This window comes from Hyperolius riggenbachi, chromosome 1 (genome assembly GCF_040937935.1).
Source record: "Hyperolius riggenbachi isolate aHypRig1 chromosome 1, aHypRig1.pri, whole genome shotgun sequence".
NCBI classification, from domain to species: Eukaryota; Metazoa; Chordata; class Amphibia; order Anura; family Hyperoliidae; genus Hyperolius; species Hyperolius riggenbachi.
Genome location: NC_090646.1, coordinates 74,572,615 through 74,644,703, shown reverse-complemented (window position 1 = coordinate 74,644,703; position 72,089 = coordinate 74,572,615).

The window sequence follows — 72,089 nt, the reverse complement described above, 5'->3', positions numbered from 1 at the left end:
CAGGCAGCGCTGAGGGGTGGATCGGGACTCCCAATGATGTCATGATGTCGGTGACGTCATCCCGCCTGTCGCCATGGCGACGGGGGAATCCCTCCAGGAAATCCCGTTCTTTGAACGGGATTTCCTGATCGGAGATCGCCGGAGGCGATCTAAGTGAGTGGGGGGATGCCGCTGCACAGCGGCTATCATGTAGCGAGCCCTACATGATTTAAAACATTTCAAAAAAACTGCTGCGCTGCCCCCTGGCAGTTTTTAATAGACCGCCAGGAGGGTTAAACACATTTTTCAGTAGAAAAAAACATATATTTACACAGATCTGAGCATCAATCTAGAAAGAGGAACAAGTGAGGAGGAAAGAGGGTTTTAATTCCCAAAGAGGCACTGTCCCTCTGAAAAAGGGACAGTTAGGAGCTATGCTGTAGCACTATAGTCAGGATACGACTGTGCAGCAGAATGGGAGCCGCGGCCAAATCAGAAACGTCGCAGCTCCTCGTGGGAACTGGGAACCGGTCCTCAGAGAGTGCGGATGCTGCCAGTGAAAATACAAACACAATTACTACTACTTCTGCTGGAGGAGATAATGATCAGGAAGGATTATTTTAATGCCCGGGAACTGATAGCTGGACAGTTTATGACAATTTATTTCGGACCACCTGGAGTTACCGCTCCCTCACCGGAAATCAGCAGACGGTAATTGCAGTCTAGGGACACCTGCTTGGGAATAAGTGTTCATCACGAGAGCATTTCAATTATCACGACGTTAAATGTGAATTTCCTAAGTAATCGATGGGAACATTGAAAGGCTTCTTTTGTGATGTCCGTCAAAGTCTCCCTCAGGCCTCCTAATGGAATCTGCTTTTACTGAAGGGATGATGTAACTGTGCCTTATTGTCAATCAATGGTGTTTATTCACTCAGTGTAATGACCATAGCTTACTGTCTACTTCTCTTCCATTCACTGCATAGATGTGGAGGAACATTAAAAGACCACTAAACCTGAGCAGTATACAAGCTAGCATATGAAAACACATTGACTGAAAAAAATATAATTCAATAAGAAATTAATTATTTAGCTTACCTATCCTGTTGTTTTTAGTTTTCACTGTCAGATTGAGGAGAAATGTGATATGAAAAAATAATATTTCTGCTGGTTTCCATCTTTAATGTTTCTGTGTGATGCCAAAAGTGACATCACTTCTGCCCCTTTTTCCCCCCAACCCAGTTCAGTGTTCAGTTTCTCTCCCTGTACCTACAGAAAACCCCCAGAGAAAGTAAGCCCTACCTGCAGGAACTGTGCAGTGCCGGCGGGATTGTAGGAAGTTGTTGTTGTTTTTTCAGCGGCTGTAGCAAGTAAAGCATTAAAATGTCCTGTTTGCCGCTAAGAGGAGCAAACAGGACTTTTTAATGCTTCCACTTTGCAAGAAGTGGTTAAGTGAGTGTTGCCTCCTCTTTCTGCAGGCAAGTATACATAAACATTACCCAAAAAGTTATTTATTTAAACCACTTGACCACTACAAGTGGTTTTTCCCTTATGGACCAGAGCAATTTTCACATTTCAGTGCTCCGCTCATTCATTAGCCAATAACTTCGCTACTTATCACACCGAAATTTGTTTTTGTTTTGTTTTGTTGCCCCCGTTAGGCTTTCTGTGGGGGGTATTTTTTTTTGTTGCTAAGAATTATTTTATTTTAATGCATTAAGGGGTATAATATGAAAAAAAAAATCATTATTTATCAGTTTTCGGGCATTATAGTTTTAAAATAAAATGTTCTACTGTGGATAAAACCCACACATTTTATTTTGCCCATTTGTCCCAGTTATTGTGTTCCTAGTATAATGTATGGTGACAATATTTTATTTGGAAATAAAGGTGTATTTTTTCCGCTATGCATTTGTTTAGACTATATCACTAATTAAAAGCCCTTATTTGCAAAAATAGCAGTAATATACCCTCATAACATACATATTAAAAAGAAAGTTGAGTCCCCAAGGTAGCTATTTTATGTTTATATTTCTTTATTTTTCTACAGGGGTTTTTATTTTGGTAACAGGGGGTGTTAGGTGGTTAATCAATCAATGGGGGATTTAGTTATTTTTATTTAATTTTGTATGTAAGGTGTCTTTTTACTTTTTGGCCACTATATGTCCCCCACAGTACATAGGAAATGTTGTGTGTATGTACTTTCACTTTGAGAATGACCACCGGCCTCTCACTGATGCCGTGGTTACTATTTACAGGCCCTTTGATTGGTTTTGGGAATGAATGTTCCCATTCACCGATCAGTGTATTAACCGCTGGAAATCAGAATGCGCACAGCAGCATCTGCAGCGGGCGATCATGGCGAGTTAGGTAGGTACGCCCTTGGAGCTAAGATGAAGTCTCAAGGGGTGTAGATATACTGGTGTCGGTCCAGTAAGTGGTTAAAAGTTAGAATCAAGCAGCTTAGGAATATCTTTTTTTGGGGGGGCTTATTGGCTTTTTGCAATGCCTAATTGATTCCTGTGCTTCTAAATATATGTTGTGAAAGTCCAACTCCCATGTCTTATTTGTATTCCATGGCAGAAGCATAATGTAAATTCAGACGGCAGTGATTCCGGTGAGGGATAATCAGGCTGTTACAGTCTACATTACACGCACCCGACCTTCTCCTTTCCATTGTAGGCTGTCATAACAAAACAAAGCAAAACAATACTGCCTTATAGCCAACTCTACAGTCATACTGATGTACATTTACCATTATTACTTTTTTTTTATTTGTGAAGAACATCACCCAGCTAAAGCAAAATCTGCAATAGATCTTAAACAGTAAGTCATTTCAAAAATAGGGAAAGTGAGAAGCTGGACTGGAGATTAAAGGAACTTTGGCACTGAATCAATTTTGCTGTGAAAAATCCCATTTTGCATTTGGAAAATGTTCATGTTAATGCCATTTTACGCACCTGAAGAGTGCATCAAAATAAAGGACATTGACCTCTTCCCATAGGTAGGGCATGCTTGGGGTAACATGGATGATCTCCAGACAGTGCTGAGTGACTACACTACAATATATAGACATATGACGCGTGCAAAAAAAAGGGCCCGGGTTATTAACAAATTTGACGCCAGGTATTAATGAAATTAGCTAACGAGAATCATTGTTGTCAAGCTTTATTAACGATAATTATTGTTCCAAAAAACAAACAAGAAATAATAATGAATAAATATTAACGTTAAATATCGTAACGTTTTTCGTCAATACTGCTTAACCCAACCCCACCCTCACACAGAACCCTCCCCAGGTGGTGCCTAAAACCAACCACTCCCCTAGTGGCGCCTAACCCTAACCGCCCCCCCAGTGGTGCCTAACCCTAACCCCCTCGTGGTGCCTAACCCTAACCACCCCCATGGTGGTGCCTAACCCTAACCGCTCCCCTTGGTGTTGCCTAACACTAACCACTCCCTCTGCAGAAACACCCTTTTAGATATTAATGATAATAACTTTGAAAATGTAAAATCTGTACTTATTAACAAAAAAATATGACAAAAACGATACCATTATAAACTTCTAAAACGATAACTACCTCAAAAACTATAACGTTATGAAGTTATTATGAAATTTTTCGCGGCACCCTTTTTTCATGTTTTTTTTGCCGTATTACCGATAATTGCATTAAAGTCTATGGTGGCGCCCTTTTTGTCCACCCTCAGCCGGCGCCCTTTTTCCTGCTTCCCATAGGACTATGGTAGGGATTAGATTGTAAACCCATCTGCGGAACAGGACAAGTGACAAGACAATATACTCTGTACAGCGCTGCGGAAGATGTTGGCCACTAGACCACCAGGGAATGTTTAGGCAATGGGGAACCACTAGTCAGTGGTCCTCAAACTAAGGCCCGTGGGCCGAATGTGGCCCCCTGAGGCTTTTTTACCGGCCCACCACACACAAATTGTATTACTTATAGATGCGGTCAGCTACATCTTTAAATATTTGTGGCCCTTATATAGAATAGCAGTGCTGGCACCACCCATCCACATGGAAGCCAGAAAGCAGTCATTCGCTGGTTTCCAATCAAATTCCACATCAGGTGACACTGCTGTCTACTGCAGGTTGTCACCTGGGTATGCTTCACTGTCTTCCCTGCAAAGACTTCTACATCATTTCATGTATACTCCGGCCCCCCATAAGTCTGAAGTATGTTGACCCAGCCCTCAACCCAAAACGTTTGGGGACCCCTGCACCAGATCGTCAAGTATTATACTGTATCATAAAGGGCGAAGGGGGGAGCCACTAGATTCTGATCTGGTCCTTACCCTTTCAGTACCAGTGATTTCTGCCCCCTTAAGGACCAGAGACCATTGGTATCAGAAATCGGTGCATAACGATGAATCGCCGCACATACCCGACGCTACCGTCATCCATGCTGCCCACTCATTGCCTCAGACCACCCATGCTGTCGTCTCTATGACGGCAGAGCCCTGTGAACCGGTCAGGAACCACTTTCATTGGCTCCTGACTGTGTGACCAATAGGAGTTGCTTACATTGATGACAGTGTCAGGAACCAATGAAATCGTCTCCTGACCAGCTCACAGAGCTCTGCCCTCATAGAGATGGTAGGGAGAGTGAGCTGCAGCGGGCAGAGAGTGACACGATTGGTAAGAGCAGTGAGAAGGCGCTGTGGCGGTAAGGGTGAAATCTACAGCCTGGCAGGAATAACAGCATCAAAACATAGATTTAAATCACCGCCATCCATAAATGGTTAACTGGGCAAAAGTAGGCAGTCCTGAAGGAGTTAAAGAGAAACCGTAAGCAAGGATTGACCTTCATCCCAAACAGTAGCTGATACCCCCTTTCCCATGAGAAATCTATTCCTTTTCCCAAATGGATCATCAGGGGGCACTGTATGGCTGATATTGTGGTGAAACCCCTTCCACAGTGTGATGTCAGCACCAGGGTGCTGACATAACCCAGTGGGAGCCCTGTTGCATTGTGGGAAATAACAGCTGTTTACAACTGTCAAAAAAAGCAAGCAGCATCTCCTTCCACTGACATCACCTGCCAGTAGTAAAAATGTCACCATGTGATACATTTTAGAATGTTAATCAGCGAGAGGAAAGATTTTATAATGGGCAAACACTGACTAAATCATTTCTACATAATTATTGTAAAAAAATAACCACTTTTTTTCATTACATTATTATCACTGGAGTTGCTCTTTAAGATGCTCGAGGGAATCCAATGTAAACATGCACTGGGACCAATAGCTCCTTAGCGGTGCCACTCATATGAGTATGTGTGCCTGTGTGTATGTATGCCTACGGTATGTGTGCATATGTACATGCAATGTGCAAGTCACGGTTTGTGTTAGGCAGAGGAAATGCATAAACTTTGTACTTTCATCTTGAATTGGATTTGGATGAGAAATATCTCTGTACAGGTTTTGTAAAAGTCATTCCTTCTGCTTCTGAAAAGACATTTTTGTTTACGACAAAGGTTGTTATTTAAGTCACTGATCCTGCCGCTTACTCTTCCCTGTGCTTTGACAGTAATTATGAATATTTTTTATCGCCGCCAAAATATCTAACAAATTATATTTTCAAGCACCCTCTCAAGAAAAGCGCAGAGCGACGTGGCGAGCAATCAATGTGTAATTACACTCTTAAGCTTGACGCTGGTTACACTTTGCTGCTTCTCACAAGTCTGCTTTCTCTAAAGATCCTTTGGGCATAGGATTTAATAAACTGAAGAAATAAACATTATCTGTGACAGGAGAACAGGCAGCCCATTTTAGAGCAATTGAAATAATGCTGTTATGGACAGTTAGAAGTTGCCGCAATGCTAAATTGTAATGTCCCTTGTGTGGTAAGCTTTGTCAAGCGCAGGTAAGTGGGTACTGTGCAACCAAACATGCATTTTCTGCTCTGCTAGTTTTAATATTGTTTTCATGCTAGTTTTCATATTGTTTCATATTGTGACACTAGCGTGTCAATCTTTGTCAAGATTTGTCAATCTTTGAGCGTCAGACTAGGTTATAGAGCCCCAGCCTAGACCATTGGACAGAATACCTCTCTAAATACCTCTTCAATACCTTGATACGTCTCTGCCAAGCTCCACCCCTAAAATGTCTTTTAGTTTTAAATAACGTTTGGACAAGTTTTTTCCCGCCACAATTCTCCTAGACAATTGCATGCTATGTAAAAACTAGGGGCCATATGCAATTCACTTTTCTCCTAAGTTTTCTCCTAGGTGATATTTTCACACCTTAATAAAAAGAACAATAAAATGCCTTTCAAGCCACCAGCAAGCAAGAAAATACTCAGAAACAGAATACATTTGACAGTCCTTTTTCACTTACTTTTTGGTACTTTTGCAATTGCAGAGGACTAAAAAGTTATCTTAAACAGAAGATGACAACTTATCTCCTAGGAGGAAACACAGGAGAAAAAGTGAACTGCAAATGGCCCTTATTCAGTTCGGTTTATCTCCTATGTTTCCTCCTAGAAGATCATTTTTCATCTTCTGTTTAAAATAACTTTTGCACTCTGCAATTGCAAAAGTACCAAAAAGTAGGTGAAAAAGTACTGTCAGAATTATTCGGAATATATGCTTGCTGGGGGCTTTAACCACTTCCCGACCGCCTAACGCACAGGGGCAGCCGGGAAGTGTAGCCCGCAAGGACTAGCTCACCCACAGAGGTGGCGGTCCTTGTAAGGGCATGGGCGGAGCGATCGCGTCATCCGTGACGCGATCCTCCGCCGGCGCCTGTCTCCGCTCACCCGCCGCAACATCCCGCCGGCCATACGAAAGCGCCGGCGGGATGTTAACCCGACGATCGCCGCATACAAAGTGTATAATACACTTTGTAATGTTTACAAAGTGTATTATACAGGCTGCCTCCTGCCCTGGTGGTCCCAGTGTCCGAGGGACCACCAGGGCAGGCTGCAGCCACCCTAGTCTGCACCAAGCACACTGATTTCCCCCCCCCCTGCCCCCTGATCGCCCACAGCACCCCTCAGACCCCCCCCTGCCCACCCCCCAGACCCATGTTTACACCCAATCACCCCCCTAATCACCCATCAATCACTCCCTGTCACTATCTAAAAACGCTATTTTTTTTTATCCCCCCCTGCTCCCTCCTGATCACCCCCCCCCCACTGCTCAGATTCTCCGCAGACTCCCCCCCAGACCCCGCCCCCATGCACTGTATGCATCTATCCCCCCTGATCACCTGTCAATCACCTGTCAATCACCCATCAATCACCCCCTGTCACTGCCACCCATCAATCAGCCCCTAACCTGCCCCTTGCGGGCAATCTGATCACCCACCCACATCAATAGATCGCCCGCAGATCCGACATCAGATCACCTCCCAAGTGCAGTGTTTACATCTGTTCTCTCCTCCAAACACCCACTAATTACCCATCAATCACCCCCTGTCACTGCTACCCATCAGATTAGACCCCTATCTGCCCCTAGGGCACTCAATCACCCACCCATACCCTCAGAACGCCCTCAGACCCCAGCCCTGATCACCTCGCCAGTGCATTGCTTGCATCTATTCCCCCCTCTAATCACACCTTGAGACACCCATCAATCACCTCCTGTCACCCCCTAGCACACCTACCCATCAGATCAGGCCCTAATTTGCCCCGTGTGGGCTCCTGATCACTCGGCCAAACCCTCAGATCCCCCTCAGACCCCCTTTCGATCACCTCCCCAGTGCATTGATTGCATCTATTTTCCCCTCTAACCACCCCCTGAGACACCCATCAATCACCTCCTGTCACCCCCTAGCACTCCTATCCATCAGATCAGGCCCAATACAACCTGTCATCTAAATGGCCACCCTGCTTATGACCGGTTCCACAAAATTCGCCCCCTCATAGACCACCTGTCATCAAAATTTTCAGATGCTTATACCCCTGAACAGACATTTTGAGACATTTGGTTTCCAGACTACTCACGGTTTTGGGCCCGTAAAATGCCAGGGCGGTATAGGAACCCCACAAGTGACCCCATTTTAGAAAAAAAGACACCCCAAGGTATTCTGTTAGGTGTATGACGAGTTCATAGAAGATTTTATTTTTTGTCAAAAGTTAGCGGAAATTGATTTTTATTGTTTTTTTTCACAAAGTGTCATTTTTCACTAACTTGTGACAAAAAATAAAATCTTCTATGAACTCACCATACTCCTAACGGAATACCTTGGGGTGTCTTCTTTCTAAAATGGGGTCACTTGTGGGGTTCCTATACTGCCCTGGCATTTTAGGGGCCCTAAACCGTGAGGAGTAGTCTACAAAACATATGCCTCAAAATGACCTATGAATAGGACGTTGGGCCCCTTAGCGCACCTAGGCTGCAAAAAAGTGTCACACATGTGGTATCGCTGTACTCAGGAAAAGTAGTATAATGTGTTTTGGGGTGTATTTTTACACCTACTCATGCTGGGTGGGAGAAATCTCTCTGTAAATGGACAATTGTGTGTAAAAAAAAATCAAAAGATTGTCATTTACAGAGATATTTCTCCCACCCAGCATGGGTATGTGTAAAAATACACCCCAAAACATATTATACTACTTCTCCTGAGTACGGCGGTACCACATGTGTGGCACTTTTTTACACCCTAAGTGCGCTAAGGGGCCCAAAGTCCAATGAGTACCTTTAGGATTTCACAGGTCATTTTGCGACATTGTTGGTTTCAAGACTACTCCTCACGGTTTAGGGCCCCTAAAATGACAGGGCAGTATAGGAACCCCACAAATTACCCCATTTTAGAAAGAAGACACCCAAAGGTATTCCGTTAGGAGTATGGTGAGTTCATAGAAGATTTTATTTTTTGTCACAAGTTAGCGGAAAATGACACTTTGTGAAAAAAAACAATACAAATCAATTTCCGCTAACTTGTGACAAAAAATAAAATCTTCTATGAACTCACCATACTCCTAACGGAATACCTTGGGGTGTCTTCTTTCTAAAATGGGGTCATTTGCAGGGTTCCTATACTGCCCTGGCATTTTAGGGGCCCTAAACCGTGAGGAGTAGTCTTGAAACAAAAATGACCTGTGAAATCCTAAAGGTACTCATTGGACTTTGGGCCCTTTAGCGCAGTTAGGGTGCAAAAAAGTGCCACACATGTGGTATCGCCGTACTCGGGAGAAGTAGTACAATGTGTTTTGGGGTGTATTTTTACACATACCCATGCTGCGTGGGAGAAATATCTCTGTAAATGGACAATTGTGTGTAAAAAAAATCAAAAGATTGTCATTTACAGAGATATTTCTCCCACCCAGCATGGGTATGTGTAAAAATACACCTCAAAACACATTATACTACTTCTCCCGAGTACGGCGATACCACATGTGTGGCACTTTTTTGCACCCTAACTGTGCTAAGGGGCCCAAAGTCCAATGAGTACCTTTAGGATTTCACAGGTCATTTTGCGGCATTTGATTTCCAGACTACTCCTCATGGTTTAGGGCCCCTAAAATGCCAGGACAGTATAGGAACCCCACAAATGACCCCATTTTAGAAAGAAGACACCCCAAGGTATTCTGTTAGGACTATGGTGAGTTCATAGAAGATTTTATTTTTTGTCACAAGTTAGCGGAAAGTGAAACTTTGTGAAAAAAAACAATACAAATCAATTTCCGCTAACTTGTGACAAAAAATAAAATCTTCTATGAACTCACCATACTCCTAACGGAATACCATGGGGTGTCTTCTTTTTAAAATGGGGTCATTTGCAGGGTTCCTATACTGCCCTGGCATTTTAGGGGCCCTAAACCGTGAGGAGTAGTCTGGAAATCAAATTCCGCAAGATGACCTGTGAAATCCTAAAGGTACTCATTTGACTTTGGGCCCCTTAGCACAGTTAGGGTGCAAAAAAAGTGCCACACATGTGGTATCGCCGTACTCGGGAGAAGTAGTACAATGTGTTTTGGGGTGTATTTTTACACATACCCATGCTGGGTGGGAGAAATCTCTCTGTAAATGGACAATTGTGTGTAAAAAAAATAAAAAAATTGTCATTTACAGAGATATTTCTCCCACCCAGCATGGGTATGTGTAAAAATACACCTCAAAACACATTGTACTACTTCTCTTGAGTACGGCAATACCACATGTGTGGCACTTTTTTGCAGCCTAACTGCGCTAAGGGGTCCAAAGTCCAATGAGCACCTTTAGGCTTTACAGGGGTGCTTACAATTAGGCACCCCCCAAAATGCCAGGACAGTAAACACACCCCACAAGTGACCCCATTTTGGAAAGTAGACACTTCAAGGTATTCAGAGAGGGGCATGGTGAGTCCGTGGCAGATTTCATTTTTTTTTTGTCGCAAGTTAGAAGAAATGGAAACTTTTTTTTTGTCACAAAGTGTCATTTTCCGCTTACTTCTGAAAAAAAATAATATCTTCTATGAACTCACTATGCCTCTCAGTGAATACTTTGGGATGTCTTCTTTCCAAAATGGGGTCATTTGGGGGGTATTTATACTATCCTGGAATTCTAGCCCCTCATGAAACATGACAGGGGGTCAGAAAAGGAATAGATGCTTGAAAATGGGAAAATTCACTTTTTGCACCATAGTGTGTAAATGCTATAACTTTTACCCAAACCAATAAATATAGGCTGAATGGTTTTTTTTTCATCAAAAACATGTTTGTCCACATTTTTCGCGCTGCATGTATACAGAAATTTTACTTTATTTGAAAAATGTCAGCACAGAAAGTTAAAAAAATCATTTTTTTGCCAAAATTCATGTCTTTTTTGATGAATATAATAAAAAGTAAAAATCGCAGCAGCAATCAAATAGCACCAAAAGAAAGCTTTATTAGTGACAAGAAAAGGAGCCAAAATTCATTTAGGGGGTAGGTTGTATGAGCGAGCAATAAACCGTGAAAGCTGCAGTGGTCTGAATGGAAAAAAAGTGCCTGGTCCTTAAGGGGGGTAAAGCCCAGGGTCCTCAAGTGGTTAAAGAGACACTGAAGCGAAAAAAAAATATGATATAATGAATTGGTTGTGTACTATGAATAATTACTAGAAGATTAGCAGCAAAGAAAATATTCTCATATTTTTATTTTCAGGTATATAGTGTGTTTTCTAACATTGCATCATTCTCTAATATGTGCAGATTACACAACACTCTGCATTCAAAATGATTCTTTCAGAACAGTCTGTGAACTAATGACCTCTCCTCTGGCAGATAAAAAGAAAACTGCTCACTTACAGTTGAGATAATAAAAGTCAGAAGACAGCCCTCTCCACGACTTTGAAAGTCGTAGAGATTAATGGCTTTTTTGCATAGAGATAACAACTGGAGTTTCTTAACTCTTCCTGTACTGGAAACAATTACACTGATGTATCTGATCTTAATGTTTTATTTCTTAGCTGTGCTACACATACAAATCTTAATATCATAATTGTTTTTTCGCTTCAGTGCCTCTTTAAAGAGGAACTCCAGTGAAAATAATTTATCATAAAAAGGTGCTTAATTTTTACAATAATTATGTATACATGATTTAGTCAGAGTTTGCTCATTGTAAAATCTTTCCTCTCCCAGATTCACATTCTGACATGTATTACATGGTGACATTGTTACTGTGGGCAGATTATGTAGCTGTTCTGGCTTTAACAGACAGCTATAAACAGCCATTTCCTGTGTGTGTCATTGTTACATTGTGGCAGTTTGCCCAGAGTACCGTACGGTACCAGAGCCTCTTGTGGGAGGGGTTTCAGCACAAAATCAGTCATACAGCGCCCCCTGATGGTCTGTTTGTGAAAATCATTATATTTTTCATGTAAAAGTGGGTATCAGCTACTGATTGGGAAAAAGTTCAATTCTTGGTCAGAGTTTCTCTTTAAAGGCCTTTTATTTATAACTAGTAGACCTAAGCCTATAACGGGCTCTAGGTCTGTCTGACAACCTCCCTCCCATCCCTTCCCTGTGACCACTGCCACTGCCGCAAGTCTGTCAGCGCGTGTGTGCGCACCCACCTGCCACGCGCACTATCGCGCCGCACGCGTACACCCGGCCGCTTGTGTGCACACGCCTGCCCGGCCCCAAGGCCCCGTCCTCCCCCTGTCCCAATGGCTGTCCATGTGGCTCATACGCAGTAGCGCAAACGCACAGACGTAGGGACAGGATGACACAAGGACACTTAGGTTTTATTATATAGGATGTGAAAATGTCACTAAGGAGAAAACATAGGAGAAAAAGGGAAACGGATTGCGCCCCATGCCTTCCTTTTACTGGAGGCTGAACGCTTCTATGTGGTTTTGCCACTGCCTCTTCCTGCTGTCACTCCTCCCTTCGTTGCTCCTGTTGCCATTCCTCTTTCATCTTCACAATGTACACAAATAACATTTCATACATTTTACTCCAATTGTTTTTGGTCTACAAAGATCCCTTTTCTCAAGAAATGGACCAATACTAGATAATTATAGTGCTCTGTAGTAAGAATTTTTAAATATTATCATCAATCAATTCACACTATTCCTTGTGATGTCATCAGAACCCCCCACTCCTGCCAGAAGAATTTGCATAATATGCTATCAAAGTTACATGACTTACTTTGACTTATTTCCGGTTAGCACTGGTACTTAGGGCAGGTTTTGGGCCAGTCCATCTTTTTAAGGGGGATTCTCAGGGCTTTCTTTGTTTTCAACAGCATTTCTTGAACAGCAGTTTAACTGCCAAAATAGCAAGATACCAGCCGGCCTCCCTAATCACTTCCACACTATTATGTCAGTTAAATTTTGCAGCTGTTGTTCAGGAAATGCTGTTGAAAACAAAGAAAGCCCTGAGTATCCCCCTTAAAAAGATGGACTGGCCCAAAACCTGTCATCTGTCACATTTTTTAACTGCCTACTTATTTCGCGAAAGAACCCCACATATGGAGGCTGACTTTTTTTCTCCTTTTGGATAACGCTCATTGCCAGGCTGTCCTGCTGATCATTTGCCTCTAATACTTTTAGCCATAGACCCTGAATAAGCATGCAGCAGATCAGGTGTTAGTGACTGAAGTCTAGATTAAGGTGTGTGATTCAGACAGTATTGAATGCCAGCCAGAAAGATCAGCAGGACTGCCAGGCAACTGGTATTGTTTAATAGGAAATAAGTATGGCAGCTACCATACTGTATGTCTCTTACTTCAGGTTCCCTTTAATTGTGTTTGTGTAGAGTACTGTATATACAGGTGCATCTCAATAAACTAGAATATCATCCAAATATCATCCAAAAGTTAATGTATTTTAGTAATTCAGTTCAAAAAGTAAAACTCATATACTGTGCAGATTCATCACATTATTTCTAGCATTGAGGTAGATATTTTCCATGGTGGAGGAGAGTAAAATAACTGGCCAAAAAATTTACAGATCAAACGCATGTATTAAAACTTCAAAACGGCGGGCCATACACTAAAGCTTTTTCAGGCCATACACTAAAAAATGATCATTGATCCAATATAGAGATGGCTCGAACCTCCGATTTTCGGTTCGCGGACCTCGAACGGGAACTTCTGCAAAAGTCCGGTTTGCGCGAACGTTTGCGAACCGCAATAGACTTCAATGGGGAGACGAACTTTGAAAAATAGAAACATTCCTGCTGGCCAGAAAAGTGATGGAAATTATGTTTAACGGGGTCTAACATCTGAGTTTTTGCATGGATGAGTAGGATACACACCAAAAGTCCCGGGGAAAAATCTGGATGTGACGCAAAGCAGCGTTTTAAGGGCAGAAATCACATTGCATGCTAAATTGGTGGTCTAAAGTGCTTTAAAACATCTAGCATGTGTATACATCAATCAGGTAATGTAATTAGTGTACTGCTTCACACTGAGACACCAAACTCACTGTGTAACACACCGCAAACAGCTGTTTGTGTAGTGACGGCCCTGCTGGACTGGTGCGCACCGTGACGAGAGTGCAGGCCATGGCGGTTTTCAAGCCCATATGGTCGCCGGACTGAGGTAGCGCAATGACAGAACAACAGTGACTGTCCAGCTGATCGAATCTGGTCTGTGCACAATAAAGAAATTACCTTATTATCTTGAGTGTGCCCCCCCCCCCCCCCGAGACACTCATATAGCCGTCGGTCATTGGTTCATTGTGATACGCAAGTCCCTTCACCGCAGCGAGGTAACGATCATGAAGGGGACAGCTCTGGGCACAGGTCAAGCCTGCGCACCCAGTAGTCCAAGGGTGCATCGCTGCTCACAGACAGTGTCTACATCCACACTTAAGGCCAGGTAGTCGGCTACCTGCCGGTTGAGGCATTGGTGGAGGGTGGATCCAGAAGAGCTAAGGTGAGGCGTTGGACTAAAGAATGTCCGCATGTCCGACATCAACATGAGATCGATGGAGCGTCCTGTCCTTGCCTGCGTGGACATGGGAGAAGGATTACTGGCAGTGGTACCTTTATTCTGTTGTGCTGTGACATCACCCTTAAACGCACTGTAAACCATAGTTGCCAGCTTGTTCTGCAAGTGCTGCATCCTTTCTGCCTTCTGGTGATTTGGAAACATCTCCGCCACTTTGTGCTTATACCAAGGGTCTAGTAGCGTGGCCACTAGTGTTGGGCGAACAGTGTTCGCCACTGTTCGGGTTCTGCAGAACATCACCCTGTTCGGGTGATGTTCGGGTTCGGCCGAACACCTGATGGTGTTCGGCCAAACTGTTCGGCCATATGGCCGAACTAAGAGCGCATGGCCGAACGTTACCCGAACGTTCGGCTAGCGCTGTGATTGGCCGAACGGGTCACGTGTAGTGTTGGGCGAACATCTAGATGTTCGGGTTCGGGCCGAACATGGCCGAACTCCGAACATAATGGAAGTCAATGGGGACCCGAACTTTCGTGCTTTGTAAAGCCTCCTTACATGCTACATACCCCAAATTTACAGGGTATGTGCACCTTGGGAGTGGGTACAAGAGGAAAAAATTTTTAGCAAAAAGAGCTTATAGTTTTTGAGAAAATCGATTTTAAAGTTTCAAAGGGAAAACTGTCTTTTAAATGCGGGAAATGTCTGTTTTCTTTGCACAGGTAACATGCTTTTTGTCGGCATGCAGTCATAAATGTAATACATATAAGAGGTTCCAGGAAAAGGGACCGGTAACGCTAACCCAGCAGCAGCACACGTGATGGAACAAGAGGAGGGTGGCGCAGGAGGAGAAGGCCACGCTTTGAGACACAACAACCCTGGCCTTGCATGAGGACAAGAAGCGTGCGGATAGCAATTTGCATTTTGTCGCCATGCAGTCATAAATGTAATACAGATGAGAGGTTCAATAAACAGGGACCGGAAACGCTAACCCATCACAGATGTTCATTGTTCATGTTACTTGGTTGGGGTCCGGGAGTGTTGCGCAGTCGTTTCCAATCCAGGATTGATTCATTTTAATTTGAGTCAGACGGTTTGCATTTTCTGTGGAGAGGCGGATACGCCGCCGATCTGTGACGATGCCTCCGGCAGCACTGAAACAGCGTTCCGACATAACGCTGGCTGCCGGGCAAGCCAGCACCTCTATTGCGTACATTGCCAGTTTGTGCCAGGTGTCTAGCTTCGATACCCAATAGTTGAAGGGTGCAGATGGATTGTTCAACACAGCTACGCCATCTGACATGTAGTCCTTGACCATCTTCTCCAGGCGATCGGTGTTGGAGGTGGATCTGCACGCTTGCTGTTCTGTGTGCTGCTGCATGGGTGTCAGAAAATTTTCCCACTCCAAGGACACTGCCGATACCATTCCCTTTTGGGCACTAGCTGCGGCTTGTGTTGTTTGCTGCCCTCCTGGTCGTCCTGGGTTTGCGGAAGTCAGTCTGTCGGCGTACAACTGGCTAGAGGAGGGGGAGGATGTCAATCTCCTCTCTAAAGTCTCCACAAGGGCCTACTGGTATTCTTCCATTTTGACCTGTCTGGCTCTTTCTTCAAGCAGTTTTGGAACATTGTGTTTGTACCGTGGATCCAGAAGGGTATAAACCCAGTAATTGGTGTTGTCCAGAATGCGCACAATGCGTGGGTCGCGTTCAATGCAGTCCTAGGCCGAAGAGGTCATAGCCTAGGGTCACAAAACCTGTTTATTGGGCAATTTCAATGGTGGCGAGTCTGACGTACATAAATCGCAGCAATGGCCGTTAGCAACGTCTGAATCTCACGAAATGTCTCATGCAGGTAGAAGACATATTGTTAGACTTGGGCTCCAAAGATGGGTTCCCTACATCTCTGCAAACCAGAGTTACAGGGCTCCAAATTTGGTAAAATCCCCCATAGGCTTTCATTGGGCCTCCTATTTACAGTTCCAAAATCTCACATCTTTTCAAAGGGCAATTACTCAGCAGTGGCAAATTTTCTAGCATTGTAGGGACCCTTAGGGGGAACATGACTGGTGAGTTTCGGGCCCCTAGGCCGAAGAGGTCATAGCCTAGGGTCACAAAAACCTGTTTATTGGGGCTATTTCAATGGTAGTGATGGTGACGTACATAAATCGCAGCAATGGCCGTTAGCAAAGTCTGAATCTCACGAAATGTCTCATGCAGGTAGAAGACATATTGTTAGACTTGGATTCCAAAGATGGGGTCCCTACATCTCTGCAAACCAGAGTTACAGGGGTCCAAAATTGGTAAAATCCCCCATAGGATTTCATTGGCTCCCTATTTCACTTTCCAAAATCTCACATCTTTTCAAAGGGCAATGGCTCAGCAGTACCAAATTTTCTAGCATTGTAGGGACCCTTAGGGGGAACATGACTGGTGAGTTTCGGGCCCCTAGGCCGAAGAGGTCATAGCCTAGGGTCACAAAAACCTGTTTATTGGGGCTATTTCAATGGTAGTGATGGTGACGTACATAAATCGCAGCAATGGCCGTTAGCAAAGTCTGAATCTCACGAAATGTCTCATGCAGGTAGAAGACATATTGTTAGACTTGGATTCCAAAGATGGGGTCCCTACATCTCTGCAAACCAGAGTTACAGGGGTCCACATTTGGTAAAATCCCCCATAGGCTTTCATTGGGCCTCCTATTTACAGTTCCAAAATCTCACATCTTTTCAAAGGGCAATTACTCAGCAGTGGCAAATTTTCTAGCATTGTAGGGACCCTTAGGGGGAACATGACTGGTGAGTTTCGGGCCCCTAGGCCGAAGAGGTCATAGCCTAGGGTCACAAAAACCTGTTTATTGGGGCTATTTCAATGGTAGTGATGGTGACGTACATAAATCGCAGCAATGGCCGTTAGCAAAGTCTGAATCTCACGAAATGTCTCATGCAGGTAGAAGACATATTGTTAGACTTGGATTCCAAAGATGGGGTCCCTACATCTCTGCAAACCAGAGTTACAGGGGTCCAAAATTGGTAAAATCCCCCATAGGATTTCATTGGCTCCCTATTTCACTTTCCAAAATCTCACATCTTTTCAAAGGGCAATGGCTCAGCAGTACCAAATTTTCTAGCATTGTAGGGACCCTTAGGGGGATCATGACTGGTGAGTTTTGCCACTGCTGAGCCATTGCCCTTTGAAATGGTGTGAGATTTTGGAACGGTAAATAGGAGGCCCAATGAAAGCCTATGGGGGATTTTACCAATTTTGGACCCCTGTAACTCTGGTTTGCAGAGATGTAGGGACCCCATCTTTGGAATCTAAGTCTAACAATATGTCTTCTACCTGCATGAGACATTTCGTGAGATTCAGACGTTGCTAACGGCCATGGCTGAGATTTATGTACGCCACCATCACTACCATTGAAATAGCCCAAATAAACAGGTTTTTGTGACCCTAGGCTATGACCTCTTCGGCCTAGGGGCCCGAAACTCACCAGTCATGTTCCCCCTAAGGGTCCCTACAATGCTAGAAAATTTGGTACTGCTGAGCCATTGCCCTTTGAAAAGATGTGAGATTTTGGAAAGTGAAATAGGGAGCCAATGAAATCCTATGGGGGATTTTACCAATTTTGGACCCCTGTAACTCTGGTTTGCAGAGATGTAGGGACCCCATCTTTGGAATCCAAGTCTAACAATATGTCTTCTACCTGCATGAGACATTTCGTGAGATTCAGACTTTGCTAACGGCCATTGCTGCGATTTATGTACGTCACCATCACTACCATTGAAATAGCCCCAATAAACAGGTTTTTGTGACCCTAGGCTATGACCTCTTCGGCCTAGGGGCCCAAAACTCACCAGTCATGTTCCCCCTAAGGGTCCCTACAATGCTAGAAAATTTGGTACTGCTGAGCCATTGCCCTTTGAAAAGATGTGAGATTTTGGAAAGTGAAATAGGGAGCCAATGAAATCCTATGGGGGATTTTACCAATTTTGGACCCCTGTAACTCTGGTTTGCAGAGATGTAGGGACCCCATCTTTGGAATCCAAGTCTAACAATATGTCTTCTACCTGCATGAGACATTTCGTGAGATTCAGACTTTGCTAACGGCCATTGCTGCGATTTATGTACGTCACCATCACTACCATTGAAATAGCCCCAATAAACAGGTTTTTGTGACCCTAGGCTATGACCTCTTTGGCCTAGGGGCCCGAAACTCACCAGTCATGTTCCCCCTAAGGGTCCCTACAATGCTAGAAAATTTGCCACTGCTGAGTAATTGCTCTTTGAAAAGATGTGAGATTTTGGAACTGTAAATAGGAGGCCCAATGAAAGCCTATGGGGGATTTTACCAAATTTGGAGCCCTGTAACTCTGGTTTGCAGAGATGTAGGGAACCCATCTTTGGAGCCCAAGTCTAACAATATGTCTTCTACCTGCATGAGACATTTCGTGAGATTCAGACGTTGCTAACGGCCATTACTGCGATTTATGTACGTCAGACTCGCCACCATTGAAATTGCCCAATAAACAGGTTTTGTGACCCTAGGCTATGACCTCTTCGGCCTAGGACTGCATTAAACGCGACCCACGCATTGTGCGCATTCTGGACAACACCAATTACTGGGTTTATACCCTTCTGGATCCACGGTACAAACACAATGTTCCAAAACTGCTTGAAGAAAGAGCCAGACAGGTCAAAATGGAAGAATACCAGCAGGCCCTTGTGGAGACTTTAGAGAGGAGATTGACATCCTCCCCCTCCTCTAGCCAGTTGTACGCCGACAGACTGACTTCCGCAAACCCAGGACGACCAGGAGGGCAGCAAACAACACAAGCCGCAGCTAGTGCCCAAAAAGGAATGGTATCGGCAGTGTCCTTGGAGTGGGAAAATTTTCTGACACCCATGCAGCAGCACACAGAACAGCAAGCGTGCAGATCCACCTCCAACACCGATCGCCTGGAGAAGATGGTCAAGGACTACATGTCAGATGGCGTAGCTGTGTTGAACAATCCATCTGCACCCTTCAACTATTGGGTATCGAAGCTAGACACCTGGCACAAACTGGCAATGTACGCAATAGAGGTGCTGGCTTGCCCGGCAGCCAGCGTTATGTCGGAACGCTGTTTCAGTGCTGCCGGAGGCATCGTCACAGATCGGCGGCGTATCCGCCTCTCCACAGAAAATGCAGACCGTCTGACTCAAATTAAAATGAATCAATCCTGGATTGGAAACGACTACGCAACACTCCCGGACCCCAACCAAGTAACATGAACAATGAACATCTGTGATGGGTTAGCGTTTCCGGTCCCTGTTTATTGAACCTCTCATCTGTATTACATTTATGACTGCATGGCGACAAAATGCAAATTGCTATCCGCACGCTTCTTGTCCTCATGCAAGGCCAGGGTTGTTGTGTCTCAAAGCGTGGCCTTCTCCTCCTGCGCCACCCTCCTCTTGTTCCATCACGTGTGCTGCTGCTGGGTTAGCGTTACCGGTCCCTTTTCCTGGAACCTCTTATATGTATTACATTTATGACTGCATGCCGACAAAAAGCATGTTACCTGTGCAAAGAAAACAGACATTTCCCGCATTTAAAAGACAGTTTTCCCTTTGAAACTTTAAAATCGATTTTCTCAAAAACTATAAGCTCTTTTTGCTAAATTTTTTTTCCTCTTGTACCCACTCCCAAGGTGCACATACCCTGTAAATTTGGGGTATGTAGCATGTAAGGAGGCTTTACAAAGCACAAAAGTTCGGGTCCCCATTGACTTCCATTATGTTCGGAGTTCGGGTCGAACACCCGAACATCGCGGCCATGTTCGGCCTGTTCGGCCCGAACCCGAACATCTAGATGTTCGCCCAACACTAGTGGCCACCCAGTAATTGTGATTCCCCTTGAGTTTTTTTATGCGGGGGTCCCTCAACAGGCTGGACAGCATGAAAGACGCCATCTGCACAAATTTGGATCCAGACGTACTATCCATCTCCTCTAACTTTTCCTCAGTGACATCAGGTAAGTTCTCCTCCTCCCCCCAACCACGAACAATACCACAGGAATGTTGAGCAGTACAAGCTCCCTGTGACGCCTGCTGCGGTTGTTCTTCTGCTGCCTCCTCCTCCTCGGCTGGCTGTACATAGGGCGGCGATACATGGTGCCAGACACTGCCACCAGCTGTTTCTGATGACGAGCTCCCCCTGGTTCTTTCAGGAACTCATCTCCTCCTACTCCTCTCTGACTCTCCCTCTGAACTGTCCGCCAGGGCCGTTTCTTGGGCAGTGCGGACAGGGCGACCGCACTGGGTGCAGGCTGGCAAGTAGAAGAAGGGGGGCGCAGGCAGAAGGACATAACCTCTAGGGAGCTGGTGATGTGCAGTGCAGCCAAATGGAAAAAGAAAGAAGATTACCAGTGTGATCCCCTTCTTGGACTCCTCCTGGGCTGCCTGCATCAGACGTCAAGTCATTATCACATCACCACCGCATGATGATACCTGATGGCCTGTAGCAGTACTGCAGGCTGTCAGTGCCCCATGGAGGAGTTGGCTTGCCGGGCTCTCTTCGCCTGGGTGTTCTCCTGGTCCCTGCTTCCTCCTGGATGAGTGGCTGGTCACTAGTAAGTAGGCAGATCTACTTGTGACCTGTGACTGTGTGACTGTCCCTAAATAGTAAGGGTTTGCGAGTCCACGGGGGTGGGGGGGAAGGGGCACAATTTTTACACCCTCGCCCTGGGTGCAATTTAGCCTAGAAACTGCCCTGCTGTCCGCTTGGTCATCTTGTCTCTTAGAAACCCATGTGGCATCCATATCATCATAATCAACCTCCCCAGCTTTGCTTACCTCAGACACCTCATAAACTGCACCAACAGCAGGTACTTGATCATCCTCCTCCTCACACCTTACGTCCATAGTGTCGCCTAACTCAGACATATGAGGTGGTGTAACTTGCTTAGCGCCTTCATCTTGTTGTAACAGTAGTGGCTGTGAATCAGTTAATTCCCCACCAAATAACTCCTGTGAAGTGTCAAATGCAGCAGATGTGGTGCTTGTAGTAGCGCTGGTGGCTGCGGGTAGATGAGGTGTTCTGTGTTAAATAGTCAACCACGTCCTGACAATCTTGGGAGTTGATGGGACGTGCCTTCTTCTGAGCACTGTACACACACACACACACACACACACACACACACACACACACACACACACACACACACACACACACACACACACACACACACACACACACACACACACAGGCACCATGAACAGGTGCAGTGACACTGCATGCGCTCACTGTAGCCTAACTAAGCTTTCCCTAATGTCACTGCAGCACCTCTCCCTTCTCTAATTACTGCAGCCACACAAGTGAGTGAAATGGCTGACGCTGGGGTGGGGCTCCAGGAGGGAGTGTAGCCTGATTGGCTACCCTTTGTCTGCTGACTGTGATGCATAGGGTCAAACTTGACCCTAATGATATAGAGGGCGGGTTGAACTGCCATAAAGTTTGCGTTCGTTCGCGAACCACCGAAGTTCACACAAATACGTTTGCGGGCGAACCGTTCGAGCCATCTTATCTGTTAAAGGAAATAACGTCCTTACCAATATCCAAGGTGGCGGTTGTTGCCCGACGCTTCCTGTGTGCCGTGGATGCATGCATATTTACTTCACGCTTCACATTGGGCAACTGTCCCATATCAGACTGTTCTGACCTATCTGCTCCACCCTCTTCAGTATTAAGAGCAGAGCCAATGCTTTCATAGAGGCAAACTGTGTGATTGCCCAGGGCCCCTATGCTGGCTTCCAAGGAGCCCCCAGGTCTCCACCCAAGTTTACTGTGGTCACTGGGCCCCTGTAGAGATTCCTGACTCACCTGTCCAGCTGTTGCTCTCCATGTCCTCTCGTCTTCACTTCCACTGGCCCCACCTACTCTATACTCTACTGTGGTACAGAGAGGAGGGTCCCTAAGGGGAAGAAGACGAGAGCACATAGACAATTGGAAGAGTGTTGGACAGGTGAGCTAATTCCACTACAGGCACCTCTGGGACCAGAACAAGGTTGCAAGAGACCTGAGGCGGGGGGGGGGGGGGTGGAACCGGGGTGATTTGTCAAACACAAAAGGGTCTATAATGTCACTGGGGAAGGGGGGTTAGTTGGGCCCTATGCTAATGTTTGCAAGGGCCCCATTGTAGCTAGGTCCTTTCCTGAGTGAGAGACCAGGGGGATTGAGTTGATTTTTCCATTCCACTGCTGGAAAGCCCCAATGTCTACAGTTAATATTTGGCTTTTGGATATTTTTGTCTTTAAAGGATACCAGAAGCCAAAAGGCTCTGGTAAAATGAAACCTGCACTGGGTAGGGAGAGAAAATTAGATACTTACCGCTTCTGTCGTTCCCTGCTGTCCGCCGGTCTTCTCCTATTCCTCCCAGTGTCTGGGCGACTCTCCTGACCTTTAACCTGGATAATCTTTGCTTCTGCCCGGCTCATAATGATGGGCAGAAGTACGCACACTCCCCCGCCTCCTCCGTCCTAGCGTCTGCGCTCCACTGAAAAGCAAGCGTCAGATGCTAATCACTTAGTGTCTGTTGCTTGCTTTTCAGTGGGGTGCAGACGCTAGGATGGAGGAGGCGGGGGAGTGTGCGTACTTCTGCCCGTCATTATGCCAGGCAGAAGCGAAGATAATCCGGGTTAGAGGTCAGGAGAGTCGCCCGGACACCAGCATCTATTGGAGAAGACCAGCGGCTGACGGCATTGGAATGACAGAAGCGGTAAGTATCTAATTTTCTCTCCCTACCCAGTGCAGGTTTCATTTTACCAGAGCCTTTTGGCTTCTGGTATCCTTTAAGGGATAAATTGCCAAAAATGACACACTGAAATATAATTTTGCCAAAAAGATAGCAGGACAAATATTACGTCTGAAGCTGTGAATGCTAAATAATAACTTTGTGTTAGGTGGAAAACTGAGAAAAGAGATAAATAAGTCACACTTGAGAGCGGAACAGATGAGAATGTAATCCTCTCCCTCCCGCTTCTGCAGCTCTTCTGACAAAAATACATTAATACTAAGTATTTCAAACCAAAAATAATACCGTCCTTGAATCATTCATTTAGTAACTGTGCACATTTCTACTAGGGATTTGATTTTGTGCAATATACTGTGTGATGGAATAATAGTGTCGTATTATAGTATGTGCAAGGCCAGATTTGTGGAAAGGCCACAAAGGCCCGGGCCTTTGGTGGCTGCAGCCAAAGGGGCACCTGAAAATGAAAGAGGAGTTGCTACATATGAAAGAGGCTGAAAATGGGGAGCAACACATGAAAAAGGGAAGCTGATGCCCAAGGGAGCTGTTCATGAAAGAGAGGGGCTGCTGTATATGGATGATACACATGGAAGAGGGGCCTTCATATGCAATGGAGGGGCACTGCTGCACATGAAAGGGGAGACACAACATACTTGGCCCAGGGGCACAAAAAGTATAAATCCAGCCTTGAGTGTGTGCCCTGCAAATAACTTTACACTTATGTTATTAAAGTTTTCATAGGGTACATTTACTAAACTATGTTAAAACTTACGTGCACGGACAGCAAGCGTAAAATGTACCAGACGTTACGCAAATTACATAAATGGCCAATGAAATTCAATGTTGAAAAATATAAAGTCATGCATTTTAATTGTACCAATGGTCTAGCACCATACAAAACAAACGGGATACAGATGGAGACATCAAGCCAGGCAGGGTGACGTAACTCATCTCTCCAGCATCCACAGGGGGGAGATATAACTTTACAGGGCTGGGTGCGGAGCTTTGTAGTGATTTGGAGGGGCGGAGCTTCACTGTGGTTCCCGGGCAATCGCAATCACAAATCACAAATGCCAGCGATTGGATTGCAATTTTTCATTCATTTTGTTATGCGATTGCGATTTGCGATTTTCATTTGCATTGCATTATCCCTCTGAAAATCGCCCCAGAAAGCGATTGCGATTTGCGATTTACAAATCGAATCACTATAGTGGAAAATACTTCTCATGATTTCTATGATAAAGCAGCAACCCTAGCGATTTTAAAATCACTAGCAATTTGCGATTTTGCGATTCAGCTGTGTAGTGGAAAAGAATATAGAAGTGCCCTGAGGTCGCTCAGAGCAAAGGCCTGCCCTGCCTAGGCCCAGCAGTGGAATAAGGGGAGGAAGAGAGGGCCAGGAAGGCTCTATGGGATCTAGAGCCTTCCTTCTCTATAGGTGAGTATCTAAGTCATTTTTTCAACTCGCTTCAGTATTGCTTTTATGTGGCCTTCATAGCAAAAATGCATTTTTTCATATGATTGGTATGTACTTCCCTACAGAGAAACGTTACTCTCTGAGGTGTTAGAGCATTTTTCTCAGAATAATAATTCATGAACAAATTTACATTCCAGTGATCTCCTAAAACGGCTTTCAAGCAACTAGCGTGTGTGGCTAATCCCTGTGTGGAGCTATTAGACTAACTGCTGTGGCGCAGTCAATGCCCTTAATGTATTCAACTTTTACTCCCTTCGGGGGATAACAGTTTGACACCAGTGGCTGAAGCACAGTACACGGGATGTGTGCAGAACATAGAGATCCCTCCTGGAAGCAAAGCGCGGAGTTCAGCTGCTTGGGAAGCTGCATGCCTGACCTGAGCAGGGGAGCGTTTCCAAAATCCTAGTGACGGCCCATTGTGCGATGTGCTGTAATGTAATGTATTCCTGCCAGCGCTGACGGCCTGGTTATAATATCAGAGCTTTATTGCTAATCATTTATCTTTTATGAGAATTCACCTATTTCCTTTTATTTCTTTAAATGTACGTCAGACCGCTCGGGAACTGGGCACTGGGGACAGGTCTCATCGTCCTGGCGGATGATACAGCAGAAGTTATCTAAGATAAAGTAAAGAATTGATTTTTTTTTCTTCTTGAATGCTTAAAAAACTGCTTCTAATCAATAATGTGCATATATTGCCTCAATGAATTTTACACCTAAGAAAACATATAAAACGGCAGTAGATGTGTGTGCATATGTGCTGCGATCACTCGAACGCCTTAACCGATTTGAACGAAACTTGGTACACAGATCCCTTACTAGCTGGGATGATATGTTCTGGGGGTCTCGCCCCCCCCCCCCCCCGCACACCTGGACGGAGCCACAAACAGCCAATCAGATTTCACCCATTAACGTCAATGGAAAAAATGTAACAGGCTGCCATTCTCACAGCAATAAAGCCAGAGTCCCCAAACTTGGCACAAGTTGGTCACTTGGTAACCGAGGTGATAAATTCAGAAAAAGTGGGTGGGGCATAAAACAGTCGATTTCAGCCGTTTATTTTAAATGGGAAAATATAAACTGCAGCCATTCTTACACTGTTAACGGCAGGGTTCTCAAACTTGGCACAGTTGGTCACTGTCACTGGGTGACTGTGGTTAATATTCAGGAAAGTGGGTACAGGAGCCAATCAAAATTCACCTATTAATCTCCATGGGGAATATTTAAGCTACTGCCATTCTTTTTCTTTTTTTTTTTAAGTATTTATATAGTGCCGACATATTACACAGCGATGTCTGATGATTAAATAGAGTGCACCTGTGTGTAATCTAATGTCAGTACAAATACAGCTGCTCTGTGTGACGGCCTTAGAGGTTGTCTAAGAGAATATTGGGAGCAACAACACCATGAAGTCCAAAGAACACACCAGACAGGTCAGGGATAAAGTTATTGAGAAATTTAAAGCAGGCTTAGGCTACAAAGAGATTTCCAAAGCCGTGAACATCCCACAGAGCACTGTTCAAGCAATCATTCAGAAATGGAAGGAGTATGGCACAACTGTAAACCTACCAAGACAAGGCCGTCCACCTAAACTCACAGGCCGAACAAGGAGAGCGCTGATCAGAAATGCAGTCAAGAGGTCCATGGTGACTCTGGACGAGCTGCAGAGATCTACAGCTCAGGTGGGGGAATCTATCCACAGGACAACTATTAGTCGTGCACTGCACAAAGATGGCCTTTATGGAAGAGTGGCAAGAAGAAAGCCATTGTTAACAGAAAAGCATAAGAAGTCCCGTTTGCAGTTTGCCACAAGCCATGTGGAGAACACAGCAAACATGTGGAAGAAGGTGCTCTGGTCAGATGAGACCAAAATTGAACTTTTTGGCCAAAATGCAAAACGCCATGTGTGGCGGAAAACAAACACTGCACATCACTCTGAACACACCATCCCCACTGTCAAATATGGTGGTGGCAGCATCATGCTCTGGGGTGCTTCTCTTCAGCAGGGACAGGGAAGCAGGTCAGAGTTGGTAGGAAGATGGATGGAGCCAAATACAGGGCAATCTTGGAAGAAAACCTCTTGGAGTCTGCAAAAGACTTGAGACTGGGGCGAAGGTTCACCTTCCAGCAGGACAATGACCCTAAACATAAAGCCAGGGCAACAATGGAATGGTTTAAAACAAAACATATCCATGTGTTAGAATGGCCCAGTCAAAGTCCAGATCTAAATCCAATCGAAAATCTGTGGCAAGATCTGAAAACTGCTGTTCACAAACGCTGTCCATCTAATCTGACTGAGCTGGAGCTGTTTTGCAAAGAAGAATGGGCAAGGATTTCAGTCTCTAGATGTGCAAAGCTGGTAGAGACATACCCTAAAAGACTGGCAGCTGTAATTGCAGCAAAAGGTGGTTCTACAAAGTGTTGACTCAGAGGGCTGAATAATTACGCACACCCCACTTTGCAGTTATTTAAAAAAAAAAAAAAAGTTTGGAATCATGTATGATTTTCGTTCCACTTCTCACATGTACACCACTTTGTATTGGTCTTTCACGTGGAATTCCAATAAAATTGATTCATGTTTGTGGCAGTAATGTGACAAAATGTAGAAAACTTCAAGGGGGCCGAATACTTTTGCAAACCACTGTATATATATGTGTATATATATATATATATATATATATATATATATATATATATATATATATATATATATTTGTAATCTTGTTTGTTAAATAAAGACAAAGGGTTGCTTTGCCCTTTTTAATCCAATTCTGAGACAATCAGCCCTGGTCTTCATTGGAGTGAGTGTGTATGGGGTGTCATGGTACAAACGGTAAGCAGTAGGCTATGCACCTTATCATGGGTGTGAAGATCATGATGACCACATTTGTTTTATGACCCTTGTGAGATTGGCCCCCTTGCTGTGAAGGGCACTAAAGGGAGGCAAGGAAAGGGGTGTGAACATTGGGGGGGGGGGGGGGGGGCATGAATTGTTGTTACATCACTGGCTGCCATGGTAACCATATAGTACAGACTGGAGTAACTCCGCACATGCCCTGAAATCAAAACACTTTTCCCTACCCATCTTCACACAGGCAGCAACAACCTTTTAACAAATGATCCCCCCTCCTCTAGGAAAATGACACAGCAGCACACAATACATAGGAAGCATGTTTTGTCAACCACTGCTTATGAAGTAACCCAGTGATAGATGATTGCTGCTTGGCGATTTATCTCTATTAGGAGACACATTTCACATTGTCTTGGCATCCGTGTACCAACAGATCCTTCTTTAATGCATGCTGCACATGGGATAATTACTACTCTGGTACTAGTTATTGTAGGCCTGGACAGTTCTATAACAAATAGAACTAGAAAACTGGCCATTATGCATGAGCCACGATTTTAGTCACCTCCTAGGAGGCCCATTGTATATTGTCAGTGAAAATGGAAGTAGACTTAGAAGAGAAGATTATAGAATAAGTAGCAGGTAGATAGATGTATGGTAATTGTATGTGTTTATACTGCGATACAAATACTGACAGAAAAGACAGAACCAATAATAGGATACCAACAGTATAAGGATAGATGAAAGCTTCTTCTTGGCTATAAAAGCAAGTTTACAGGAAAAGCGGAAAAATCTCGTTCGAAAGAGATTGTATAGCAGCAGCACATTGGACTTACCACGCCCAGCATAGTCCTTATGGCCTTATCTCAAAGCCATTTACTGGAGCTGATTCAACTAGACAGATACAAGCAAAACTGCATCAACCAATCAGGTTTCAGGCTGTGTTCCCACTAGAGTGTAGAATGAATATTTTTTTGTATCCGTTCTCCGCACACAAGGCCAGTTCTAGAATTTTTGCTCGTCTATAGAAGAAAGGTAAGGCAGGCACTCAATATGACCCGAGGATAAAGCGCAGCAACTATTGTTGGTTGTAAAGCTGTTCCTCAGCAGATACTCAAGACCGTATATCGGCAGTGTCATAGAACATCATTCAAGAAAAGAGCTGGTCTGGCACTGTAGCTTTAATTCATGTCAGCAAGCATACATAGGTGAAAACAGTGATGTGGCATAGTGATACATGTGTTTCACAGGTACTTATCGTGCTGCTGCCGAGGTGAGGGAGAAGTCTGTGGGCGCCAGTGGGTGCACGGCCTTACGACCGTTTCGCTGTGGAATAAGCCTTGCTTCTTCGGAGGCCTGTGTGCACAATAATATAATAATATAATCGTGTGGTTAGCTTTTGTTCTGATGTACAAACCTATATAAATAAACATGTCTACCTACTATATATGCAGACAGAGGTGCCAACAGAATAAAATTTACTAAAAATGAGAGGAGGCAGAGGTGGACTTACCTCCTCCAAGCAGACACACAAACAGACTGTTGTATATATTCAGAGCAACAAGGATTTATTTGTATACTTCACATAGTGCAAGTGCAACACCAGCCAGAGGCGCTGAGCTTTGCACCAGACCTGTATGAGTACATGCTCCATGTTTTATTGCCTGATGAAGCAGGAGATGCCTGCGAAATGCATTGCTCTTGTCTGCATATGCAGTTCTTGTGTCCACCCTTGGTGGAGGGGTGTTGCCCCATATTTCCTATCTACAGAGAGCGGCTTCTTAATCCTGAGCGTGGACAGGTCAAATCTCCCCACCTGCTGATATAGTGGTTACCTGGATGGTAACCCTTCTTTGTGAGTATATCTGCATACCTTACATATCCATTCTACCAGTACATACTACACTATATTGGGCTTATGGTGTCTCCATCTTTATGTCTACCTACTAAGACAACTGTTTGCATTCTATCACACTCTTTAAAGTGTTTCCCCTCAGGGGCGTAACAATAGATCCTGCAAAGGATGCTGCCGCAGGGGGGCCCAGAAGCCACTGGGGGCCCCATCCTGAGAGACTGGCAACTAAGGGCAAGGAGAGGAAAAGGAGAGGAAAAGCTTCTTCTATTCTCTGCACAATTGTTCTATCGACTGCATCGATAAAATGAAACCTGCACTGGGTAGGGAGAGAAAATTAGATACTTACCGCTTCTGTCGTTCCCTGCTGTCCGCCGGTCTTCTCCTATTCCTCCCAGTGTCTGGGCGACTCTCCTGACCTTTAACCTGGATAATCTTTGCTTCTGCCCGGCTCATAATGATGGGCAGAAGTACGCACACTCCCCCGCCTCCTCCGTCCTAGCGTCTGCGCTCCACTGAAAAGCAAGCGTCAGATGCTAATCACTTAGTGTCTGTTGCTTGCTTTTCAGTGGGGTGCAGACGCTAGGATGGAGGAGGCGGGGGAGTGTGCGTACTTCTGCCCGTCATTATGCCAGGCAGAAGCGAAGATAATCCGGGTTAGAGGTCAGGAGAGTCGCCCGGACACCAGCATCTATTGGAGAAGACCAGCGGCTGACGGCATTGGAATGACAGAAGCGGTAAGTATCTAATTTTCTCTCCCTACCCAGTGCAGGTTTCATTTTACCAGAGCCTTTTGGCTTCTGGTATCCTTTAAGGGATAAATTGCCAAAAATGACACACTGAAATATAATTTTGCCAAAAAGATAGCAGGACAAATATTACGTCTGAAGCTGTGAATGCTAAATAATAACTTTGTGTTAGGTGGAAAACTGAGAAAAGAGATAAATAAGTCACACTTGAGAGCGGAACAGATGAGAATGTAATCCTCTCCCTCCCGCTTCTGCAGCTCTTCTGACAAAAATACATTAATACTAAGTATTTCAAACCAAAAATAATACCGTCCTTGAATCATTCATTTAGTAACTGTGCACATTTCTACTAGGGATTTGATTTTGTGCAATATACTGTGTGATGGAATAATAGTGTCGTATTATAGTATGTGCAAGGCCAGATTTGTGGAAAGGCCACAAAGGCCCGGGCCTTTGGTGGCTGCAGCCAAAGGGGCACCTGAAAATGAAAGAGGAGTTGCTACATATGAAAGAGGCTGAAAATGGGGAGCAACACATGAAAAAGGGAAGCTGATGCCCAAGGGAGCTGTTCATGAAAGAGAGGGGCTGCTGTATATGGATGATACACATGGAAGAGGGGCCTTCATATGCAATGGAGGGGCACTGCTGCACATGAAAGGGGAGACACAACATACTTGGCCCAGGGGCACAAAAAGTATAAATCCAGCCTTGAGTGTGTGCCCTGCAAATAACTTTACACTTATGTTATTAAAGTTTTCATAGGGTACATTTACTAAACTATGTTAAAACTTACGTGCACGGACAGCAAGCGTAAAATGTACCAGACGTTACGCAAATTACATAAATGGCCAATGAAATTCAATGTTGAAAAATATAAAGTCATGCATTTTAATTGTACCAATGGTCTAGCACCATACAAAACAAACGGGATACAGATGGAGACATCAAGCCAGGCAGGGTGACGTAACTCATCTCTCCAGCATCCACAGGGGGGAGATATAACTTTACAGGGCTGGGTGCGGAGCTTTGTAGTGATTTGGAGGGGCGGAGCTTCACTGTGGTTCCCGGGCAATCGCAATCACAAATCACAAATGCCAGCGATTGGATTGCAATTTTTCATTCATTTTGTTATGCGATTGCGATTTGCGATTTTCATTTGCATTGCATTATCCCTCTGAAAATCGCCCCAGAAAGCGATTGCGATTTGCGATTTACAAATCGAATCACTATAGTGGAAAATACTTCTCATGATTTCTATGATAAAGCAGCAACCCTAGCGATTTTAAAATCACTAGCAATTTGCGATTTTGCGATTCAGCTGTGTAGTGGAAAAGAATATAGAAGTGCCCTGAGGTCGCTCAGAGCAAAGGCCTGCCCTGCCTAGGCCCAGCAGTGGAATAAGGGGAGGAAGAGAGGGCCAGGAAGGCTCTATGGGATCTAGAGCCTTCCTTCTCTATAGGTGAGTATCTAAGTCATTTTTTCAACTCGCTTCAGTATTGCTTTTATGTGGCCTTCATAGCAAAAATGCATTTTTTCATATGATTGGTATGTACTTCCCTACAGAGAAACGTTACTCTCTGAGGTGTTAGAGCATTTTTCTCAGAATAATAATTCATGAACAAATTTACATTCCAGTGATCTCCTAAAACGGCTTTCAAGCAACTAGCGTGTGTGGCTAATCCCTGTGTGGAGCTATTAGACTAACTGCTGTGGCGCAGTCAATGCCCTTAATGTATTCAACTTTTACTCCCTTCGGGGGATAACAGTTTGACACCAGTGGCTGAAGCACAGTACACGGGATGTGTGCAGAACATAGAGATCCCTCCTGGAAGCAAAGCGCGGAGTTCAGCTGCTTGGGAAGCTGCATGCCTGACCTGAGCAGGGGAGCGTTTCCAAAATCCTAGTGACGGCCCATTGTGCGATGTGCTGTAATGTAATGTATTCCTGCCAGCGCTGACGGCCTGGTTATAATATCAGAGCTTTATTGCTAATCATTTATCTTTTATGAGAATTCACCTATTTCCTTTTATTTCTTTAAATGTACGTCAGACCGCTCGGGAACTGGGCACTGGGGACAGGTCTCATCGTCCTGGCGGATGATACAGCAGAAGTTATCTAAGATAAAGTAAAGAATTGATTTTTTTTTCTTCTTGAATGCTTAAAAAACTGCTTCTAATCAATAATGTGCATATATTGCCTCAATGAATTTTACACCTAAGAAAACATATAAAACGGCAGTAGATGTGTGTGCATATGTGCTGCGATCACTCGAACGCCTTAACCGATTTGAACGAAACTTGGTACACAGATCCCTTACTAGCTGGGATGATATGTTCTGGGGGTCTCGCCCCCCCCCCCCCCGCACACCTGGACGGAGCCACAAACAGCCAATCAGATTTCACCCATTAACGTCAATGGAAAAAATGTAACAGGCTGCCATTCTCACAGCAATAAAGCCAGAGTCCCCAAACTTGGCACAAGTTGGTCACTTGGTAACCGAGGTGATAAATTCAGAAAAAGTGGGTGGGGCATAAAACAGTCGATTTCAGCCGTTTATTTTAAATGGGAAAATATAAACTGCAGCCATTCTTACACTGTTAACGGCAGGGTTCTCAAACTTGGCACAGTTGGTCACTGTCACTGGGTGACTGTGGTTAATATTCAGGAAAGTGGGTACAGGAGCCAATCAAAATTCACCTATTAATCTCCATGGGGAATATTTAAGCTACTGCCATTCTTTTTCTTTTTTTTTTTAAGTATTTATATAGTGCCGACATATTACACAGCGATGTCTGATGATTAAATAGAGTGCACCTGTGTGTAATCTAATGTCAGTACAAATACAGCTGCTCTGTGTGACGGCCTTAGAGGTTGTCTAAGAGAATATTGGGAGCAACAACACCATGAAGTCCAAAGAACACACCAGACAGGTCAGGGATAAAGTTATTGAGAAATTTAAAGCAGGCTTAGGCTACAAAGAGATTTCCAAAGCCGTGAACATCCCACAGAGCACTGTTCAAGCAATCATTCAGAAATGGAAGGAGTATGGCACAACTGTAAACCTACCAAGACAAGGCCGTCCACCTAAACTCACAGGCCGAACAAGGAGAGCGCTGATCAGAAATGCAGTCAAGAGGTCCATGGTGACTCTGGACGAGCTGCAGAGATCTACAGCTCAGGTGGGGGAATCTATCCACAGGACAACTATTAGTCGTGCACTGCACAAAGATGGCCTTTATGGAAGAGTGGCAAGAAGAAAGCCATTGTTAACAGAAAAGCATAAGAAGTCCCGTTTGCAGTTTGCCACAAGCCATGTGGAGAACACAGCAAACATGTGGAAGAAGGTGCTCTGGTCAGATGAGACCAAAATTGAACTTTTTGGCCAAAATGCAAAACGCCATGTGTGGCGGAAAACAAACACTGCACATCACTCTGAACACACCATCCCCACTGTCAAATATGGTGGTGGCAGCATCATGCTCTGGGGTGCTTCTCTTCAGCAGGGACAGGGAAGCAGGTCAGAGTTGGTAGGAAGATGGATGGAGCCAAATACAGGGCAATCTTGGAAGAAAACCTCTTGGAGTCTGCAAAAGACTTGAGACTGGGGCGAAGGTTCACCTTCCAGCAGGACAATGACCCTAAACATAAAGCCAGGGCAACAATGGAATGGTTTAAAACAAAACATATCCATGTGTTAGAATGGCCCAGTCAAAGTCCAGATCTAAATCCAATCGAAAATCTGTGGCAAGATCTGAAAACTGCTGTTCACAAACGCTGTCCATCTAATCTGACTGAGCTGGAGCTGTTTTGCAAAGAAGAATGGGCAAGGATTTCAGTCTCTAGATGTGCAAAGCTGGTAGAGACATACCCTAAAAGACTGGCAGCTGTAATTGCAGCAAAAGGTGGTTCTACAAAGTGTTGACTCAGAGGGCTGAATAATTACGCACACCCCACTTTGCAGTTATTTAAAAAAAAAAAAAAAGTTTGGAATCATGTATGATTTTCGTTCCACTTCTCACATGTACACCACTTTGTATTGGTCTTTCACGTGGAATTCCAATAAAATTGATTCATGTTTGTGGCAGTAATGTGACAAAATGTAGAAAACTTCAAGGGGGCCGAATACTTTTGCAAACCACTGTATATATATGTATATATATATATATATATATATATATATATATATATATATATATTTGTAATCTTGTTTGTTAAATAAAGACAAAGGGTTGCTTTGCCCTTTTTAACCACTTGCCGACCAGGGGATTTTTCACTGATCGGTGCTGCGGGGGCTCTACAGCCCGCAGCACCGATCAGGAGTGCAGCAGGGCGATCAGACTACCCCCCTTTTTTCCCCACTAGGGGGATGTCCTGCTGGGGGGGGTCTGATCGCCGCCGGCCATCTGCGTTTTGCCGGGGGGGCTCCTCAAAGCCCCCCTCCGCAGCCATTTCCGCCCTCTGCCTCCTTACCTCCCTCCCTCCCTCTCTCCGTAATGCGCAGGACGGAGTTCCGTCCTGCGCATTGAAGGATAGGCTTCAGCCTATCATATGCCGGCAATCCCCGGCCAATCAGAGGCCGGGGATCGCCGATCTTTGCTGCTGCGCAGCGCCGTATGATGTAAACAGCGGGGATTTCTTCCCCGCCTGTTTACATTTTGACGGAGAGCCGCGATCGGCGGTTCTCCGGCTGTTCACGGAGACACCCTCCGTGAACTGACATGGAAAGGCCGCTCGATCGAGCGGCCGTTTCCATGGTAACCCGCAGACGACCAGTTTACGCCAATCGGCGTTAGCTGGTCGTCAAGAGGTTAATCCAATTCTGAGACAATCAGCCCTGGTCTTCATTGGAGTGAGTGTGTATGGGGTGTCATGGTACAAACGGTAAGCAGTAGGCTATGCACCTTATCATGGGTGTGAAGATCATGATGACCACATTTGTTTTATGACCCTTGTGAGATTGGCCCCCTTGCTGTGAAGGGCACTAAAGGGAGGCAAGGAAAGGGGTGTGAACATTGGGGGGGGGGGGGGCATGAATTGTTGTTACATCACTGGCTGCCATGGTAACCATATAGTACAGACTGGAGTAACTCCGCACATGCCCTGAAATCAAAACACTTTTCCCTACCCATCTTCACACAGGCAGCAACAACCTTTTAACAAATGATCCCCCCTCCTCTAGGAAAATGACACAGCAGCACACAATACATAGGAAGCATGTTTTGTCAACCACTGCTTATGAAGTAACCCAGTGATAGATGATTGCTGCTTGGCGATTTATCTCTATTAGGAGACACATTTCACATTGTCTTGGCATCCGTGTACCAACAGATCCTTCTTTAATGCATGCTGCACATGGGATAATTACTACTCTGGTACTAGTTATTGTAGGCCTGGACAGTTCTATAACAAATAGAACTAGAAAACTGGCCATTATGCATGAGCCACGATTTTAGTCACCTCCTAGGAGGCCCATTGTATATTGTCAGTGAAAATGGAAGTAGACTTAGAAGAGAAGATTATAGAATAAGTAGCAGATAGATAGATGTATGGTAATTGTATGTGTTTATACTGCGATACAAATACTGACAGAAAAGACAGAACCAATAATAGGATACCAACAGTATAAGGATAGATGAAAGCTTCTTCTTGGCTATAAAAGCAAGTTTACAGGAAAAGCGGAAAAATCTCGTTCGAAAGAGATTGTATAGCAGCAGCACATTGGACTTACCACGCCCAGCATAGTCCTTATGGCCTTATCTCAAAGCCATTTACTGGAGCTGATTCAACTAGACAGATACAAGCAAAACTGCATCAACCAATCAGGTTTCAGGCTGTGTTCCCACTAGAGTGTAGAATGAATATTTTTTTGTATCCGTTCTCCGCACACAAGGCCAGTTCTAGAATTTTTGCTCGTCTATAGAAGAAAGGTAAGGCAGGCACTCAATATGACCCGAGGATAAAGCGCAGCAACTATTGTTGGTTGTAAAGCTGTTCCTCAGCAGATACTCAAGACCGTATATCGGCAGTGTCATAGAACATCATTCAAGAAAAGAGCTGGTCTGGCACTGTAGCTTTAATTCATGTCAGCAAGCATACATAGGTGAAAACAGTGATGTGGCATAGTGATACATGTGTTTCACAGGTACTTATCGTGCTGCTGCCGAGGTGAGGGAGAAGTCTGTGGGCGCCAGTGGGTGCACGGCCTTACGACCGTTTCGCTGTGGAATAAGCCTTGCTTCTTCGGAGGCCTGTGTGCACAATAATATAATAATATAATCGTGTGGTTAGCTTTTGTTCTGATGTACAAACCTATATAAATAAACATGTCTACCTACTATATATGCAGACAGAGGTGCCAACAGAATAAAATTTACTAAAAATGAGAGGAGGCAGAGGTGGACTTACCTCCTCCAAGCAGACACACAAACAGACTGTTGTATATATTCAGAGCAACAAGGATTTATTTGTATACTTCACATAGTGCAAGTGCAACACCAGCCAGAGGCGCTGAGCTTTGCACCAGACCTGTATGAGTACATGCTCCATGTTTTATTGCCTGATGAAGCAGGAGATGCCTGCGAAATGCATTGCTCTTGTCTGCATATGCAGTTCTTGTGTCCACCCTTGGTGGAGGGGTGTTGCCCCATATTTCCTATCTACAGAGAGCGGCTTCTTAATCCTGAGCGTGGACAGGTCAAATCTCCCCACCTGCTGATATAGTGGTTACCTGGATGGTAACCCTTCTTTGTGAGTATATCTGCATACCTTACATATCCATTCTACCAGTACATACTACACTATATTGGGCTTATGGTGTCTCCATCTTTATGTCTACCTACTAAGACAACTGTTTGCATTCTATCACACTCTTTAAAGTGTTTCCCCTCAGGGGCGTAACAATAGATCCTGCAAAGGATGCTGCCGCAGGGGGGCCCAGAAGCCACTGGGGGCCCCATCCTGAGAGACTGGCAACTAAGGGCAAGGAGAGGAAAAGGAGAGGAAAAGCTTCTTCTATTCTCTGCACAATTGTTCTATCGACTGCATCGATAAAATGAAACCTGCACTGGGTAGGGAGAGAAAATTAGATACTTACCGCTTCTGTCGTTCCCTGCTGTCCGCCGGTCTTCTCCTATTCCTCCCAGTGTCTGGGCGACTCTCCTGACCTTTAACCTGGATAATCTTTGCTTCTGCCCGGCTCATAATGATGGGCAGAAGTACGCACACTCCCCCGCCTCCTCCGTCCTAGCGTCTGCGCTCCACTGAAAAGCAAGCGTCAGATGCTAATCACTTAGTGTCTGTTGCTTGCTTTTCAGTGGGGTGCAGACGCTAGGATGGAGGAGGCGGGGGAGTGTGCGTACTTCTGCCCGTCATTATGCCAGGCAGAAGCGAAGATAATCCGGGTTAGAGGTCAGGAGAGTCGCCCGGACACCAGCATCTATTGGAGAAGACCAGCGGCTGACGGCATTGGAATGACAGAAGCGGTAAGTATCTAATTTTCTCTCCCTACCCAGTGCAGGTTTCATTTTACCAGAGCCTTTTGGCTTCTGGTATCCTTTAAGGGATAAATTGCCAAAAATGACACACTGAAATATAATTTTGCCAAAAAGATAGCAGGACAAATATTACGTCTGAAGCTGTGAATGCTAAATAATAACTTTGTGTTAGGTGGAAAACTGAGAAAAGAGATAAATAAGTCACACTTGAGAGCGGAACAGATGAGAATGTAATCCTCTCCCTCCCGCTTCTGCAGCTCTTCTGACAAAAATACATTAATACTAAGTATTTCAAACCAAAAATAATACCGTCCTTGAATCATTCATTTAGTAACTGTGCACATTTCTACTAGGGATTTGATTTTGTGCAATATACTGTGTGATGGAATAATAGTGTCGTATTATAGTATGTGCAAGGCCAGATTTGTGGAAAGGCCACAAAGGCCCGGGCCTTTGGTGGCTGCAGCCAAAGGGGCACCTGAAAATGAAAGTGGAGTTGCTACATATGAAAGAGGCTGAAAATGGGGAGCAACACATGAAAAAGGGAAGCTGATGCCCAAGGGAGCTGTTCATGAAAGAGAGGGGCTGCTGTATATGGATGATACACATGGAAGAGGGGCCTTCATATGCAATGGAGGGGCACTGATGCACATGAAAGGGGAGACACAACATACTTGGCCCAGGGGCACAAAAAGTATAAATCCAGCCTTGAGTGTGTGCCCTGCAAATAACTTTACACTTATGTTATTAAAGTTTTCATAGGGTACATTTACTAAACTATGTTAAAACTTACGTGCACGGACAGCAAGCGTAAAATGTACCAGACGTTACGCAAATTACATAAATGGCCAATGAAATTCAATGTTGAAAAATATAAAGTCATGCATTTTATTTGTACCAATGGTCTAGCACCATACAAAACAAACGGGATACAGATGGAGACATCAAGCCAGGCAGGGTGACGTAACTCATCTCTCCAGCATCCACAGGGGGGAGATATAACTTTACAGGGCTGGGTGCGGAGCTTTGTAGTGATTTGGAGGGGCGGAGCTTCACTGTGGTTCCCGGGCAATCGCAATCACAAATCACAAATGCCAGCGATTGGATTGCAATTTTTCATTCATTTTGTTATGCGATTGCGATTTGCGATTTTCATTTGCATTGCATTATCCCTCTGAAAATCGCCCCAGAAAGCGATTGCGATTTGCGATTTACAAATCGAATCACTATAGTGGAAAATACTTCTCATGATTTCTATGATAAAGCAGCAACCCTAGCGATTTTAAAATCACTAGCAATTTGCGATTTTGCGATTCAGCTGTGTAGTGGAAAAGAATATAGAAGTGCCCTGAGGTCGCTCAGAGCAAAGGCCTGCCCTGCCTAGGCCCAGCAGTGGAATAAGGGGAGGAAGAGAGGGCCAGGAAGGCTCTATGGGATCTAGAGCCTTCCTTCTCTATAGGTGAGTATCTAAGTCATTTTTTCAACTCGCTTCAGTATTGCTTTTATGTGGCCTTCATAGCAAAAATGCATTTTTTCATATGATTGGTATGTACTTCCCTACAGAGAAACGTTACTCTCTGAGGTGTTAGAGCATTTTTCTCAGAATAATAATTCATGAACAAATTTACATTCCAGTGATCTCCTAAAACGGCTTTCAAGCAACTAGCGTGTGTGGCTAATCCCTGTGTGGAGCTATTAGACTGTAACTGCTGTGGCGCAGTCAATGCCCTTAATGTATTCAACTTTTACTCCCTTCGGGGGATAACAGTTTGACACCAGTGGCTGAAGCACAGTACACGGGATGTGTGCAGAACATAGAGATCCCTCCTGGAAGCAAAGCGCGGAGTTCAGCTGCTTGGGAAGCTGCATGCCTGACCTGAGCAGGGGAGCGTTTCCAAAATCCTAGTGACGGCCCATTGTGCGATGTGCTGTAATGTAATGTATTCCTGCCAGCGCTGACGGCCTGGTTATAATATCAGAGCTTTATTGCTAATCATTTATCTTTTATGAGAATTCACCTATTTCCTTTTATTTCTTTAAATGTACGTCAGACCGCTCGGGGACTGGGGACTGGGGACAGGTCTCATCGTCCTGGCGGATGATACAGCAGAAGTTATCTAAGATAAAGTAAAGAATTGATTTTTTTTTCTTCTTGAATGCTTAAAAAACTGCTTCTAATCAATAATGTGCATATATTGCCTCAATGAATTTTACACCTAAGAAAACATATAAAACGGCAGTAGATGTGTGTGCATATGTGCTGCGATCACTCGAACGCCTTAACCGATTTGAACGAAACTTGGTACACAGATCCCTTACTAGCTGGGATGATATGTTCTGGGGGTCTCGCCCCTCCCCCCCCCCCCCCGCACACCTGGACGGAGCCACAAACAGCCAATCAGATTTCACCCATTAACGTCAATGGAAAAAATGTAACAGGCTGCCATTCTCACAGCAATAAAGCCAGAGTCCCCAAACTTGGCACAAGTTGGTCACTTGGTAACCGAGGTGATAAATTCAGAAAAAGTGGGTGGGGCATAAAACAGTCGATTTCAGCCGTTTATTTTAAATGGGAAAATATAAACTGCAGCCATTCTTACACTGTTAACGGCAGGGTTCTCAAACTTGGCACAGTTGGTCACTGTCACTGGGTGACTGTGGTTAATATTCAGGAAAGTGGGTACAGGAGGCAATCAAAATTCACCTATTAATCTCCATGGGGAATATTTAAGCTACTGCCATTCTTTTTCTTTTTTTTTTTAAGTATTTATATAGTGCCGACATATTACACAGCGATGTCTGATGACTAAATAGAGTGCACCTGTGTGTAATCTAATGTCAGTACAAATACAGCTGCTCTGTGTGACGGCCTCAGAGGTTGTCTAAGAGAATATTGGGAGCAACAACACCATGAAGTCCAAAGAACACACCAGACAGGTCAGGTATAAAGTTATTGAGAAATTTAAAGCAGGCTTAGGCTACAAAGAGATTTCCAAAGCCTTGAACATCCCACAGAGCACTGTTCAAGCGATCATTTAGAAATGGAAGGAGTATGGCACAACTGTAAACCTACCAAGACAAGGCCGTCCACCTAAACTCACAGGCCGAACAAGGAGAGCGCTGATCAGAAATGCAGTCAAGAGGCCCATGGTGACTCTGGACGAGCTGCAGAGATCTACAGCTCCGGTGGGGGAATCTGTCCATAGGACAACTATTAGTCGTGCACTGCACAAAGATGGCCTTTATGGAAAAGTGGCAAGAAGAAAGCCATTGTTAACAGAAAAGCATAAGAAGTCCCGTTTGCAGTTTGCCACAAGCCATGTGGTGGGACACAGCAACCATGTGGAAGAAGGTGCTCTGGTCAGATGAGACCAAAATTGAACTTTTTGTCCAAAATGCAAAACGCCATGTGTGGCGAAAAACAAACACTGCACATCACTCTGAACACACCATTCCCACTGTCAAATATGGGGGTGGCAGCATCATGCTCTGGGGTGCTTCTCTTCAGCAGGGACAGGGAAGCTGGTCAGAGTTAATGGGAAGATGGATGGAGCCAAATACAGGGCAATCTTGGAAGAAAACCTCTTGGAGTCTGCAAAAGACTTGAGACTGGGGCGAAGGTTCACCTTCCAGCAGGACAATGACCCTAAACATAAAGCCAGGGCAACAATGGAATGGTTTAAAACAAAACATATCCATGTGTTAGAATGGCCCAGTCAAAGTCCAGATCTAAATCCAATCGAAAATCTGTGGCAAGATCTGAAAACTGCTGTTCACAAACTCTGTCCATCTAATCTGACTGAGCTGGAGCTGTTTTGCAAAGAAGAATGGGCAAGGATTTCGGTCTCTAGATGTACAAAGCTGGTAGAGACATACCCTAAAAGACTGGCAGCTGTAATTGCAGCAAAAGGTGGTTCTACAAAGTGTTGACTCAGGGGGCTAAATAATTACGCACACCCCACTTTGCAGTTATTTAAAAAAAAAAGTTTGGAATTATGTATGATTTTCGTTCCACTTCTCACATATACACCACTTTGTATTGGTCTTTCACGTGGAATTCCAATAAAATTGATTCATGTTTGTGGCAGTAATGTGACAAAATGTAGAAAACTTCAAGGGGGCCAAATACTTTTGCAAACCACTGTATATATATATATATATATATATATATATATATATATATATATATATATATATATATATATACATATATATATATATATATATATATATATATATATATATATAATCTTGTTTGTTAAATAAAGACAAAGGGTTGCTTTGCCCTTTTTAATCCAATTCTGAGATAATCAGCCCTGGTCTTCATTGGAGTGAGTGTGTATGGGGTGTCATGGTACAAACGGTAATGTGATGGGTGTGAAGATCATGATGACCACATTTGTTTTATGACCCTTGTGAGATTGGCCCCCTTGCTGTGAAGGGCACTAAAGGGAGGCAAGGAAAGGGGTGTGAACATTGGGGGGGGGGGGGCATGAATTGTTGTTACATCACTGGCTGCCATGGTAACCATATAGTACAGACTGGAGTAACTCCGCACATGCCCTGAAATCAAAACACTTTTCCCTACCCGTCTTCACACAGGCAGCAACAACCTTTTAACAAATGATCCCCCCTCCTCTAGGGAAATGACACAGCAGCACACAGTACATAGGAAGCATGTTTTGTCAACCACTGCTTATGAAGTAACCCAGTGATAGATGATTGCTGCTTGGCGATTTATCTCTATTAGGAGACACATTTCACATTGTCTTGGCATCCGTGTACCAACAGATCCTTCTTTAATGCATGCTGCACATGGTATAATTACTACTCTGGTACTAGTTATTGTAGGCCTGGACAGCTCTATAACAAATAGAACTAGAGAACTGGCCATTATGTTTGAGCCACGATTTTAGTCACCTCCTAGGAGGCCCATTGTATATTGTCAGTGAAAATGGAAGTAGACTTAGAAGAGAAGATTATAGAATAAGTAGCAGATAGATAGATGTATGGTAATTGTATGTGTTTATACTGCGATACAAATACTGACAGAAAAGACAGAACCAATAATAGGATACCAACAGAATAAGGATAGATGAAAGCTTCTTCTTGGCTATAAAAGCAAGTTTACAGGAAAAGCGGAAAAATCCCTTTAGAAAGAGATTGTATAGCAGCAGCACATTGGACTTACCACGCCCAGCATAGTCCTTATGGCCTTATCTCAAAGACATTTACTGGAGCTGATTCAACTAGACAGATACAAGCAAAACTGCATCAACCAATCAGGTTTCAGCAGGGCCGGATTTCTACTTTTCAACACCCTAGGCCAGCTATCAAAAGCCGCCCCCCCCCCCCAAAAAAAAAAACCCACATCTAAATGAAGCCTGTACATGTGCTTGATTATAGCACATGGCAGGCTGTGCCATATGTATTTACCTCCTAAAGCCCCGAAAAAGTGAAGTTACTTCGTCCCCCCACAAAACTGACTGTGGTAGGGATAACATTTTGAGCTCCTCTGAGGACAAGTAGCTGGAGACATAACTATGTGCTCTGTAAAGTGCTGCAGATGATATCAGCACTATTCAAATACATAATAATACAGAAAGACATTAGACTGTGACTATGGTAGGATTAGAATGTGAGCTCCTCAGAGGACAGGCAGTGACATGACTATGTACTCTGTAAAGTGCTGCAGAAGATGTCAGTGCTATATAAATACACAATAATAACATGGTAGGACATTAGACTATGACTATGGTAGGATTAGATTGTGAGCTCCTCAGAGTATAGTCAGTGACATGACTACGTACTCTGTAATGTGCTGCAGAAGAGGCCAGTGCTATATAAATACATAATAATAATATGGTAGGGCATTAGACTATAACTATGGTAGGATTAGAGTGTGAGCTCCTCTGAGGACAGTCAGTGACATCACTATGTACTCTGTAAAGTGCTGCAGGAGATGTCAGTGCTATATAAATACATAATAATAATATTGTAGGACATTACACTATGACTATGGTAGGATTAGAGTGTGAGCTCCTCTGGGGACAGTCAGTGACATGACTATGTACTATAAGAAGTACTGCAGATAATATCAGCATTATTAAAGGGAACACAAGCGTAAGCTCGGGTTTATAAAAGAGATATTTACCTAAAGAGAGGGAAGCCTCAGTATTCTATTGAGGCTTCCCTCTGTGCTCCCATGCCCCTCTCTAATCAGTGCGACCCCCCTATACATAGGGGCTGCGCTCCTCCCATTATGAGCATGGCCGTGCATGCGCAGTAACAGTACGGCACATGTGAGAGTGTGACCGCACTGATGGAAGAGATGTGTGGCCCTGATATGATTGGAGACAATGCCTCGCCAATCTTCCAGGGGGCCACGCTCAGCAAGGGGGGCATCAGAGCAATGAGGGAAGTCTCATTATGATCCTGAGGCTTCCTCTCTTTAGGTAAAGATCTAATTTTTTACCTGTTTTGGGTACACTTTATATACGTTGGCAGAAGTTTACAGATAGAGAGAGAGGACAAAGCATGAAAGAGAGAATGGATAGAGAAAGCAACATAGAGAGGATTGGCAGAGAAACTGAGACAGAACAGTGGGCATAGAAATAGTGAAGTGATGGTGGGAGAGCTAGCCTAGAGGAAGAGAGAGGGTGGATAGTGCTATAGTACAACTTTTATGACAGCCATAGTTACAGTATATTACCAGTATTTGCCATAATCATTCCCCCAACACCCCACACATAGTACAGCCTGCACTCCCCACTCCCCCAAACAATGCCTTGTCTCCTGTGAGGAAGTTTCAAAGTGCAGCAATAAAACCCAGGCAGACAGAAGATCCGTACTGCAGAGCAGCCTGTCAGTGCACTCAGCCTCACACATTCCTGATGCTGCTTGCAGGGCAGGCCGTTCTACACAAACTGATGAGGAAGAAAGTTTGCAGCATGATTACACGTGCACAGTGTGAATGCTGATTAAAGAGGAACTGTAACGACAAAACGGCCCCTGGGGGGTACTCACCTCGGGTGGGGGAAGCCTCAGGATCCTAATGAGGCTTCCCACGCCGTCCTGCGTCCCTCGGGGGTCTCGCTGTAGCCCTCCGTACAGCTGTGACGCAATATTTACCTTCCTGGCTCCTGCGCAGGCGCTCTGATGCCTCTCGGCGCCGAAGTAGGCGGAAATACCCGATCACCGTCGGGTCTGCTCTACTGCGCAGGCGCAAGTTTCCGGCGCCTGCGCAGTAGAGCGGACCCGACGGAGATCGGGTATTTCCGTCTATTTCCGTGCAGAAAGTCGCCACAGCGCCCCCGCTGGAGCCAGCAAAGGTAAATATTGAACTGACAGTCGGCACAGTCGCCGGCTGTTCGGAGGGCTGCGGCAAGACCCCCGTGGGACAGAGGACGGCGTGGGAAGCCTCATTAGGATCCGGAGGCTTCCCCCACCCGAGGTGAGTACCCCCCAGGGGATCTTTTTAATGTTACAGAGTCTCTTTAAGATCAATGCAGGGTTGCAGATACTCCGGTCTCACTCTCAATTACCTTTCAGTCCAGACCCTATTCTCCCTCCCCCTCTGCACAGGCATATATTTACCTCTCCGTGCAGACAGTATTAGGTCTGCTCCTCTAGACTCTACTACCACGGAAAGGGGCGGAGAGCCGAGCAGTCCTGCTGGAGAAGGAAGAACATAGAGTGTGCACGGAGAGGATCAGAATAGTCTACCCCGCCTGTGCCAAAGTACAGTCCGGACATCGTGACCTCCCTGCCTGCTCCCCGTTTGGTGGAATCTCACGTGCTCTGGTAGGGCAGAGGCTACATCACCATCACTGCCTTCTTGCTGTGCCCTGCTGTTTACAGCCAGTGCATTTCATCTCCCGCCGCCACGTGTGTCACGTGCAATCAGACCCGGCCATCCAGCCCGCACAAGCTGCCGCTAGCGTAACATCTGCAAACTAATGCAGGGCGGTTGCGGACAGACTGGGTCTGGCTGCCTGCAGCAGAGTGTGTGTACAGGCACGAGGAAGTGGAGGAAAGTGCAGAGGAGGCTGCAGGGCGGCATGAATAGCGCGGTTGAGCACTTTGATGTTGTTTACTCATTTTGCACTACAAACACCTTAATGCCACTTAGGTGCCCTAAACAATGATAAAATTCTGGCGCCTTGGTGGCCTAGCCACAAATCCGGCCCTGGGTTTCAGGCTGTGTTCCCACTAGAGTGTAGAATGAATATTTTTTTGTATCCATTCTCCGCACACAAGGCCAGTTCTAGAATTTTTGCTGCCTGAGGCAAATTTGTGAAGAACCCGACAATTTGCACCGCACATTATAGCTGCTGTGAGCCCCCCAAAAAACACTCTCAGTATTGGTAGGTAGCCAGGTATAGGTGCCCTCAGTATAGGTTAGCCAAGTACAGTTGCCCCCAGTATAGATGGACAGGCACTCTCTTCACTTCCTGTTTCTGCCTGGTGCTGTCCCCAGACTTCTGCCGCCTGAAGAAGTCACCTCACTTGGCATCATGGGCGGACCGAGCCTGTCAGCACATTGCTAAATGGAAAACGAACTGCTCCTAAATAGGAACCATTCACACTTGTCACTCTGCAACAGATCCGTGGAATCCGTTGCAGTAAGCAGACCACACCGCTGTGCAGTCCAATATAATCCTGGCTGGGCAGGGGTATGCGTCTGCATCTGCCCCACACTACGCGTCCCATCACTGATCATCGCCACTTGCTCCCTGAACACAGAGAAGAAGCAGGGGGATCCCCATTGGGCTGCAAAAGACCAATGGAAATCCTCAGCAACAGGGAGAATTCTCATTGGCTCATGTTGGACCAATTAAATTTCTACCTGTTGCTAGGGAGAATTAGCCTCATGCAGCCTACGGAGAGCCCCATGCTCTTGTCGGCCTCCGGGCTGATTATAGAGGGACAGATGATCGCTTTGGACGGTGGATGCAGAGTGGACGGAGCAGAGGGGATATAAAATGGACAGAGTGCATCCACTTAGCGGTATCCACTTTGCATCTGCTCAAGTGGGAACGGAGCCTCAGTGCGTACATGAAATAGAGTCATGAGGGAAAATCAGTCCCAGGTAATACCAATAGTAGAATATTGATAATTATATCGATATTCTACTAGACCCTCTGTACCCTAATTCTCACACTAACCCTTCCTTATCTATGCCTAACACTAACCACCCGCCACTTAATCCCTAACACTAAATCCGCGTATTAACTGGCCAAGCCAGCCAATGTAGCTAAATTGTGATGCAAAGACGATCAATAGAAATGAAATAAATAGAAACGATTGATCAGGCAGGACAGAAAATATCCATAGATCAGGAGCATGGTAGGAGCCGCAGGTGAGCCATAATGGCATAATTCACAAAGCATTTTCACCTGTTTTCCTCTGTTTTCACCTTATGTATGTCACTATTTTAAGCTCCCAAAGAGTAAAAATATAATATAATTAAGGTAAGAAAAGTAATATTGAAATAAAGTTAATGAAGAATAGAGATGACCCGAATGGTTTGCCGGCGAACGGTTTCTGGCGAACTTCGGTGGTTCGCTTTCACGGGGAACCGGGAACTTTTGCGGAAGTTCGATTCGCCGCCATAGTGCATCATTACTGTCAACTTTGACCCCCTGTCCATCACAGTCAGTAGGCACAGGGTAGCCAATCAGGCTACCCTCCCTCCTGGAGCCACTCCCCCCCTTATAAAAGGCCGGCAGCGTCAGGCATTGGACTCACTCGTGTGCCTGCAGTAATTAGAGAAGGGACAGCTGCTGTGCAGAGACCTATAAGGAAAACTTAGTTAGGCTCTTGTAGGCTTGTTAGCTTGTTCCTTGCTCATTCTTATTGCTAAAAAAGCACCCCTCAACCGCTCTTTTGAGAGCTAATCTTGTTCTTGCGGCGAGGGATCAATCGCTTTACCACATTGGTCGACAATCTATAATCGTGTGGCTAGCTTTTTTTCTGATGTACAAACCTATATAAATAAACATGTCTACCTACTATATATGCAGACAGAGGTGCCAAAAGAATAAAATTTACTAAAAATGAGAGGAGGCAGAGGTGGACTTACCTCCTCCAAGCAGACACACAAACAGACTGTTGTATGTATTCAAAGCAACAAGGATTTATTTGTATACTTCACAAAGTGCAAGTGGTACACCAGCCAGAGGCGCTGAGCTTTGCACCAGACCTGTATGAGTACATGCTCCATGTTTTATTGCCTGATGAAGCAGGAGATGCCTGTGAAACGCATTGCTCTTGTCTGCATATGCAGTTCCTGTGTCCACCCTTGGTGGAGGGGTGTTGCCCCGTATTTCCTATCTACAGAGAGCGGCTTCTTAATCCTGAGTGTAGACAGGTCAAATCTCCCCACCTGCTGATATAGTGGTTACCTGGATGGTAACCCTTCTTTGTGAGTATATCTGCATACCTTACATATCCATTCTACCAGTACATACTACACTATATTGGGCTTATGGTGTCTCCATCTTTATGTCTACCTACTAAGACAACTGTTTGCATTCTATCACACTCTGTAAAGTGTTTCCCCTCAGGATGCAAAGGATGCTGCCGCAGGGGGGCCCAGAAGCCACTGGGGACCCCCTCCAGAGAGACTGGCAACTAAGGGCAAGAAGATTAAAAGGAAAGGAAAAGCTTCTTCTATTCTCTGCACAATTGTTCTATCGACTGCATCTGCTCAGCCACTGATAACAAATCAAACAATCCTATTCAGTGTTCAGCAGGCTCTTCTGTACAATGCCCAGCCCCCAACCTCTCTACCCCTCTCCAAGTGTTGTGTACTGTAGTGATGCTGGGGAAGTCTGTAGAGCCAGTTCTGCTCCATCAGAGATGGACAGAGTGAGTGTAATAAGCTGAGGCTAGGAGCACACTCATCAGTTTTCTGCACACATTTTCTGCACACCATGTGGGCCAAAGGGGCCCCATGAAAAGTTTTGCAGGGGGGCCCTGTGATTTCTAGTTACACCACTGTTTCCCCTACCACTGAAGAAGGATTGGGTGGCACTGGCATATGTTCACAAGGAACTGATTCTAATTAAAAGCAGATGCAAAAAAGGAAATGTCATAAAAAATTCCAAAAGGTCTGGGTATGCTGGGTTTCTTTTTATAAACTGAAGCCTACTGATTAACTAATTGATGCATAGTATTCATTTACTGGGTTAAGAGAAGGTTGTTTGGGGAGGGTGTAGACGGATCAAGGCAGTGGCGTAGGGACCGGGGTCGCAACGGTCGCCTTGGCGACCGGGCCCGGCTCCTAAAGAGGCGGGGGTGGGGCCCGGGGGGCCCATGTTCGTGCGCTATTGGGAGGGTGGGGCGCTGTAATGGAGGGGGGGAGCCGCAGCCGCGGGGAGGGCAGCCCGACCTCTCCCTCCCTTCCTCTCCCCAGGCCCCCCCCCCCTCAGATGCAGAGTGACGAGCATGGAAGCGCTGAAGGCAGAACTCACCTCCCTGCGTTCCAATCGCCGCTGGTCTCCTCTCTGCATAGATGCTGTTACACACGCAGCTTCCGGCTAAACAGGAAGCTGCGTGTGTAACAGCATCTATGCAGAGCGGGAGGAGACCAGCGGCGATTGGAACCAGGGACGGAGGTGAGTTCCGCCTACAGCGCTTCCGTGCGCGTCACTCTGCATCTAAGGGGGGGGGGGGGCCCGGGGAGAGGAAGGGAGGGAGAGGTCGGGCTGCCCTCCCCGCGGCTCCGGCTCCCCCCCCCTCCATTATGTGGGGGCAGCTACCTACCTAATCTATTCTGGGGGGGGGGGCAGCTACCTACCTAATCTATTCTAGGGGGGGCAGCTACCTACCTAATCTATCCTGGGGGGGCAGCCACCTACCTAATCTATCCTGGGGGGGCAGCTACCTACCTCATCTATTCTGGGGGGGGCAGCTACCTACCTAATCTATCCTGGGGGGGGCAGCTACCTACCTAATCTATCCTGGGGGGGGCAGCCACCTATCTAATCTATCCTGGGGGGCAGCTACCTACCTAATCTATCCTGGGGGGGCAGCTACCTACCTAATCTATCCTGGGGGGGCAGCTACCTACCTAATCTATTTTGGGGGGTGGGGAGCTACCTACCTAATCTATTCTGGGGGGGCAGCTACTTACCTAATCTATCCTGGGGGGGGGCAGCTACCTAATCTATCCTGGGGGGGGCAGCTACCTAATCTATCCTGGGGGTGGCAGCTACCTAATCTATCGTGGGGGGCAGCTACCTAATCTATCCTGGGGGGCAGCTACCTAATCTATCCTGGGGGCAGCTACCTAATCTATCCTGGCGGGCAGCTACCTAATCTAACCTATACTGGGGGCAGCTACCTAATCTAACCTATACTGGGGGGCACCTACCTAATCTAACCTATACTGGGGGTCACCTACCTAATCTAACCTATACTGGGGGTCACCTACCTATCTAACCTATACTGGGGGGCAGCTACCTAATCTAACCTATACTGGGGGGCAGCTACCTAATCTAACCTATACTGGGGGGCACCTAGCTCATCTAACCTTATACTGGGGGGCACCTACCTCATCTAACCTATACTGGGGGGCAGCTACCTAATATAACCTATACTGGGGGGCACCTATCTAACCTATACTAGGGGCACTTACTTATCTAACCTGTATTGGGGGCACCTAGCTAGCCTATACAGGTGGCAACTATACTGGCTACCTATATTGGAGGCACCTACCTAACTAACCTATACTGGGGGCACCTACCTATCTAACCTATGCTGGCGGCGCCTGCCTATCTAACCTATACTGGGGGCAACTATACTGGCTACCTATGCTGGAGGCACCTACCTGGCTAACCTATACCGGGGGCAACTATACCGGCTTACCTATGCCTGGCTACCTATACTGGGGTGACCTGTAGCTGGCTATAGGGATTCGGATATGTGTGTGCGTCGGGTGTTGCCGGGGGAGGGGGGGGGGCTGTTGTCGTTGGGGGGGGGGGGGCCCACATCCAGATTCCGCATCGGGGCCCAGAGGTTTCTAGCTACGCCACTGGATCAAGGAACTGTTTATTAGTAAACTGTTTATTTATTTATTGTATTTATAAAGCGCCAACATACTACGCAGCGCTGGACATTAATTTAGGTTACAGACAATATTTAGGGGTGACATACAGCAATATGGCAATACAGGAATACAAGAAAACCAGATCACACAGCACAGTATGAGTACAAGGTAATGCTTAGTCACTGGAGGGGAGCATGGAGATTAGGCAAGTTAGGTTCACTCAAATGCATAGCATGGGTGTACAGTAATGGGAGTCATGGGACTGTTGTAACTGTAACTGTTGTTGTATTCTGAACATATATTGTTATAATATTGTTTTACTACTACTCTGCAGTAGTTAGAGTATTTGTTCGGAATGTTGTTGCGGCCTTGTTATGCCGCTCATTGTACTGTGATCTTTTCTGAAAAAACTCAATAAAAAGTATTTTTTTAAAAGTGTTTCCCCTAAATACTACATTACTTTATGAAATAGATGCTTGTATTCTGCATCAGATCATCATCTACCTAGGCTTATGAATAGTCATGGCGTCCATAAATAAATTAATAGCAAGGTTTCTTCCTTCTGCAGAACACAATAGTGAAGTGGCATTTTAGCTGCATCTGCAGAAAGTAAATAATAGCATTATTTATTATTAGCACGTCTGAACCGGATTCATATTATTCTGCAGCATAATCATTTGGGGTTCAGGGAGATGGCAAACAAATACCTGTAAATGAAATGTCATTGCAGTTAAATGAACTCTTGGAACCATGTGGTGCCTTTATTGAGGGGGAATTGTTATAGTTTTCGCACTTTAACGTTTGTTAATTTTTAAGATGTATTTATGCATTCTTAAAAGAGATTCACATTCAGCTGATTCAGATTTATATATACAGTATATATTTAATAATTTAATATTTAAAAATATAAATTATATACAGAGAAAGTTGGTGCTTCCCGCACGCATACCTATGTAATCGCTGCCGGGAGACTTGGGCGTAGGATACAGCCAGTATATGGCTTATCATGCTGCTGCACAAGTTCCCGGCCACGCTAAATACTATTCCCCCTCCAGGTCCACGTGGATAGTGGGGGAATATTATAATTCGGCTTCGAGCTATTGCTAGAAGGCGAATTATAGTGTTTTAAAATGTAATTTCTGCTCCGTCTTCTGATGGCGCCAAAGTTACTCAGTGTGCGCCGCTATAGTACGCAGTGTGTGCCGCTATAGTACGCAGTGTGTGCCGCTATAGCTGTAGTTCCTATTACGGCCTATGGTGGCGCCACCTGTCTTTCCTGCACTGTTTACAGTGCTCATTCCCGCACACCATTGATATAAACCAATAGTTTTATAAGGGGTGCTAAGGCCGAATATCCAGAGTGCTTTATTCGCTCCTTAACCACTTCGCATCCAGACCTTGTTTTCCCCTTATTGACCAGAGCAGTTTTGACGCTTTAGCGGTGTCCCTTTTTTATCAGCAATAACTTCATCTCTACTCGTGCCACTTAAATGATCTATATATCGTTTTTTTCAAGACAAACTAAGCTTTCATTGGGGGGTATTTGGTACGAAGTAAAATGTTCCTTTCTATGCATTTTAATGGGACAAAGTGGGAAAATTAAAAAAAATGCATTATTTCTACATTTTGACCAATTTCTATTTGGAAATAAAAAGTGCGATTTGACATAAAAACTGTGCCGCCAGTTAAAGTTGCCCCAGTATAGATATCCAGATGTGTCCCCAGTATCACCGCCTCCTCCAGTATAGCCAGATGTCCTGAAGCCCGATCCTCTGTTCTCCGCTCTGCAGTCAGCCGCATATTGCCGGTAACCCGGGTCCCGGCTTGATGACGTCATCAAGCCAGGACCCGGGTTACCGGCAATACGTGGCTGAATGCAGAGCGGTGAGCAGAGGATCAGGCTTCAGGATCATCGCAGGAACAAGGTAGGTGAGTGAGGCTCCTTGCTGGATGATTTTTTTTAACTATTTGTGCGCGGAGGGGGACAGATGAAGGATCGCTGCAGTTCACTACTGCAGCGATCATTCATGGGAGGGGGGTGGACTAATTGGCCAAAAGGGAACATGTTCCCTTCTACCAATTAGTATTGCAGCTGACAGTGCCGGAGGGTGTGCTCTGAAGCGCACCCGACCGTGCACAGCAAGGCTGCAGCAGCCAGGTCAGTATATCTACGTCGCTGTGGCTTGGAGGGTGCCACAGCTGACGTAGATATACTGTAGTGGTGGGGAAAGTGGTTAAAGAGAAGCTCCGAGCAAGAATTGATCTTAATCCCAATCAGTAGCTGATACCCCCTTTTACATGAGAAATCTATTCCTTTTCACAAACAGACCATCAGGGGGCGCTGTATGACTGATATTGTGGTGAAACCCCTCCCACAAGAAGCTCTGAGTACCGAGGTACTTCTGGCAGTTTCCTGTCTGTGAACCTTGTTGCCTTGTGGGAAATGGCTGTTTACAGCTGTTTCCAACTGCTAAAACAGCATACAGAAGCTACATCACCTGCCAGCAGTAAAAATGTCACCATGTAATAAATGTCAGAATATAAATCAGGGATTAAACATATTTTACAATGGGCAAACACTGACTAAATCATTTATACATAATTATTGGAAAAATGAAGCACTTTTTTATTACATTATTTTCACTGGAGTTCCTCTTTAAGTCCATAATAAGGATGGTTGGAAATGCCTGTTTTTTTCAGATTTCCATTTTTTTCCAATTTTTGAGGAGTATTTTATTAGTCATCTGAGAATGCAAAAAAAAAAACAAAAAAACGGAAATCAAAAAAATGAAAAATCAGTCTTGTGATTTATTTAAAATTACCACGGTGATCTGATTTTTGCAGAAATATTCTGGATTCTCTGATTGGTCCAATGCTTCCGAGTTCTGTAATTGGGATAAAATTACAGAGTTGTGGTAAATTGGATTTCCGTGGAATTACAATTGCCGGAAGTGCAGACCTTTCATGTACGGTGCGACTCCCCTTAGTGATGGCTTCTAATCGTGTCATCAGCAGAAGCCCTCACTAGCCAGCACCAGAGATAAGAGGTCTGCGCTCGCCACTGGAATTGCTGGTGAGGGGAGCCACAATTGCTCCCAGGAGATCCAGATGTCAGTAGCCATTCTCCTTCCTGGCCTCCGAAGCTCTGACTCACTCTGGTGAGATTGCCGTCATCAATCTTACTACAAAGTAACAGTGACACCCGGAGGACGGAGGTCAAATTGCAGCCCTGGAGCCCAGGGGGGTGAGTGAGCGCTGGTGCTGCTGCCTTTCTGGCAGCATGATTTTTTCCTGATTTCAGGGTCTAATACTTTTTAAAAAGACCCTAACATCCGGAAATAATCATACAGCCAGGGGGGGTAGCTAGCAGTTGTACATGACAATTCCATAAAGCGCATTGTGGTACCTCCTTCTGCAGGTGCCCCCCTCAGCACCTGCCTGGTTTGGCTATGCCTAAAAACATCAGTTGTTTCAAGAAAGTCTGTCCACTGTATGACTCATCTGTCTTTCAGCTGTGTCTCAGCTGTACATTGATATGACATCTTTCTCGTTTGATGATTTAAAGCCGTTCACACACAAATATAATAAATAAATTAACATCAGTTTTCAAATGATCGCATCTGCTCTGCATCCACCTAATAAGGCTTTTATCGGACATCACTTCTTTGAACACTGCTGGATGTCCTGCCTCTACCATGTATGGATTTTATGAGTCTTGTCAGGTGAAAGGGATAAGGTGAGCAGTGGTCTATATGCTGGAAAGTGACATTTTTTCACACAAAGTTAATTGAGGATTTTTTCTGCTGTTATAACATGAATACAAGGGTAACAGAATGTCAGTATGGTTATGAAAGTGGTTCTTGAACCCCTACAGAGGACTCAGCAGGGGAGCAATCATTGTGCTTCTGTGCTGAATTCTGCTCTGCGAAGGGCAGAGGGACAGGCAGGTTAGGAACCCTTCATATATGCATTGCATGTATGTGATGTAACACTAAGGCCCCTATTACACTTAATCAGTTGCTCTCAGTTATAACTGAAAGAAAACTGATTTTCAAAGTAATGCCCATGTTTTCCTATGGCACCTTTCAAACTTAAAGAGGAACTCCAGTGAACATTGTACTGTGGGCAGGTGATGTAGCTGATGCATGGTTTTTGGCCGTTGGAAACAGCTGTAAACAGCTATTTTCCACAATGCAACAATGTTTACAGACAGGAAACTGCCAGGAGTACCTCGGTACTCAGAGCTTTTTGTGGGCGGGGTTTCACCACAATATCAGTCATACAGCGCCCCTGAGGATCTGTTTGTGAAAAGGAATAGATTTCTCATGTAAAAGGGGGTATCAGCTACTGATTGGGATAAAGTTCCATTTTTGGTTTCTCTTTAACGTGTTTTAGCTGAAATCTTCTTCCCAATGCACTGCTATGGAAAAAACGCATACCAACGCACACTAACACATACTAACGCACACCAACTGATTAACCACCTTAGCGGTAATGACGAGCTCAGCTCGTCCATTACCGCTGCAGTGGATATCTCCGGCCCCTGTGGGCCGATTTTGATAAAAAAAAATTTCATACACGCAGCTAGTACTTTGCTAGCTGTGTGGGGGGTCCGATCGCTAACAGCGGCGTAAGGGAGTCCCCCCCGCCCAGACCCCTTGCACAGCCTGGCCAATCAGTGCCTGGCTGCGCTATGGGGCTGCATCGAACACCCCCCGACGCCATGACGTCGATGACATCATCCCGATTGTCGCCATGGCGACGAGGGAAACCAAGCAGAAAATCCCATCTACAACGAGATTTTCTGCTTGCTGTAAAAGCCAGCGGCGATCGGACTAGATGGGCAGATGCGCCCTCTAGTGGTGAATCATGTAGCTAACTGAAAGTTAGCTACAATGATTCAAGAATTTTTTTTTTTTTTTAAAAACTATCCGCACGCCACCGTGGCAATTTTAACGTAACGCCAGGGTGGTTAAGTGTAAACGGGGTCTTACAGTGGTCAATGCTTCAGCTGTGTGTTTTTTTAAAGTGAACCTAAGGTGAAAATAAACAGAGGAGTTAAACAATTATATCTAACCTGTTATGCTGAAAAAATTTCTTTTTTTAAAAATATCTTTTTAATGTTTTATGTTTATGTTTAAAAATTTAACCACTTCAGGACCAAGCCATTTTTCACAATTCTGCTATGCATTTAATGATGGATCTTGGGCAATTTTTAGTCTACCTAAACATATTTAGTCTTGTTTTTTCTCAGGACAAACAGTGCTTTCTTTTGATATCATTTAATTATAGTAAATCTGGAATTTGCTTTTGTTTTTAAGAGATAATATCCTTAAAAAATTAAAACAACAAAAACAGAATTTTCTGAATTTTTCAAACAAAAACATGTAAATATCTCAAATTGCAGTAGTAAAACATTCACAAATAGATGAATCCATATGTTTTCTATGCAGAGATGTCAAAATGATGTATTTATTGTCTAAGCACACTGCAGGGGCACACAATAAAGGTGGAAATTAGGATTTTAAGACCAAAAAGGTGATAATGATGCGATCCTAGTGATCAGGTGATCAGGAACTTATCAAAATCACTCCTCATTCATTCCAGAAGGTGCCAGCTGTCAAACTACACAAGAACGCTAAAGTAAAAATCTTCAATGTGTCAGAAACTAGCATTCATAGACAGGACGTAAATTTTAATATGTATGTGGTTAAAAAGTAGATTAAATGTTTTATTGTCTCTGCTAAATGACACAGTCCTTCCATGTCCCAGAGCTAAAATATATGAACTATTGACCTTTTTGTAACTATCTCCTGCACTCAGAAGCTGTTCTCTGCCAGGAAAGGCAGTTTTAGAGACAGACAAAAAAATGGCATGTAGATCATATAATTTTCGTTCCAATGTTGTGCTACAATGTCCTGCAGAAACGATGCATTCCCATAGACTTACACTGTGTATGATATGCATAATGCATATATGTTGTGCAAAAATGTGCACCCAGGGGCGTAACAATAGGCCCTGCAGCCCCTGCGCCTGCAGGGGGGGGCCCGGCCACCCCCCCAGGGGCCCGCTCGGGGCCGTTTTGTGGGGGCTGGAGGGGTGGCAGCATGAGGGGAAAGCCTTGGCCACAGTCGGCGGGGAGGGGGGAAGTTCCCCCCCTCTCCCTCACCTCAGGGCTCTCCCCTCTGCGCTCCCCTCCAGCTAGTTACCGTCTGTGGGCAGCGGGCAGCAGCGGAGGCGGCAGATACATACCTTCTTCCTTGCGTTCCATCACAGCCTTCTCGCTCTAGCGGCTGACGTTACTTCCGGAAGTGACGTCAGCCGCTAGAGCGAGAAGGCTGCGATGGAACGCAAGGAAGATGGTATGCATCTGCCGCCGCTGCCCGCTGCCCACAGACGGTAACTAGCTGGAGGGGAGCGCAGAGGGGAGAGCCCCGAGGTGAGGGAGAGGGGGGGAACTTCCCCTCTCCCCGCCGACTGTGGCCAAGGCTTTCCCCTCATGCTGCCACCCCTCCGGGGGGGGGGGGGGGCCCACTCGTAGCCGGTTTTTGGGGGCTGGAGGGGTGGCAGCATGAGGGGAAAGCCTTGGCTCTGAATTTCTGCAGGGGGGCCCGGCGGGGCTTAGTTACGCCCCTGTGTGCACCTCTGCGTTACGCCTCTGAATCTTTTTGAATACAGCAGCAGAGTTATATGGGAGATAAAACCTCCAGGGCTTTTAACTTTTCCTGTCTCCTCATATTAACACTTCCTAAACAAAAGTGCACAGCGCATGTTATTAAAATAAAATGGCTTATCTAGCAGATTGGTTTATTGTAACTTTATTTAATTTAAAGGGTACCTGTATGGAAAAAAAGTGCCCCGAATAGGTACTCCCCTCGAGGGAGGGAAGCCTCTGGGTCCTCCAAGGGCTTTCTCCATGCTCCTCCACCGGGACTATATAGCCCCCAAAAGATTGTCAACAAGGACTTGTCAATGGCTCGTGCATAGGCTGTACCACGGACCCCTTTGGGCTTCAACAGAAAAAGCAGAGTCCGGTCAGTCATGGATAAGATGTAATGGGTCTCTAGGCAAGGTAGAAGATTTAGAGCCCCCTTGTGGTCCTTTTGGTAAGTGAAAGTGAAGAGTGCAGTGGCAGCCGGGCCCCTTGACACCCACTAGGCCCCAAGCACCTGCCTAGGTTGCCTGAGTCCTGTTGGGTTTGTGCTACTGTGCATACGCAAGCCATCTGCGCTTGAAGCTGTGTGCCTGTGATCTGGCAGAGGAGGACTGTGGAACTCTTTGGAGGATTCAGAGGCATCCGCCACCTGAGGTAAGTATCTAAGGGCCCGTTTACACTATGAAATGATGCGAGTGCGGCTACCTAGCTGCATCACTTCCGCTGCCGTTCGCGTCGCTTCCACATCGGAAAGTGTATGGAGGGGACGGTGGGCGGATGCATCTGTGCGACAATCTGCAGCATGCTGAAGATTCTCGGATCGCTCCGCACACAATGCATGCAATGGAAACTGCTATTGCCGTGCATTGGTTCAGGACAACCGCTGTGTGATGCTGCTATGTAGCCGCATCGCACCGCATGTAATGGAAACGGGACCTAAATTAAAGAGACTCTGTAACAAAATGTTCATCCTTATTTCTTCTATCCTATAAGTTCCTATACCTGTTCTACTGTGCTCTGTCTAACTGCAGCCTTTCCTAATTGCACAGTGGCTGTATTATCTCTGTTATATGATCTAATCTTCTCTCCTCTGTGGGCTCTGTCGGGCTGAGGCCCTCAGGCTGGAATGTGCTGTGCTGCTTGTGATTGGATAGAAGCTATACACACCCTCTCCAGGCCCCCTGCATGCTCTGTATGACTCACACACTGAGATACACTCAGCGTATCACTTGCTATGTCTTTTGTTTGTAAACACTGCATAAAAATGGCAATTACAAGCCAGGATTTCAGCAGGGAGAGGCAGAAACAGCACAGAGGGGCCCAGGAGAACATAATGAATAGAATGGTATGCTTTTTATTGTAAGAATTTTACAGTACAGATTCTCTGTAAGGGAATGAAATCCTCACAGGTAATTCAGACACTTTCCCAAATAACATAGTTACCTTCTAATCTTTTATCGCACACACTACTCCGCAGATATGACTATATATATTACATAATTAACTGTGCTACACCATTCCTCATTCATTTTTCTATGAAGTATTAATATTGTAAGAAAAAACTTGTGCTGTAATTAGTGAACTTAAATGAAGTTAGAGAAGTAGTCGGGCCCCTGAGTCTTAGCCTACTTCTTGGTCTCAGTACGGCTGTGCGTGTTCATTAAATTCATAGCTTCCCTGTGCCCTATAAAGAGTGTCTGGACAGCATGGGGCTTGTTTTGGACTCCTTAATTGCACTCATTAAATTAATACTCATAACGGCCAATGCGGCCTACCATATTGTTTTGCCATCATACAGTACAGAAGTGGTATATTTCTTTTTTTATTGTTCCTCCAAAGTTATCCCTTAATTGTGTCCTAAGTGCATTTCCTTGCAAGCAACTTGATTGGTAGTACAGCAGAGTCCCTGGTCTCCGGCACTGGTGGGAATCGGCTGATGCCGGATACATGTGCTTGAGCAACCGCCAACCCCCCCCCCCCCCCCCCCAAATACTCACCGAGCCTCCAGTGATATCTCTATAGTAGTCTCACTGCAGCTCCTATTGTTTTTTCGGCATTGGGTCGGGTGACACACCGGCATTCAGCGATGGAAAGCCACTAGAAGCCTGTTAGGAGCTGCAGGGAGACTACAAGACATAACTGGAGGCTTGTTAAGTATTTTAATGCCTCCAAATCCTCCTAAAAAATGCCCCGTTATCCATCAGGCATGCCGGTTAGTTGAGACTTCCAGTTGCCTGAGTTTCGGATATCGTGGACTTTTCTGTATATGGAGTCACCTGAATTCATTTACACCCTATTGGCTGCAATGGCTAGCAACCAGAGCAATGTTGCTATGCAAGTTGGAACACTGACAGTAACCAGCCTACAGCTTATGTTATATTAAAGTGGTCTGAAAGCCAGCATTTCAACTTTGTTCTAAAAGATTCTTCTCAGCTTGAAAGCTACTATCCCAGAAAAAAATTCTAGCAGAACATCATTGAAATGGTTAAACAAAGCACTTTCTCATGCTATTCAGCTTCAAATCCGCATCCAAACTGGAGATAACAGTATCTTTTTTACTTGTTAAACACAAATGTATCAACACTGGAATGTAAACAAACACTCTCTGAGAAACTGTCTCTGCTTCAGGCACACACAGTGTCCAGAATAGCTCATTAGAAGATTTTAATATATAATAAAAAGCAGTTATAATAGATAAAGAATAAAATGCAATGCCAGCTTTCAGGGCTAGAAAAACTACACTTTGGAAACTTGTAATGTGTAAACAGACAATATTAGGTGTGCACAAAAGCAAATATGATAACTGGATGAGTAATAAAAAGTAGAAAGACCACTTTAATGTCTATAAATAGCACAAGGTTATTAAAGTACATTTGCTTAACTTAATTAAGCTGTATTTTTTAGGCCCAAAATTGCAATCATATGATCCATGCCTAGCACTCAAAAACCCATTAAAGTCAGGGGCGTAGCAATAGGGGGTGCAGAGGTTGCGACCACATCGATGCCCTTGGGCCAGAGGGGCCTTCCCTTTCAACTGCAGTATTAGCTCTCTATTGGTTCTATGCTCATAATAATCGCTTCTATAGATGCTTTCAATGATAATAATCATTAACAAACTACTCCCCTTTCCCTGGGAGTGTCTCTATTGTAGTAGCAAACAGAGGGATACTGTGGGGTGTGCTCCACCTCACAACCAGCTCTCCACTGACGTCTCCTGTGTAGTATGATAGGGGGGTGTCTCTATTGTAGTAGCAAACAGAGGGATACTGTAGGGATTGCTCTGCCTCACAACCAGCACTATACTGACGTCTCCTGTGTAGTATGATAGGGGAGTGTCTCTATTGTAGTAGCAAACAGAGGGATACAGTGGGGTGTGCTCCACCTCACAACCAGCTCTCCACTGACGTCTCCTGTGTAGTATGATAAGGGAGTGTCTCTATTGTAGTAGCAAACAGAGGGATACTGTAGGGTGTGCTCTGCCTCACAACCAGCCCTCCACTGACGTCTCCTGTGTAGTATGATAGGGGAGTGTCTCTATTGTAGTAGCAAACAGAGGGATACTGTAGGGATTGATCCGCCTCGCAACCAGTCCTCCACTGACGTCTCCTGTGTAGTATGATAGGGGAGTGTCTCTATTGTAGTAGCAAACAGAGGGATACTGTAGGGATTGCTCCGCCTCACAACCAGCCCTCCACTGATGTCTCCTGTGTAGTATGATAGGGGAGTGTCTCTATTATAGTAGCAAACAGAGGGATACTGTAGGGATTGCTCCGCCTCACAACCAGCCCTCCACTGACGTTTCCTGTGTAGTATGATAGGGGAGTGTCTCTATTATAGTAGCAAACAGAGGGATACTGTAGGGATTGCTCCGCCCCACAACCAGCCCTCCACTGACATCTCCTGTGTAGCATAGTGTAAGGGAGTGTCCCCTTTGTAGCAAACAAACAGAGAGATACTGTTGGATGGGTTCCACCTCACATCCAGCTCTCCAATGACTTCTCCTGCGTTGTAGGAAAATCCTAAAAGATATAGATCAATTCATTGTGATAAGCAGTGATAAAGTTTTTGGTGAATAAATGGGAGGGGAAAATTGCTCAAATGCATAAGGTAAAAGAAGACTGAAGGCTGAAGTGGTTAAAGGTTATTATGCTGTTGCTTATCTTTTAGAACAGAGATGAAGTTCTGAATTTCATGTCCGCTTTAAAGCAGATCTTAAGCTGGCCACTAACTGTCCAATATCTAGCGAAAAATCGTTCGAGCGATCAGAAATTCTGATCGGATTGGTTCTAAATAATCTCCATTGGTGGACACAATCGATTATGAACGAGTGAAAAAAATGTCGCCCGAATTAATTTTCGTCGAACGAAAATTTGGATTTTCTTGGTGGTCGTGATAGATAGGAAGTAATGATTGGTTAGTCGATTTTTCGTCCGATCAGAATTTCTGATCGCTCGAACAATTTTTCGCTAGAGATTGGGCCATTAGTGGCCAGCTTAAGTTCCCCAACCAGCAACATACTAGCATTGCTGCTGTTACACTTCCACTCCATTAAAAAAAGATAATGTTTAACCCATAGTATGTATAAGATCTTATTCTGATAAGCATTAGCAGCTGCAGGAGTTGTGTTCAGACATTAGAGTCATTCATCTGTGCCTTCTGTTCCAAATGTTCTTGTAAAGCAGCAGGTAAGGGGTTTATTATATGTAAAGTGAACAGATGATAATGCAGAGAAATGCAAATCTGCCCCCAGCACCCCTCTACCCCGAACTGATAATCTGCAGCTTAAAGTTTTTCGTTTTTTTATTTCTTTTTTTCATGATGCAGTTAGTTCAACTTGAAAGAAGTACTCCGGATTTGTAAATATCCAGTGGCGTAACTACAGGGGAGCAGCTCCTGCGGCTGCAGGAGGGCCCAGAGGTGTGGAGGGGCCCGAACTACTAACCTTCCCACCCTCTGATACTCCAGATCAGGAGTTTTCATGACTACACCTGTTATGGGTTTGAAGATTGTAATGGTCACACTTGTATTATGACCCTAGAGATGGGCCCCCAGGCTGGGAGGGCACCAAGGGGAGGCAAAGGAAGGGTTGTGAACATTAATGGGGATCTATCAATGTTTTGCAGGAGAGGGGGGGGGGGGGCTTGAGTTACTCCTCTGTATATATCCCCCATAAGCATTGCTGATATTCCTGAGGTAAGTTTAACTTAAAGTGAACCTCCGGACTAAAAATCTACTCAGCAGAACTGAAAAGGCTTGGTGTTTCTTTAACAGTTTCACAGCATCAGAACTTTGTTTTTCTTACCAAAGCATCATTTTAGCTGCATTTTTAACTAAGCTCCACCCATCAAAGAAAAAAAGCCTGGGCTTTTCTTCCCTGATGCTGTGCAGAGCATGATGGGATTTTCTATGTTGTTATTCACGTTGCCTAGCAACTGGGAGAGGTGCTCAGGACACAGAACAGTTGGAACTGTGTCTCATGCTCCCTGTCACCTCCTTTCAACCAGAAAGATGGCTGCCATCATGAAATCAAACATTTGCCTGTTCTTTTAAAACAGTGTGGTTAAGAGATTATATTACCTATCTATTTTAATTAACATAACTAATGTAACTTAAATGACAGTATGTTTGTTTAGGCTGGAGTTCCTCTTTAATAAGAAAAGGGGATACATGACCATGACTGCAAGCCAGATAACTAGCAGCACGGTGGCGTAGTGGTTAGCTCTCTCACCTTGCAGCGCTGGGTCCCTGGTTCGAATCCCAGCCAGGGCACTATCTGCAAAGAGTTTGTATGTTCTCTCCGTGTCTGCGTGGGTTTCCTCCGGGTACTCCGGTTTCCTCCCACATTCCAAAAACATACGAATAAGTTAATTGGCTCCCCCTAAAATTGGCCCTAGACTACAGTACTTACACTACATAATATAGACATATGGCAATGGTAGGGATTAGATTGTGAGCTCCTTTGAGGGACAGTTAGTGACAATATATATATATATACACTGTACAGCGCTGCGTAATATGTTGGCGCTATATAAATAATAATAATAATAATAACTAGAGATTATGGTGTTGGAGGTATTGGAAGCCCTTGGGCACCTCTTAGTCTAATAGCAATCAGTGTGTGATGGCTGGGGTGGAAGGGACGGAGGGAGGGGCCTCTTAGTGTAATAGCAATCAGTGTGTGATGGCTGGGGTGGGAGGAATGGAGGGAAGGGCCTCTTAGTGTAATAGCAATCAGTGTGTGACGGCTGGGGTGGGAGGGATGGAGGGAGGGGCCTCTTAGTCTAATAGTAATTAGTGTGTGACGGCTGGGGTGGGAGGGATGGAGGGCGCACTTTGGTGTCTCAGCCTTGGGTGCTAGAGGACCTTGTCCCTGCTTTGATACTTACCTTCTGAAAGCTGCATGCATCTGGGAAGATGTTTGTAAATCATTTAATGATTGTTGGACTGTAGAGTTGGGTACTTGACTGGTGGTATCGTGTGCACTAATGGTTCAATGAGGTTGTGGAGACAGCGTCCACAGCATTTCCTGTATACGCTGCTCATTACTAACAAGTGTGTTCCCAGCTGCTGACCGCGCATGGTTCATACCGGACAGTTCAGACTGATCGGAGCTGCAAATTGGGGAGCAGTCAACTGTGGATTTCTTCTCTCAAGATTGGGATCTGCAAGGCTTACGCACAAAAGTGTAGGCAACCAAGTAACCATTACAGGACTCAGCATCAGACGCATATGCTTGTTTTGCTTGAACGCTGCTTAACCCGCCTGCCCTCACTAACTATCTGCCTTTGCAACTGCTTCATCCTCTTCTTCTAGAACTGTTCCGCTTTGCTGCCTATGCTATATTCATGCCTTGAATGTCCGCACCTGAGGTCTGTGATTAGGACTATCTTGCTGTTTTAGAGCTACTTTGCTTGAAGACAAATTTTTATGCTCTATACTAAGCCAATGGAATCTGCTATGCTGGACGCATAACCCATAGGTCCACGGTCATTTACACACCACCAGAGGCGGGACAAGGTCCTCCAGCACCCAAGGCTGAGACACCAAAGTGCGCCCCTCCATCCCTCCCACCCCAGCTGTCACACACTGATTGCTAATAGACTAAGAGGCGCCCCAGGGCCCACAACCTCCCCAACACCTTAATATCTAGTTATCTGGCTTGCAATCACTGCCATGTATCCCCTTTTCTTATTTCTTTCTGCTTCAAACACAATTAGGAATGACAGCTGAATGAATTGTGCTCCCCCTCCTACACTGCGCCCTGAGGCTGGAGCCTCTCCAGCCTATGCCTCGGCCCGGCCCTGCACACCACTATAGAGGTCTATGGGCCTATTAAAGTGAACCAGAGGTGAGAGTGATATGGAGGCTGCCATATTAATTTACTTTTAAACAATACCAGTTGCATGGAAGTCCTGCTGATCTATTGCAATGGTAATGAAATGGTTGATTACTAAGCTTTCTGTCATGCTGCCCCTAACCTTTGGGACTCCCTACCATACCCAGTAAAGACAGCCCTATCCCTCGAGTTATTCAAATCCAGACTGAAAAGCCACCTGTTTAGCCTGGCATTTGTGGACTTGTACAATTCTTCTTCTGTATCACAACTTACCAATCAACCAATTACCAGTCTGAGCCATGCTTATGCAATTTGAGTCCTATGGGAGAAAAGCGCTTTACAAATGTTTTTTGCTGTTGTTGAGTACATGTTGGTTATTATTAAAAGTTGGTTGGGTTATTGATTTATTGAACCTGAAGCAATGGAAGCTGGCGTGTTTATTTCCTTTTAACCAATACCAGTTGCCTGGCAGCCCTGCTGATCTATGCGGCTGCAGTAATGTCTGAATAACACAAGAAACAAGCATACAGCTAATCTTGTCAGGTCTGACAATAATGTCAGAAACACCTGATCTGCTGCATGCTTGTTCAGGGGCTATGGCTAAAAGTATTAGAGGCAGAGGATCAGCAGGGCTGCCAGGCAACTGGTATTGGTTAAAAGGAAATAAACATGGCATCCTCCATATCCCTCTGACTTCAGGTGTCCTTTAAAAGGCTGTGGACTATTAAAGGGAACCTAAAACAAGGCTTCCATATTCTTATTTCCTTTTAAGCAATACCAGTTGCCTGGCTATCCTGCTGATCTCGTTGGCTGCAATAGTGTCTGAATCACACCCGAAACAAGCACGTAGCTAATCCAGTTAGACTTCAGTCAGAAACACCTGATCTGCATATGCTTGTTCAGGCTTTATGGCTGAGGGCTGGAACCCACTACAAAACGCTATCGCTAGTGTTTTATATGAGCGGTTTGTGAGCGTTTTCGGTAGCGATTTTAAAAAGTATCAATATGCCAGCGCTTGTGTAGCGATTAGCGTTTTTAATTCTGATTGGTCCTTTCAATTCATTTTAATTTTCTTACAGTGTGCAGTAATGTAAAAACACTAGCAAAATCGCTCTGTGTAGGTTTTGACGAGCGATTATACCAGCTTTTATATACTTTACATTGCAGAAACGCTAATCGCTAACACTCAAAAATGCTGCATGTCCTGTGTTTGCGATTATTGGTAATCGCAATCGCTCCAGTGGAGTTTGGCCCATCCATTACCATTAGCTGAGCGTTTAGGGAAAACGCTCAAAAAAAAAAATCGCTCTAGCGGGTTTCAGCCCTTAAAGTATAAAAGGCAGAGGATCAGCAGGCCAGCCAGCGCCTGTTTAAAAGGAAATAAATATGGCAGCCTCAATATCTCTCTCCCTCCGGGTTCCCTTTAAATGGCTAAGAGCGCCTGTGTCAATTTAATTTAGAGTGATAAGACATAGCATAGTGTAATATTCACTTGCAATTCCCATGTACAATTGGATTAAATATGGTGGCATTTTACATTTGCCTGCAGCTAGGTGTCTCACATATCCAGAAATATTTACAGGAATAACTGAACGGAAGACAGAGAGCTTCCAATTGTCACAGCAAGCCTATCAGCCAGGGATTTACTGCGCTGAGACTTGCGTGAAAAGAGGAAGAGAAAAGGAATTAGAATTCCGCCCTTGTGCAGCTGTCATCGGACGGCTCACCAGTCTCAGCTATTGCCGGAGATTTGATCTCAGCAAACATCACAGGTAACTGATGGAATCCCTGTGGCAAGGAAAGTCATAGGAATTAACAAGGGGCTGGAGATGGATTTCTGGCAACTATTTCCAGGCTCTGCTCTCCTGGGAGAAGAAGCTGGGCTCCAAAGCTAACAGCTCTGACTGCTAACGAAAATGTACTCTGGGAGGTTTGATACTGATGCAAACAGTGGAGGCAACAGCAGAGCAAAAACAAGGCAGTGAGGATCAGTAATATTGCAATGCTAACTATTCTCCTATGGTGGTGGCCTAGAATGGGTTGAAACTATGAAGGTTACATAGGTGATGCAGTCCACTGGGACTGCTGTAAGGTAAACTTGTTCCATTTATTCTTAAAAACACATAAGGAAGGGAGGGAGCGCTCCATCACCGTTTCCAGAAAGTTGTTCCATTCATTGCTGGAGTGTAACTGGTTAGCAGATACATACTCAGGGCCGGCGCTATAATAAAGGCAGAGAAGGCAGCTGCCCTAGGGCCCCGGCCGCCTGGGGGGCCCTGGCCCCCGCTGGCAGCCTGGGACACTGTCTGTGCTGTGCTGCCTGTGTGTCCTGGCCTGCTGCAGGCCTGACTCTGCCCTGTGTGTGGGTGCCGGCTGGGTGCGGTGCGGAGACTCACCGCAAGTTAAAAATTTGAGCCTGGCCAGCCCAGAGCTGGGGAGCGGGGCCTGTAGATGGTCACGGACGGGGAGGAAAGAACTGAAGAAGAGATACGTACCGCTACCGCCGGTTCCAGCGTCGGGTCTCCATGGAAACCACCCGGCATCCTGACTCTTGACCTCTTCCATTCAGCGCTGCCGGGCCGGCTCCACCTCCTGGACGCAGTCACCAGACTGATATCAGGCATGGACGTCAGTGCGTAGACGTCCATGCCTGCGAGGAAAGAGTCACGTGACGTCAGCAGAGTGCAGGAGCGGCATCAGTGTGCGGAGACCTGAGAGCCTGTCCGGACTCCGGAGCCTGACTGACGTAAATGGTAAGTCAGTCAGGCAATGCCAATCCGTTCTAACAATAACATGTGGTGGTTGTTGCGGGGGGGGGGGGGGGAGGACTGGGGATGGGCGGGGGGCTTTGGTGGATGGTGATGTTAGCAAGTGTCATCTAGGGGGCCCCCTATTTTTTTTCTGCCCCAGGGCCCCCTTTCACCTAAAACCGGCCCTGTACATACTGTACAACAAACAAATGTTTTAACTTAAAGAGACCCTGTAACAAAAAGAAGGGGGAGTACTTACCTCGGGCGGGGGAAGTCTCTGGATCTGATTGAGGCTTCCCCCGTCCTCCTCTATCCCACAGTGGTCTTGCTGTGCCCTTTGGAAGCCACAGCCAACAATTTCTCAGGCTGTGGTGGAGGCGCAGCTGTGCCTGCAATATTTACCTTCCTGGCTCCAGCGCAGGCGCACTAGCAGCTGTTGGCTCGGATCAGGCAGAAATAGCCGATGCCAGTCAGATCTGCTCTACTGCACAGGAACAAGCCGCCTGTGCAGTAGAGCGGAGATGACTGGGATTGGCTATTTCCGCCTGATCCCGAGCCGAGAGACGCTAGTGCACCTGCACTAGAACTCGGAAGGTCAAATATTTATATAGCTGCCGTTCGGAGCAGCCCAGCGAGACCACGGTGGGTCGGAGGAGGACAGGGAAAGCCTAAATCGGATCCATAGGCTTCCACCTCCCAAGGTAAGTATCCCTCAGGGGCTCTTTTTTCCAGTACAGGTTTTCTTTAAAGCAAACCTGAAGCAAAATAAAGTTATGAGATAATGAATTGTGTGTGTAGTACAGCTAAGAAAGAGAACATTAGTAGCAAAGAAAAAAGGCTCATATTGTTTGCAGTACAGGAAGAGCTCAAAAAACTTCAGTTGTTATCTATGCAAAAGGACTTCTCTGAGATATTTGACCCACTAGGTCCAATACAGTCCTGTTTTCTGAAGCACTTATGCCTCAAAGAAACAGTGAGAGACAGGTTGAGATAAACTTTTACTGCAGGTAAGTTCAAAGGGTCATTATTTCTAATCTATGGTTTGTGAACTGCAAATATGACAGAATGATGCAATGTTATAAAAACGAAAAAAAAAAAAAGCTATATAACTGACCATAAAAATATAAGACTTTTCTTTGCTACTAATGTTCTATTCATTATCCGTACTACACATACAATTCATTATATCATAAGTTTTGTTTAGTTTTTTCACTTCAGCTTTGCTTTAAAGGGAAGGTTCAGGCACAACCTAAAAAAAATAAAAATACAAATCCTCTTACCTGGGGCTTCCTCTGTGGCAGGCAGGACGTGCCCTCGCCGTGGCTCTGCAGGCTCCCGGTCTTCTTCGGTGGCCGACCTGACCTGGCCAGGCTGGCTGCCAGGTCGGGCTTCTTCTGCGCTCCAAAATGTGCCTCACGGGGGCGCGCTGACGTCATCGGACGTCCTCCGGGCTGTACTGCGCAGGCGTAGTATTTCTGTGCCTGCGCAGTACAGCCCGGGGACGTCCGATGACATCAGCGCGCCCCGTGAGGCGCATTTTGGAGCGCAGAAGAAGCCCGACCTGGCAGCCGGCCTGGCCAGGTCGGGTCGGCCACCGAAGAAGACCGGGAGCCTGCGGGGCCACGGCGAGGGCACGTCCTGGCTACCACGGGCTGGAGGAAGCCCCAGGTAAGAAGATTTGTATATTTATTTTTTTTAGGTCGTGCCTGAACCTTCCCTTTAAGCCTCATACATACAGTACATGAGGCTGTACACACGTTAGACTATCACCAGACATGGTCCCTTATGCTGGGTACACACGCTGCGTTCCCGCATTCGATGCAGCACTCGATTTCCGGCCACTCGATTATTTCTGAGCATTTCCGAGCGCATTTCGATGATTGTTAGGTCGACTCTCATGCAAAGTATGCCAAATCGACCTAACGATCCATCGAAACGGGAATCGGACATGTCGGAAATAATCGAGCGGCTGGGAATCGACGGGAATCGAGCGGGCAATTGAGTGCGGGAATGCACCGTGTGTATCCAGTATTACAGCCGCCTCAGCTGCGAGTCTAATGTGTGTACAGCCTTTTTTCTTTTTACTTCTTCCACTGCAAGCGAAGCTGGTGGACTATGGGCTTTGCCATAGGTGCCCATTTAAATATTATCATTAAGGGGAAGTTTGGGCACCCGAAAATTAGCGCTTTTTTTAAGCTTAGCCAAGAGGGTGGAGAGTGGTTAAGGGTAGCAGTGGGGGCTTAAGGCTAGCTGTTGGGAGTGGGTGGTTAAGGGTAGCCGTGGATGGGGGTGGTGAAGATTAGCTGTGGGGTGAGGGTGGTTAAGGCTAGCTGTGGGTGGGGTGGTGAAGGGTAGCTGTGGGGGAGGGTGATTTAGGCTAGCTGTGGGTTGGGGTGGTAATTGTGAAGGGTAGCTGTGGGGGAGGGGTGGTTTAGGCTAGCTGTGGGTGGGCGTGGTGAAGGGTAGCTGTGGGGAAGGGGGGGTTAAGGTTAGGGATCTGTAAAGGATGGGATATGTGTGAAAATAGGGGTATTTTTCATTGTCGTTGCTCTTTTTGGCTTCACTGGGTGCCCTTATTTCCTCCGAGTCCTTTTTTTAAATAGATGCATCTGCAGGTGTGTAATAGCCGCAAGTAGAAAGTATTGGTACTCAGGCACCTAGTTAGTGAGTTGGTTGCCCCATAAGTTAGTAAGTTACTAGTAACTTATTGTCTACAGAAGAAGCTTCTGTAGGCTTCCCTCTACCTAGGTAAGTATCTGTTTTTTGTTTTAGGTTTTTGCCTCAGGTACACATTGAGGCACCTATTAAAGGTTGGCCTTTGCACCAGCGGGGACCCCAGGACGGCAGCTGAGAGCAGAGCTGTGGTGTGGGACATGTCAGCAGGGGTAGTGGCAGGCAATAGGAAAACGGATATCCCTCTACACAGGCCGTTTTGGACACAGAAACGAATCCGTTTCTGTGTCCCAGCCTATAGGGGAGAGAGGGGGCCGCCATGATGGAGGGTGATAGCAGGCAGGATGGGGGTGGCTGCGGTCGATGGGGAGGGGGAACACCTCCCTCCCTCACCTGGGCCCCCCGCTACCCCCTCCAGCTAGTGTCCTTAAACATTGTTTAAATGTAGAAGAGCGGGGAGCTTACCTCCTCCTTGTACTTCCTCTGCTTGCTGGATCACTGCCTGCAATGCCGCCCTCCAAAGTATAGAGGGCGGCATTGCAGGCAGTGACTCCACAAGTGGAGGAAATACAAAGAGGAGGAGGTAAGCTCCCCGCTTGCAGCTCTTCTACATTTGAAAAACTTTTTGAGAAACTAGCTGGAAGGGGTAGCAAGGACGGGGGACCCAGGTGAGGGAGGAGGGGGGACATCCCCCCTCCCTGAAGACCGCTGCCACCCCCGTCCTGTCTGCTACCCCCTTTATCCAAATCGCAAACGAATCATGATGCAAAAAGCAGCATGGATCTGTTTGCGTTCAGGTTTGGCTAGGTCCATGGACCGCTAGGATCACGGACCGCAGGCTCCATCCTGCAACCGTGCCTAGTGTGGACCTAGCCTAAGTGTGGGCCCAGCTTCACTCAATTCAGCTCATAACGTGTGTACAGGGCAGGACAAACAATGACACAGCAAAAAGGGAAAGTGCCCTGACTCAGCACACATTACGTCAAGTCAGTGGATACACATAACTGCTCCAAATAACAGAGGTGGACAGTACCACGTACATACCTCCCAACATTTTAATTTAAGAAAGAGGGATGCTTTAAAGCGGGATTGTCACCATAAAAATCAAATTTCAACAGCAACTGGTCTGAGTGCATTAAGTGATAAAGATGCTAATCCTGCATTCAAGACTTTCAAAACTTTTTCTGCTGTTATGATTTGGAGTTATCACATACTTTAGGAGCACTGGCCCTTTAGTAGTCAGTACCAAACAGTTGCATGCTGGCGGTTCTTTTTATCTATAATATATTCCTCCTCTTCCATTTATTTCCCTGCCTAGCTGCTTATCTGAAAAACGATCCCCTGCTCACTTGTGTTTACAAGCAAGGTTGTGGTGGCTCAGCGATTGGAGGAGAAAAGAAAAAAAGCAAAGGGCAGAAATGACATCAGGATTTAGCCGAAACTGTGGGCAAAGGACATGGTTCCCACCAGGAACAGAATACTCTTCATTTACTATGTAACATTCACTGAAATCAAAACATGGACAGTACAATATATGTGTTATGTAAGTAGATCAAGTATGTATCTACTTATATGGTTTTTTTTTCCCCTGGCATAGTATGGCTAATTCTACTGCTTTAAGACACGCCCCATTCACACCTCTATACATTTCCAGCTACACCCCCTAGTCACGCATATCAAGATTAAGTTATATCATTCAAACCATACTGGTCCTTTATATCTTTATATTTAATAATAACATTTGAGAGTAAGAAATATATTAACTTAAAGGATGAGATTTAAGTTCAAAGTCAATTTAAAGCATTTTCAAGAGAAAAATACATATATTTATACAGATCTGTACATCAGACCCGAAAGAGAGGATGAAATAGGGACAGAGGGATTTGAAGGATTTGGTTCCCAAAGAGGATTTGGTCCCTCCAAAAAGGGACAGTTGGGTGCTATGTAGATAAGAAGGTTCGAACCTTAGAACTTAACACACAAGTCGCCTACCAGCTCAGTGGGAGAAATCTTTAATTGGTGCTCAAGCGGAAGGGAAACGGCAATAAAAGACTCTAGAGAGGCAATGAAGCCTGATGTAAAGGAAAATGAGCTCCTGTGAAATGCCTATACAGCCACAAAA